This window comes from Silene latifolia, chromosome 4 (assembly GCF_048544455.1).
Source record: "Silene latifolia isolate original U9 population chromosome 4, ASM4854445v1, whole genome shotgun sequence".
Lineage (NCBI taxonomy): Eukaryota > Viridiplantae > Streptophyta > Magnoliopsida > Caryophyllales > Caryophyllaceae > Silene > Silene latifolia.
Window position 1 is genome coordinate 14355318 of NC_133529.1, and position 65874 is coordinate 14421191.

The following is a 65874-nucleotide window of genomic DNA, read 5'->3' on the forward strand; positions in this document are numbered from 1 at the left end:
AAACCTACGTGTCACTCTTGTGGCACTAAATAAACGGCCCCTGGCCCATTTGAGTGTCACTATGCTCTTGCATCTTGGCAAACTTGTCATCCTCATATCGTCAAACAAACTAAAATTCGCACCTCCTGAGTAAGCAAAAGCTCATGCTTATTTTCTATGTTCATTACAAGCTCTTGCTTCGAACAATTATTCTTTTACATTTACTCGAACTACGCGCAAGGGTTTGATTTCGCTTTTTTAAGTGAATACGTAGGCAATCCTTCACGGGATTCAACCCGCCATTATATTTAAAATGTAAATAGAAGGACATTTGCATCGCATTTGAAATTCGACAAGAGTAATAAGTAGAAAATACCAACGGTTTCATAACCATTTAACCTTTTTATTTCATTCAATTTCTAATAATAGTACGACAAATAATAAAAATAGATTAGGCTAGGATTCTAAAAATCCCTCCTTTCTTATTACAACAATAATAATAATAATCAAATAATAAATAAGACTTGGGCTATTCCTCCATCTTTCCCTTGCCCTTGTCGTTCTTGTCATATTTCTTGTCACGACCTCGAGCCGGGCGCTCTTGCACCACTTCAGACCTAATCAACAGCGGTCTTTCTCGAGGCCTGACTCTTCCATTTTTGCCAACCACCATCTCTGCGACAGGAGTAGTCTTCGATTTCTTCGAAGGATGAATGACTTGAAACCCGGCTTCTTCTTCTCCTTCTGTCAGATGCTTCTCCTTCTCTTTATCTCCCTCGCGCACCTTGTAATCGACGGGCTCGCGCTTCCTCAGTCTTTCGCGCTCTTCCGAAGTTGCAGCCTTCCTCCACCTCAGATAAGAGTCCGACACCCACAAGGCATTGGAGGAGAAGTTCAAGAACCACATGTTTCTTTGGGCCCATTTCATAGCCCACTCTCTTGGCTTTTCGTAGTAAGCGCCATAGCGATCATGAACGATGTCAAGCCTAGGGATCATCCGCTTCAACCCAACTTGCCTCATCAATCTCTCGGGGAAGATGCATATCATAAACTCCAATCCGGGAATGCGCACGGACCTAGTAGGATCCAAAGAAGACACTCCGGTGATGACTTGAGGTGCCACCACGGAACGACCCACCGATCGGCGGGCCATCATCATTCTTGACTTGTTCTTCCAATAATCGCAGACCGGGTGAAGTCCACCATGTACAGCCGTGTCCTCATCGAAATCATACGGGCATGATAGGAAAGTGCATGAACTGGGGGCTCGAGCAATCGGAGCCGTTCCATAAGCCAAACCTACCAAAAAACAGGTATTAGACACCCGCGAAAAAAAAAACGAAAAAAAATAACGAAAAAAAAAAAAAAAAAAAAAAAAAAAAAAAAAAAAAAAAAAAAAAAAAAAAAAAAAAAACAAAAAAAAGAGAATGAAGGGTGTCTTTTACCTGTAGGATAACGGGACTCCCCAAAAACGGCAGATCACGGTTGGATTTCCTATTATCCAAACCCAAAATGATCTCCCCTAGGCATAGACAAGCTGGGCTCCTGCGCAGCTCCATTTGCTCAATAAGACCCAAGAGACGGGGATCACCTCGCAATTCTTCATCAACATGTCCCTGGAAGACATATACATGAAGCAAACAGAAGCCAAACGCCCTCCTCCTGGCAACATAGGAGACAGTAGGGTCGGCCCTGTTGATGAATCGGTCTACAAAGTCCAACATTCTCACGCCTTTCGGGGTAACTAAGCGATCCACCTCAAGTCTAGTAAGTCCAAGCAAATCTCTAAACTTGCTCTTATACCCTTGAGCAATAGAAGGGATGGCAGGTAGATGTTCAGGGTCCCACCCGCCAATAGCAGCAATTTCCTCCGGAAAAGGACAAATATCACCTCCTGGGAACGCAAAAACATGATAATTTGGGTCCCAATAATCAAGGCAAGCATCCAAGAACGGTTTTACAACCTTAATGAGTTTCAAACTCAATAAAGACCCAAGGTTATAAGCACCCATATCATGTTTCTCAATGTTCGAAAACTCATTAGTCCATTCCTTCAAGCAAATCTCCAAAGTATTCATGATGATAATTTTCTCATGAAAATTTATTGGGAGTTTTTATGTGTGAATCGATGAAGAAGAGACGGAAGAATTATATGATTTAAAGCTTCGTCGACGCTTTTATTTATACTAATTGCTGTTTCCAAAAATCCGTCAGAACCGACCTGCTTGGGAACAGGCGCGGCACCTGCTGCGCCTCTTCAAAGGGTCGCAGCTCATGCTGCGCCTCTTCCCCAGCCTCACTTCTGTGATTTCCGCGTTTGGATCTTTCCTAATTCTATAAACGAATAATTTCCTATTCCTACGGGATTTTATTTTGGTAAATCCGAGAAATTTACCATGCTTCAGGTTTCCTTAATCCGCGGACGCGCATTTCGAGGCGACATCGACATTTTCCGCCATTTTTCTCACACTTTTATATTTAGTTTTCATTTTAATTCTTTTTTATTTCAACATTTACTTAGTCATTTCATTTTCTTAATTTCTATTTTTTCCATTTTCTAACTTATAGATTTCTCTTTTTCTTTTTTTTCGGGGGTAACCCTCCCTACCGTCCGGTCATTTCCGACAAAATTTTTGCATTTTCACGTCCTTTCGAGTCTCATTTTGCACTAATTAAAGGCCCTATGAGTATATAAAAATGTACGTGTTACGTGATTTTCTATGTAAATTCCGGCAGCATGACGGCATAAACCGTTGTCTACCAAACCTGTTCAAAAGCTAACCCGCAGGTACAAACAACACAACCCAGCAGCAAAAGGCACTCAGGCCGTCGTATATACAACAAAAAAAAGCAAATGTACAAGCAAACTGGGGGCTTCGCCCCAAACAGGTCCAAATGTGCAAGTAACCGGGGCTTCGCCCAAATAATTCCAAAAGTCCGAAAATCGGGCTTGCGCCCCAAACAAGTCCAAAAATGTTCAAAATCAAGTCTACAAAACCACGCAGACTACTGCTGTGCACCCTCCAGCTCGGCAACCCTCGCCATAAGAGCGGCAATCTCGGTGTCTCGAAACTCGAGCTCCCTCGACAAACGAGCCGTCTCCTCCCGAGACTGGGTCAACTCTCGCTCCAGCTCACGATCGGCCTGTGGACAACAAGAAATTGGCTCATGTCAATCAATTCAAACAAAACTGAAAAAACCAAAGATCAAAGAAAAACAAATGAGGTTCATACCTGACGACCTCGACCGCCGACGAGTGCCTTGATGGCCGTAGCTCGTAGCCGGTTGGCCACCCTCCATAGTGCCACAAACCGAGATGGCGCGACCTGCATTTCAAAAGAATTCTCAGTAAATTGAACAAATTCAATCAAATGTGTTCTTACACGAAAACTATGCAAAATGGGAACTCACCCTCCGAATCGATCTTCGCCGATCATCTAGGCCAAGATCCGTCACGCCCACGTCAAAGTCACGCAGCTTGGAGATCGTCGTCCTCCCGCAGCGTCGGTGTACTCAAGGGTCTCGGGGTACTGGGGCTCGATGCCCGCCGCCTCAACCTCCCGCAAAATGGCTCGTTAATCGATGATCTTTCGTCGCGATTCTCGAAAATCAAGATCCAACAAGAAACAAAAGATACTCACCACTACCGGCCAATACGCCAACCTCCCGTAAAGGAACGCCGAGTAATCCTCGTCGGGGAGAAGAAGGTCGTCGCCACTAGCGCCGGCCCAAGTCCGCCTCCTCTCGGCCTCGAAGGCTCCCTAAACATCGTCCTAGGAGGATCGACGGAAACCGTCAACGCGCCCGAAGCACCGACGAGCAACCGCCGCCCGGATACCACACAGACCCATCGACGTCCACAACAACAACAGCCGACTCGAGCTCCTAGGTCGAAGGACCTCGGCCGACAAAAGGAGGCGCTCCAACAGACTCCGCCCAAGGTATGGGCACCCACTGCGATAAAATAAAGGCAAAGGTCATTCCTATGATCAATTTAAAACAAAGTATAAGAAGGTGTGAATGAATACAAATGGGATACTCACGCTCGTCGGTCACCAAGAGCGTTCACATCCCGCCGGTAGACATTGTGAGAAGAACGCTTGCTCTTCGTCCGACACATGACCCAATCCCTCACCACGGGATAGGCCCTCTCCAACGGCTCCGTCCTCTTGGGCGCGAGGTCTGGAAAGTAAGAGTACACCCACGCCTGTAAAGCATAATAATCAATGACGATCTTTCGATCTTTGATAAAAGAAAGGAATTTACTTTGGTCTAAAGGAAGGTTCATACCTCCAACAAGAGCCTGTGTCCGACAGCGCCAGGAGAAGTCCCCTTCTCCATCAACTCCGGACGAACCATGGCCCTCATAAAGCGGATGAGGACCGCAAAACCAAGCAAAGTGACCCGGCCCCAACGCCCTAGTGAGCTCAGTCGAAAGAAAGGGGAGAAGCTTGCCGACCTCTCACCCTTGTCTCCGAGGTAAATCGAAGACAAGAACCACCAACGCCACGACGAGCCCTCCGTCACCGTGACTAGGAGGAGGAGGAGTCTCCTCCCATCGATCACCACCGATGCCGGGTCTTCCCGCAAAGTAGTCTCGAACGTAGGAACGGGTACCAAACCCCAAGACCGCAACACCTTCGGCGACATGTGTTCCAGCCGATCAACCTCCTCGCCTCGGCCGAATCCGCCTCATGCCGTCTCCGGCCACACCATCTCCTCAGTCCCACACGGCAGACTGTAAATCATGCCGTAGTCCTCCAAGGTGACTCCCACCTCACCAAAAGGCAGGTGAAACGTGGAAGTCGTATCCCAAAATCGATCCAAGAAAGCGCGGACCAGGCTAAGGTTGGCCCGCAACTTCCTCTTCACGATATCCCTCCGACTGAACCAGAGGACCAAACGCTCCACGCTCGATCATGGCCTCTCCTCCGCCGACACCGCTCGTAATGCTCCATCGCTGTCGTATACCCCGAGAACGACCGGATGTTCCCAGCCTCCTATTATGATTCGAAATAAAGCTATCTTTAGTTTTGAGTAAATTTGAAAGAAATTTGAACAATGATAGAAAAGGGTAGGTAATGAGTTAGGGAATTCCTATTTACCAAGCTCTTCACCGTCCTGTAGGACAAGTGACCCTCTGCAGCCCACACAAGGTGCCTACTCTCCCAGGTCTCAGCCCACGCAGGAGCACCTCTCAGCTGGCGACCTCCTCGTCCGAGGTGGGCCCGTCTCGGAATCTCCTCCTCCTCAGCAGCCTCCTCCTCGGGAACCTCGTCCGCAGCAGCCATCACCGCAGCGGTGAAGGCCTGCTCTAGCGCTTCCTCAACAACAGCGGCGTCTATGTCCATGGGATCTCTCCCAGAAGTAGAAGCATCGTCACCTGCAAACATTAAAGCAAATTCAGGCCGCGTCCCATGACGACAAGCCTTTGTTAAGAAGTTTTCGAGCCTTCAAGGCCCCGGAATTCCCCATTTATGGCCATCCTTGGCCATATTCCCACCAATTCAATCACTCATGTGATTAGTTGAGTCAAGTCAAGACAAAGTCAAGGCCTAGTCTCGGGTTCGAGTCGAAAATTCGGCAGCATTTCGCTATAATGGCGGTTATGCCCTAGAAGAGTGTCCTGAAAAAGTTGTCACAAACCAAACTTCCAAGATGGTAGGAAGTTTACCCATCATCCAAGGGTCCCAAATATCAAATTTCATCGCCAATGGACAATCCTAAGGCCATTTTCGAAGCAATTTACGATCTAGCTGTGAAACCGTCTCAAAATTCGCTCAAGGGCTCAAAACTTGATGAAAATTCGAAGTAAATACATGGTTATGTTCCTAGCATCACCTATTATCCATCTCTAGTATCAATTTGGCACGACAAATCCATTTGGGGGAAAAGCCCCAAATTTTCGATCAAAAGGGTCGAAAACCCTAATGTTCGCGGCTCAAAATTCAACAAATGTGGAAGATTAATGCAAGATTAAAGCACATACCTCGATTAGTCATATTTTATGCAAGCTTTTGAATCCAACCTTGACGGAAATGGTGAAGATTTGAGAGAGAAATTGAAGGAATTGAGTTTCGAAATAATGAAACATAAAACCTTCTGATTTTGCGTTTTTACGCAGAATTGCCAATTTGGGGAAAAGACGCAGCAGGCGCTGCGCCTCTTCCAAGAGACGCAGCTCTTGCTGCGCCTCTTCCTTTTGTTCCCTCCATACGAATTTTCAAAAATCCGTTATGAGTTCGTTATTAGTGGGCCCATCTTTGGGTGCGCCTCTTCTTCAATGCTATTATGTTCTTTTGGTCCGTTTCGACGATTTTCTTTCGTTCCGGTCCGCATTTTATCCAATAGACAAAGTATTTTGCAGTATTGTCCCAGATCATCTTATCCCGCGCAGCAGTATTTTGCAGTATTGCTCAACTCATTTTATCCGGCGCAGTAGTATTTTGCAGTACTGCTCACTCAAGATTTCTTTCACGACGATCAAGATGTTCCTAGTCGTCTGTCCCCAAGCAGAGTATTTTGCAAGATGCTCACTCAAGATTTCTCTCACGACGATCAAGATGTTCCTAGTCGTCAATATATTCCCAAGAAGAGTTTGTTTGAGACCGACGCAAGCGATTCAACCTCAAGTTTCGCGAGTTCGTTTGAGACCGACACAGCGGATTCCTCAGCGAGTTTCTACCGACGTCCCGCCGCTTTCAATATCTCTTGTTCCCCGTGAAGTTCGATCGAGTCTCGTATGATCTCTCCTTATGGTGGCGAGCTTCCTTACGTAGTCTAATGGACTTTAAACGACCCTCCCCGATAGTCGACGGACTCTAAAATGTTCCCGACGACAGTCCATGGTTCAGACCCTTGAGCCGCCTCGCGTCGCCATAGTCGTCAGGTTGTAATCTTCGATTGACCTGATGGCTATACTTTGACTTTCGCCTTGTCCAAGCCTCAGTCAAAGTGGGGGCTCTGTAGACACCTCGTTTCTGCACCCCTCGCAAACCACCCGGTGATGATTGGGCCGCATGTTTGATTCGCGGAACGATTTGTGACAGTTCGTAAGATTATCGTCAAGTGATTGCTCAAATATTAATGTCAACCTCTTAAAAGTCATCTACGTCCCGATACGGTCGTTTTGACAAGAATTAGAGTACATTCGAGTCCGGTCAAAAACCGTCTCCATTTTTCGATAGTTGTTAAATCCCGAGTCGAATGTTCGGAATGTTCGGATATTTCTATTCCATATTTCTCAATTTTATCTTTTTGGCAAATAATATCCCGTAATATTTACATAAGATATTAAAGATAATCGAATTAATTCCGTCCTACCATAACTTAAACACGGAGATCTTTCTTAGCGGGAGGAAACCTCCGGGAATAGACGCAAGCAGTCTTTGCGCCTCTTCCAAGAGACGCAGGTCGCCGCGCCTCTTCCCGTGCCCTTCTTTGCATGATTTACGTATCTTTTTTCATATCTTTCCGAGATTCACTTCCAAAGAGTCTCCGAAACCCTATTCCTTCACGTGATTAGTATAAATAGGAGCTTTCGTTCCTCATATTTCTCACGCGAGTGTCCGCCCTTCTCTTCTCCCTTTGCATTCTAGACTTCGTTCTTACTAATTGGCGCCTACGTGCTTGGACTTCCGACCACGTAAGCTCGGATCTTTCCGGGTACCAGCCTCTCCGTTGCATGACCGACCAATTTGACCACTACACTCAATCAATCTAATTAATCAATCTTGTTAAATCGTTTTCCTCTTTCGAGGGCACTCTTTCCTTGCATTCGCGTCGAGCATCACTAATCGATCTTCTTAGTTCTTCTCGTTCCGTCAACATGTAAGTCTGAGGGTGTATTAATCTCTCTTTTACTTATTGTATTTTAATTATTGTATAACAATTGTAAGGTTTATGTCGAAAGTACCTCATTAAAACCGATTTCTAAAACCGTCTTTAAAACCTTTTTTTGCGGATTTCCAGTAGACAGATGATGGTATCAAGCTATACCTCGCAAGTGCACGATTTTATCGTTGTACACTATTAAGGGTCGATCCCACAAGGAGTTGAAAAGATTACTAATTGTTCTAATCCGATCGTTTAGCTAAGTCGAAAATAAAAGATGATGGTCGATATACTAATGCTACCTAAAATGAAACGAGATGCAATCTAAACAAAAGCAAGGTAAAAGAGCAACAACGAAAGATAAGTTGTAATTCAAATGATTAAAAAGGCCTAGGACTCGGTTCTTCCCAAACTATTCGCATTTCCACATGGTTAAATTTCTAGGCTAATCACTAAGGTAGTTAGGTGAGGAGGTGACGGCTCTAATTCGCCTAAGACCCCCCTCTCGGGTTCGAAATAGGACACTAGCACTACCCACCAACCCCCCTCTCGGGTTCGAAGGTCGGAATCCCTAACTCAATACCCCACTACCCCAAAAACATGCATTTTCCCGAGGTAGTCCGATATTCGCTAAGGTCATTAAGCCCCATCAATACCCGGGTCATCCCACTCCCTCTCTCGAGGGTCGATTTCAAACGCTAGATTAGAGGTATTCTACCCCGGTTCTCCCTTTCGGTCTCAACCAAGGTCAACAATAGGGTCAAATCATGGGTATCCAAATCACAACCTAACCAACTCTCGTTGGTGGTCAAGGGTCGTAAGTCAACACTACCCAAAAGTCAACCCATAAACCAAGTCAATCCTCTAACCTACCCTCACCAATTTCCCCAAATGATTAGCCTTTAAGAAATTCAATTAATGAAATTACTCATGTTGGGTCAAACCGAGCCCTAGTGGAGGACTACTCACTAATCATGGTCCTAATTGCAAAATAAACAATAAAGATGGAAACTTTGGTCACAAACATGGTGGGAAGATGAAATTCACTACTAAACATGCAACAATCTAACAATGGGTGAAAGGAGAGAGGATTTAATCTAATAACAAGAGGGATTAAACCTAAAGACACAATCTTTAACCAATTCAACTCAAAGATTAAGTCTTTGAGGACAACTACCCAAGGATGAACAAATGAAAGACAAACAAAGGAAAGATGAACAATGAAAAGATGAACAATGATGAATTTAACAACAACAAACAAACAACAACAACAATCCTAACATAAACAATCAAACTAACATAAAAGAAGAACAAAAATGTGAACAAATGAAAATAGGGAGAGAATTAATACCAACAAAATAGTGAAAGAGGAATTTGGATAGAAATAATAAAGAAGGAAATCCTTCAATCTTCTTACAAACCCAAATTCAATCACTAATTGATTGAAGAACTACTTTAATTAAGGAAAGATTAACAAAGAGATTAAGAAAGTTTAAAGCTTGAAAGGGTAAAAATTCTGGATCTAGGGTTGTGTGTACAAGAGGGTTTAAGAGGGGGTATTTATAGGCTTTTACAAGATTAGGAAGAAAAAGGGAGAAAAGCCCAAAATCGCGACTGCTGTGTAATGCCGGTCAACCGGCAGCCGGTGGCCTTACCGGCAAAACCGTGCAAGATTTAAAAATAGCTGGCATTTGTGTTTTGCCGGTGGGCCGGTTGCCGGCCTGCCGGCAAAACACACTCTTCAGGACTTCTTCTTCTTCTTGATGTGTGAAATGCCGGTTGACCGGCTGCCGGTGCTCCTACCGGCAGCGAGGCCAAGCTTGTTTTTCACCAAAATCTTCAATTAATTCCACTTGCTGTGCTTTACCGGTGGGCCGGTTGCCGGCCTGCCGGCAAAGCGCATTCCTCAGTTTTTCTTCAAAATCTTAAGTGGCTCTCTGGGGTGTGTTTTGCCGGTGGCCAGACCGGCTGCCGGTCTGCCGGCAAAACACACTCTTCACCATTTCTTCCCCTCTTCTTCATGTAAAGGCAATGGGGTGCCTTTCTTGCCCCAATTTCTCCATACTTGGGTCGTTCCCTACAAAAGGAGGCATAAGGTAGCAAGTACGGGCATTGGGCACAAAAAGCAAGGAAAAACACCCGAAACCGACTCGTTATGAGTCGGTATGCATAAAAGAAAGAGGGAATTAGAAGTAATTTAATCGTATATCAAACCTCCCCACACTTAACCCTTACTCGTCCCCGAGTAAGTCCCTAAACCAAATGTACAAAGCATTATTATGATAGATATGGAGAGTGAATGCACAATATAAGCATCACTCAACTAAACTACTACTTAAGCCGATCGAGTATTAGCGCACTCAACGCCCCTTCAACTCACAATTTGACACCCATGAGGGGAGAGTGCCCTATTGCAAGGCAAGTTGGGTCTTGCTACAAAACTTTTGACACATTCATCATGAAAGCACGTAATCAACAAGTAGAATGCATCCAACAAAATGATCCACTTTCCTCATCTAAGTGGTCGGTTTTTTCAAACAACAAAACATGGTCTCGGTCGGGAGTACCGTCTCAGAAGCGCCAATTGAGGTGCCAACCCCCTAATTGTGACAAAAGCAACCCTTGTGTGACCAATGCTCAAGAAACTAATTCTAGAGCAGGGAAAGGGAAGAAAGGGCAAGTCCGCCGAGAATTACAAAACCGACACAAGATTCAACCGAATGACCCATGACTAAGGGGACCAAGGCAACGACATCCTCACGGTTTTCACTCGTCACTCAATGAAAGAACAGGGTGATTTTTGTGACACAAAGCAACCAAAATCACTCAACTAACTCGACTAGCGAAAACGTGCCCGCAATCGAATGTGTAAAATCATCCTATGTCCAATGAAATGCAAACAAAGGAAAAATGCACAAAACATGAAGCAAGGGTTACAACGGGGCTAAGGAGAAGGTCGAAACGGGATTGGTGCAAGCACCGTTTGGATATGTGAGGCTCAAATCAAGAATCGTCGACACATCACCTCCCATCTCTTATTGCAACAAATGAGACACGTCTATGCCCTAACATAGCAAAACTATGCAAAAATTGCATAAACCCAACTCAAGTAGGAAAAATTTGATAGAACTCCTTTTATTTCAACTAATGGCAACGTCTACACCCTAACAAAAACCCGGTTTTCCGAGTTATGCAAAAATTGTGTAAACCCGACTCATTTTGGAAAAACATCAATTTGCCCCTTTTTATTTAGCAACGGCTTTTTCTACCCCTTTAAATGATGAGTAGGGGTGTTGCTTGCCTTTTCCTTTTTTTTTTTTTTTTTTTTTTTTTTTTTTTTTTTTTTTTTGACATCAAACAAATATATACAACACACAACTCATTTTTTTTGATTTTTCATGACTTTTTACTTTTTCTATTTTGTTTTTCATTTCTTCTCTTTTTTTTTATTTTATATACAACACCAAATGTAGACAAAATTTCGACCCAATGGACACGTACTTCGTCCATCACCAAATTCCGACTCCACCACCTAGACACTTCTACAAATCATGACCCATTCTTGATTAAGGAGGGGTGTTTTTGGGATGTAGCTCTTTTAGTGGGTATGCCAAAAGGAATAGGCTAAGGCTCAGAGGGGTGAATCAAAAAGGAAATCAATGCAAGGGACGAAACTAAGCTAATTTGGCTATTGTGAGGTTCATAAAAACCGATTTTTGCTTCATGTCATGTGCACAAAAATGTAATGCAACTTCATGGTCTAAGGACGATGCGACACACTTATGCGTAATGATGCGACACGCCTCGCGAGGAGACCTACTCTCGAACCTAGATGAGGGCGGGGTATGAATGTACCCGCCCTAGGAGGCTCTACCCTTACCTTTGAGTAGTTAAGTCGAGCCAAAGGTCTAGTCTACGGCCCTAGGTCTCACAAGATCGGTCTAGACTCATCGGTCAAGCCCTCCTTCCTCGGCTAACTAAGAGGCCACGGGTGCGAGTCACGAGGAGGGGGAAGGCACAATTGGGCACAATAGTTCATCATGGGGGTACTTGGTTCCCTTCCTTTGACCACGTTCCTTCTTAAAAGCTTATTTACAAACTCAATGCAAAAGAAAGAAATGCAACAAGTATTTACATGTGAACAAATGCATGCGGAGATTCAAACAAACATGAAATGAAACGTGCAACAAATTGGCTAAACCTAGCAGCACATCAACACCAAAATTCCAAACGGTCTCCCAAGGAGACACCCAAAGCAACAAAATTCCCATTCTCCTTCAAAATATCAAAGATACCAAAAAAAAAGAATAGTAAAAGGAGCAAGAGATAGGAAGGATTATACCAAGCGGTCTTCTAGCTCCTTTTTGCCTCAAGTGGTCAATGCGCTAAGCCAAAAGGTTAGACAAAACATATATATACAATGCAATTTTTTTTGAATTTTTCAGAAATTTTTCGATTTTTAGGCATTTTATCTAATTTATAAACATTTACAATTATAAACAAATATTCACAAGAGTGATATTTCCCTCCCCACACTTGAGATGTACATTGTCCTCAATGGACCATAGCATAGGGAGTGAATAAGAAAAAGGAAATGAACATATTTTTTTGATTTTTGATTTTTCAAAGGGAAAATAACATATTTTTGTGATTTTTTGGTTTTGAAAAATTAAAAAGACATATTTTTGGGTTTTTTTTAATGAGAACTCCCTCCCCACACTTATTTATTTACATTACTTCCAAATGGAAATAAATGTGTGGAGGGAGTATAAATTAAAAGACATGTTTTTGTTGTTTTTTTTTTTTTTTTTTAAGGCCCTCCCCACACTTATTTATAGACATGGGAGGGCATATTAGTGAAAGGAAATAACATGTTTTTGGTGGTTTTGTCATTTTTCATTTTTTAGTTGGTTTTTATTTGAAAATGCAATGCATGCTCTACTCTATATGCTAAATTGAAATGACAATGCAAATCATGCTAAATGAATGCAATTACTAAATGTGACAATATATTACAAAATGGAAATCTAATGCAATCCTATATGATGCAACTAAATGATTTAACAACTAAATGCATGCGAAAAATGTAAACATGAATGAGAAATTTGGATGAAAGGGAGGAAATCATACTTGTCATTTTGAAAAAGAAGTAGAGCCCTCATTACTAGGCTCTACTCATAGTCATCATCACCATCACCGTCTCCATCTTCATCTCCATCACCATCACCTTGTACTCCCCCGAACTCGGAGTCACGGATGAAATCGTCCGTGTTCAAGTGGACATCCGAGCTAAAATCCTCCATGGCTTGGCTCATGCCAACAAACACCTCCGGGTGCCCTCCGGCACCACTAGACCCGCCCTCTTGGAAGATTGAAGGGGCATCCCCGAACCACCTCGCGTCATGTCCCTCCCCTTGGGTGGTAGGCGGGGTGGGAAAGACCGGGGCACTAAAATAGTCGGGCCGCAAGTTAATGTCGCCGTACTTGAAGGTCCCATCTTCCGGATGTCCACCATCCGGGAATAAATAGTAGGAGGGGTGAAGGCCGGTGGGGTGTTTGTAATGGTTCCTCATACAATCGTCATAGACCGGAAATTGACCAAGAGAGGTGTCATAGTAAATCCGGTCAAGTCTTTGTTGAAGGCCATGCCGCTCGTTTGCGGCGTTTGTCATGTTAATTTTCATCTCCGCCATGAAGGAAACGAGGTCGGCATGGAGAGGAGGCGATTGTTGTTGGTGTTGAGAGGAGGTCCCCTCTCCTTGTTGCAAGGGGCCGGGGACAAAAGGAGAAACCGGTGTGGCATACCGCAAGGTAGACCTTGCGGGGATGATGGGTCGGCCACGAGCATACCGAAGGTTGGGGTTAATTTGTTGGGGGATGGAGGGATCTTGGAGATCTTCAATCTCAAGCAAATAATATTCTTGGTTAGGTACTACCTTCATTTTATCGGGGTTGGGAAGAGGGATAGAATTCCGATCAACTCCATCAACCCGAATTTGCCAATAGTCTAGGCCATCATTCGGGTTGGTCTTCAACCAACCGAGGTTGTGGTGGATGTAATTTTTGAACAACATTGTATCACCAATCATAGAACGCAACCCACCCAAGTTGACCCTCCGATTGAGCCTCTTCATCAAATGGGTGATGAGTCCACCCACGACAACGGCCGTATTAGAGGCCGGAGAATTGCTAAGCCGCTGTAAAGTAAGGGCCAAATGGTGGGCAATGTCAATTTTGAAAGTGGTTGGGTTGGAGCGAAGGTAAGAGCCGAGAATTTCCAATTCCTCCGTTCTAAAATTATGATTTTCCTCTCGGCCAAAGATGGTCCAACCCATGTACCTATGCCAAACCCGGATAGCCGCATTGTGGACTGTATTGGCGGCTCTCTTAACCCCCTTAACATCATCTAAACCCGTAATAGCCTTCCATAAGGCCCCATGGTCAAATGTCTCGGGTGCCTTGTGAGGAGGGCTAGTGTCAAGCCCAAAATGGGATGCAAAGGTCGGAAGGGTCAAGGAGTAGTCCTTGTTCATCAATCTAAAGTGCAAAAAGGCTACCTTTTGGGTTTGGCGATGTTTATCAAGACGGAGGGAGCTCAAAAACTCCCAAGTAAGACGAACATAGGTCCGCTCGTGAATTCCATACATCATTTTCATGCCCACCCCATCAAATAAATCAAGAGTAACTTGATCTAATCCTAGTTCCCTCATGGATTGACGATCAATAAATCGGGTAGGGGTAATAGGGCGTTTTTTGAACAAGACAAACTTACCTTTCATTGTGATTGAGGTGAATTGGATGTCCGGGAAGTCGGGGTCGGAGCTCATGTCGGTTGCCGCCGCCGCTACCGCCTCCGCCTGTTGAAGGGCTAAATCTCCTCTCCTCACTCTCTTTTTTGGGGCCATGATTGTGATTTTGATGGTGGTTAAAGGTTGGGAAGGAGGTTGGGTGGTTGTTGGTGGTGGAAGTGGTGGTAGGTGGTGGCGGAAAGGGCTGTTGAAGGGAATGAGGGAGGTGGAGTTAGGGTTAGAGTGAGAGAGAGGGGAAGAAGGTGTCGAAAAAAATGAGGGAATTTGGGTGATTTTTGGTGTTAAAACACGATCAGTGTACTCCCAGCCGGTCAGGAGACCGGCCGCCGGTCACCCGGCTGGGAGTTCGTGCATTTTTGAAATTTAATTAAAAAGGTCAGAAAACTCCCAGCCGGTCAGGAGACCGGCCGCCGGTCACCCGGCTGGGAGATCACCCAATTCCTATTTTCTCCATACGTGCATTCCCAGCCGGTGGACCGGCTGCCGGCCTGCCGGCTGGGACCTCCTTCTTAAGCAAACTTGGTTGAGAATCCCTCCTAAGTGTACCCCCAGCCGGTGGACCGGCTGCCGGCCTGCCGGCTGGGACTCCCCTTCAATTCAATTTGTCACATTTTCAATTGTATACGCACTCCCAGCCGGTGGACCGGCTGCCGGCCTGCCGGCTGGGACTACTCTTCCTTGTTTTTCATCAAAATTCCATCAAACTTACAGGAACTTCCCAGCCGGTCAGGGGACCGGCCGCCGGTCACCCGGCTGGGACTCCTTCTCATCACGATTTCTTCAATAAATCCCTTTATTCCAATTCTCATCATTTATTGGCCTCGTTTTCCGTGTTTTCAACTTTCAAACCCGACTCGGGACGTCGGATAAAGGCCAATAAAAGGTCAAACGCTTGTTCATCAAACAAAAACCCCAAATCTTCAACACTCATGGCCGACAACAATCAAATTGACAAGTATTATCCATCCAAAATTCCTCGAATTCTTCCTAAATGCATGATATATACAAAGATGCATGGGTTGCCTCCCATGAAGCGCCCTTGTTTAATGTCGTAGGCTCGACGGAGTTATGAATGACAATCAATAACTTGGAATAAAAGTGGCAATTGAGCACACATTCTTGATAATAGGGGTTCCGGCAATGTAGTGCTTTAGCCGTTGTCCATTTACCTTGAATGTTTGGTCACCGTCGGAAACTTCAACCGACCCATATGGAAAAACTCGGACCACGGTGAAAGGCCCCGACCATTTTGACTTCAATTTTCCCGAAAAGAGCTTGAACCTTGAATTAAAAAGGAGAACCAAGTCACCCTCTTTGAATTCCCTCCTTATAATAGCTTTGTCATGGAACCGCTTGGTCTTTTCCTTGTACAACCTAGAGCTCTCATAAGCCTCTAGTCGGAATTCTTCAAGCTCATTGAGGTCAAGTAGCCGCTTCTCCCCGGCGCTTTTCAAATCAAAATTAAGAAGTCGGATGGCCCAATGAGCCTTGTGCTCCAACTCAACCGGCAAATGGCATGGCTTACCGTACACCAACCGGAACGGTGAAGTTCCTATTGGTGTTTTAAAAGCGGTGCGGTAAGCCCACAATGCATCGTTGAGCTTGGTAGACCAATCTTTCCTTGACCGGCTCACGGTCTTTTCGAGGATCATCTTGATTTCACGGTTAGAGATTTCGGCTTGGCCGTTAGCTTGTGGGTGATAGGCAAGGCTCCGCCTATGTTGCACCCCATGCTTCTTGAGTAAAGCATCAAGAGTCCTCTCTCGGAAATGAGTTCCACGGTCACTTATCACAATTCGTGGGACTCCAAACCGGGGGAATATGATTGTCTCCATGAGCTTGGTCACGGATTTTGCGTCACAAGTCTTTGTTGGAATTGCTTCAACCCATTTGCTCACGTAGTCCACCGCTACAAGAATATACTCATTCCCATTTGATGAGGGAAAAGGGCCTTGATAGTCTATGCCCCATACATCGAATACTTCCACTTCAAGTATGTAGTTCATTGGCATTTCATGCCTCTTTGAAATGTTACCACTTCTTTGACACTTGTCACACTTCTTCACGTAGGAGGCCACATCATGGAATAAAGAAGGCCAATAAAAGCCACATTGAAGTACCCTTGCGGCGGTTTTTCGCGAACTACCATGCCCTCCACTTGGCATGTCATGGCAATGAGAGATTATGGGTTGGACTTCTTCATTCGGAATACATCTTCTAATAATCCCGTCGGCACAAGCCTTGTAAAGGCATGGTTCCTCCCAAAAATATTGCTTAAGATCGTGAAAGAACTTCTTCTTCTTATGGGAGTCATAACCATGTGGGATGACCCCGGATACCAAGTAATTGGCATAATCCGCGTACCAAGGGACATCCATCAAAGCAAGTGCGAACAAATGATCATCCGGCAAGGAATCATCAATAGGCAATCCATCCTTACCCTTCACATGTAATAGCCGAGAAAGATGATCGGCTACCACATTTTCTACACCTTTCTTGTCTCGAATTTCAATATCAAACTCTTGTAGCAAAAGAATCCACCGAATCAAGCGTGGTTTGGACTCCTTCTTGATTAGCAAGTGCCTCAACGCCGTGTGATCGGTATGCACAATTACCTTAGAGCCCACCAAATAAGAACGAAACTTGTTCATGGCATATATGACCGCCAAAAGCTCCTTTTCGGTGGTAGTGTAATGAGATTGAGCTTCATCCAAAGTCTTGCTTGCATAATAAATGGCATGGAGTTTACCATTCTTCTTTTGTCCTAGCACCGCTCCCACCGCCACATCACTAGCATCGCACATCAACTCGAAAGGTTCTCCCCAAGTGGGAGGTTGCATGATTGGAGCGGTGATGAGAGCTTCCTTCAACCTATTGAATGCATCCAAACACTCATTAGTAAATTCAAACGGCACATCCTTTCCAAGCAACAAAGTTAAAGGTCGGGCAATCAAAGAAAAATCCTTAATGAATCTCCGGTAAAAACCGGCATGCCCAAGAAAACTTCTAATTCCTTTCACATTAGTGGGAGGGGGTAAAGTTTTGATCACTTCAATCTTGGCTTGATCAACTTCCAAGCCTTTACTTGACACTACATGACCCAAAACGACCCCGGATGTCACCATGAAGTGGCATTTCTCCCAATTCAAGACTAGACCACTCTCTTGACATCTTTTCAAGACCTTACCCAAGTTAGCTAGACAACCATCAAATGAGGTGCCTACGACGGAGAAATCGTCCATAAACACCTCCATGATGTTCTCAACATATTCGGAAAATATTGCAAGCATGCATCTTTGAAACGTAGCCGGCGCATTGCAAAGCCCAAAGGGCATGCGCCTATAGGCGAAGGTACCAAATGGGCACGTGAAGGTGGTCTTTTCTTGGTCATTAGGGTGAATCGGGATTTGGAAAAATCCCGAAAACCCGTCAAGGTAGCAAAAATGAGAGTGTTGGGCAAGTCTTTCCAACATTTGGTCAAGGAAAGGGAGGGGGAAATGGTCCTTCCTAGTTGCCTTGTTGAGGCGCCTATAGTCTATACACATTCTCCACCCGGTTGTGACTCTTGTTGGAATTAGTTCATCCTTATCATTGGTGACTACCGTGACCCCGCCCTTCTTTGGCACAACATGCACCGGACTCACCCATGCACTATCGGAGATAGGATAAATTATGCTTGCATCATAGAGCTTCAACACCTCCTTCCTAACCACTTCTTTCATAGCGGGGTTAAGGCGGCGTTGAGGCTCAATGGAAGATGCACTCTCATCCTCCAAGTGAATGCGATGGGTGCAAAAAGAAGGGCTAATCCCCTTGATATCATCAATTGAGTACCCAATGACATCTTTGTATTTTCTCACAACATCAAGTAATTTTTGAAGTTCGGTGTCATTGAGTGCACTATTGACAATAATAGGGTAAGTATCATTAGGGCCAAGGAAAGCATGTTTAAGAGTAGAAGGAAGAGGTTTCAACTCCACTTGAGGAGGCGTGGATCTCTCCTCTTTCTTATCATCTCTTCTCAAACTTTCAAATTCTTTTTCCGGGTCTTCTTCAATTGTTGCTTCCATAGCTAAAGCGTACTCCCGGTGCTCCTTGCAATCCTTTACCTTGCCCTCAAGGAACCCTTGCAAACCCTTGTCTTCATCAAATTTCTTCATATCAACCCATTCTTCTACCACATCAATCATGTAACAAGACTTTTCTTCCGAAGGCTCTTTCATAGCCTTGTTCAAGGAGAATTCAACCTTTTCTTCTCCCACTTGTAGAGAAAGCTTCCCATTCTTCACATCAATCATGGCACCCCCCGTAGCAAGGCAAGGGCACCCCAATATGATGGGAATATTTGAGTCTTCGGGGATGTCCATTACATAGAAATCACATGGAAATGCAAGTTTCCCCACCTTGAGTGGGACATCCTCCACAAGACCAATAGGGTATCTTACCGACCTATCCGCAAGTTGGAGAGAAACCCTTGTTGGTGAAAGCTCATAACCTTTCAACTTCTTAAAAATTTTGAGGGGCATAAGACTAATGCTAGCCCCCAAATCACACAAAGCCCTCTCAATGTGCACGGTCCCAATCTTACAAGGAATGGAGAAACTCCCCGGGTCTTCAAGCTTTTGAGGAGCCTCATTCATGAGAATTGCACTACACTCCTTGGATAAGTTCACCGTGGTTGTCGGGCTCAAGGAGTTTTTGTTTGAGATGAGCTCCTTCAAGAACTTTCCATAGCTTGGAATCTCCTTTACGGCATCAATGAAAGGCATGGTAATGTTGATACCCTTCATCATGTCCATGAACTTCCCATACTTTTGTTCAAGTTTGGCTCTTGCCAACCTTTGTGGAAAGGGAACCGGTGGTACATAAGTTCTTACCACTTGTTGTTGAGGCTCTTCAACCACCTTTGTTGGTTCATCAATCACTCTTGGAGTTTCCACCACAATTTCCACAAGCTCATCTTTTCCCTCCTTTTCTTCAATCACCTTAGGAGGTTCAACCACAACTTGAGGTTCAATGACATTACCCGGTCTACTACTCTTCCTTTTCTTGACAAATTCCCGGTCCTCCAAATCTCTACCGCTCCTCAAGTGGATAGCATTCATGGTTTTCGGATTTTCCTCGGTTTTACCCGGGAATTTCCCTTGGGAGGCTTGTAGTTGGCTCATTTGAGTGGCCAATTGGGAGATTTGGTTGTCCGTCATTCGTTGAGAAGCTTGCATTTGGGTCCTAAGTTGGTTGATGGATGTAGTTGCTTCTTCTTGTTTTTGGGTGGTATGGTTGATGAATTGTGTTTGATGATTCATCATTTGTTCCATCATGAGTTCCAAGTTTGACTTCGGTTGGGTGGTTTGTTGGAATGGTTGGAAATTTTGTTGGAAAGGTTGGGTGGTTTGTTGGAATGGTTGGGTGGTTGGTGGGTTAAGTGATTGAAATTGTTGTCTAGGTTGGAAGGTTCTTCCTTGGAAACCCGGTGGACCTTGATTAAATGTTGTGTTTTGTTTTTGAGTTTGGAAGTTTGGTTGTTGTGATTTTTGTTGGAAGGTTGGGTTTTGGACATTTTGAGAGCCATAGGAGAAGTTTGGGTGAGCTCTCAATCCCGGGTGATATTGGTTGTTGTTAAATGCTTGCTTGGCCGGACTAGACTCCCATATCCCGTTCACTTGCTCCATACAACTTCCATCTCCAACCACCAAGGGACACTCATTGGGTGGGTGTCCTTGGTCTCCACAAAGCTCACAACTATAGACTTGGTTCCTCATAGAAGAATTGCTAGATGTCTTGCTTGAGCTCATCAAGGCTACTTGTTGCTTAAGCTCTTCTATCATCTCTTTCACTTCCACATTGTTGGCCGACTCGACCGTTGACTTCCCTTTCCTCTTGTGCCTATCATTGTTCCAATGAAAGGTACGAGAAGCCATTTCTTCAATAAGTTCTTTCGCCGTCTTGTGATCTATCTTATCCAAAGCTCCCTTCCCCGAGCCGGAATCAAGGTTCATCTTCATCTCATTGTTTAACCCTTCATAGAAATTGTTGATGAGCTCATCATCTCCAATACCGTGGTGAGGACAAAGCCTTTGGAGGCCCTTGTACCTCTCCCATGCTTCATAAAGGGTCTCATCTTCTTGTTGGGTGAACCCTTGGAGCTCACTCTTGATTCTTGCGGTTCGTTGGGGTGGGAAATACTTGTTGAGAAAAGCCTTAGAGACATCATCCCAAGTCCGAAGAGAGTCGGGTTCACAACTTTTAAGCCACTCCTTGGCACTTCCCCTCAAAGAGTAAGGGAAAAGCCTAAGGCGTACGGCATCCTCCGTCACACCATTGGCCTTGAACATGTCACAACTATCCAAGAACTCGTTGAGATGCTCGTTGGGGTTTTCGGTGGCTCCCCCTCCGAATTGATTCCCTTGGACAAGTTGTAGCAAGGTGGCTTTCACATCAAAATTGTTGGCTTGAATGGGTGGCTTCACAATACTTGGATTCACCACTTTTTTCGGAGCCAAGTTATCTCTCATAGGGACCGCGGCCATTGTTACTTCCGTTTCCGGTGTTGCAAAAGGATTTTCGAAAGTTTCAAAGACCCGTGGTCCTTCTTGAAGGTTCTCAATTACTGGATTTTCTTGAGGAATCGGTGTTTCTATAAGCCCTCTTCTACGAAGTGAATTTAGTCTTCTTGCGGTTGCTTCGATCTCGTGGTCAATCGGACGTATTGGATGACCTCTTCGAGTTCTCCTTCTCATGCAAAAAGTCCTACACACTCAAGAGAGGGATTAGTAACAAAAGACTTAGTCTAAACAAGAATGAAAACAATTAATATCTAGCCGAACTCCCCAAGAACGGCGCCAAAAACTTGATGGTATCAAGCTATACTCGCAAGTGCACGATTTTATCGTTGTACACTATTAAGGGTCGATCCCACAAGGAGTTGAAAAGATTACTAATTGTTCTAATCCGATCGTTTAGCTAAGTCGAAAATAAAAGATGATGGTCGATATACTAATGCTACCTAAAATGAAACGAGATGCAATCTAAACAAAAGCAAGGTAAAAGAGCAACAACGAAAGATAAGTTGTAATTCAAATGATTAAAAAGGCCTAGGACTCGGTTCTTCCCAAACTATTCGCATTTCCACATGGTTAAATTTCTAGGCTAATCACTAAGGTAGTTAGGTGAGGAGGTGACGGCTCTAATTCGCCTAAGACCCCCCTCTCGGGTTCGAAATAGGACACTAGCACTACCCACCAACCCCCCTCTCGGGTTCGAAGGTCGGAATCCCTAACTCAATACCCCACTACCCCAAAAACATGCATTTTCCCGAGGTAGTCCGATATTCGCTAAGGTCATTAAGCCCCATCAATACCCGGGTCATCCCACTCCCTCTCTCGAGGGTCGATTTCAAACGCTAGATTAGAGGTATTCTACCCCGGTTCTCCCTTTCGGTCTCAACCAAGGTCAACAATAGGGTCAAATCATGGGTATCCAAATCACAACCTAACCAACTCTCGTTGGTGGTCAAGGGTCGTAAGTCAACACTACCCAAAAGTCAACCCATAAACCAAGTCAATCCTCTAACCTACCCTCACCAATTTCCCCAAATGATTAGCCTTTAAGAAATTCAATTAATGAAATTACTCATGTTGGGTCAAACCGAGCCCTAGTGGAGGACTACTCACTAATCATGGTCCTAATTGCAAAATAAACAATAAAGATGGAAACTTTGGTCACAAACATGGTGGGAAGATGAAATTCACTACTAAACATGCAACAATCTAACAATGGGTGAAAGGAGAGAGGATTTAATCTAATAACAAGAGGGATTAAACCTAAAGACACAATCTTTAACCAATTCAACTCAAAGATTAAGTCTTTGAGGACAACTACCCAAGGATGAACAAATGAAAGACAAACAAAGGAAAGATGAACAATGAAAAGATGAACAATGATGAATTTAACAACAACAAACAAACAACAACAACAATCCTAACATAAACAATCAAACTAACATAAAAGAAGAACAAAAATGTGAACAAATGAAAATAGGGAGAGAATTAATACCAACAAAATAGTGAAAGAGGAATTTGGATAGAAATAATAAAGAAGGAAATCCTTCAATCTTCTTACAAACCCAAATTCAATCACTAATTGATTGAAGAACTACTTTAATTAAGGAAAGATTAACAAAGAGATTAAGAAAGTTTAAAGCTTGAAAGGGTAAAAATTCTGGATCTAGGGTTGTGTGTACAAGAGGGTTTAAGAGGGGGTATTTATAGGCTTTTACAAGATTAGGAAGAAAAAGGGAGAAAAGCCCAAAATCGCGATCATTGTAATGCTTGGTCAACCGCAGCAGTGGTGGCCTTACCGGCAAAACCGCAAGATTTAAAAATAGCTGGCATTTGTGTTTTGCCGGTGGTGGGCGGTTCTTGTCCGCCGGCAAAACACACTCTTCGGACTTCTTCTTCTTCTTGATGTGTGAAATGCCGGTTGACCGCCGCCGGTGCTCCTACCGCAAGCCGAGGCCAAGCTTGTTTTTCACCAAAATCTTCAATTAATTCCACTTGCTGTGCTTTACCGGTGGGCCGGTTGCCGGCCTGCCGGCAAAGCGCATTCCTCAGTTTTTCTTCAAAATCTTAAGTGGCTCTCTGGGGTGTGTTTTGCCGGTGGCAGGCCTGGCACGGCCGGTCGCCCAAGAAAACACACTCTTCACCATTTCTTCCCCTCTTCTTCATGTAAAGGCAATGGGGTGCCTTTCTTGCCCCAATTTCTCCATACTTGGGTCGTTCCCTACAAAAGGAGGCATAAGGTAGCAAGTACGGGCATTGGGCACAAAAAGCAAGGAAAAACACCCGAAACCGACTCGTTATGAGTCGGTATGCATAAAAGAAAGAGGGAATTAGAAGTAATTTAATCGTATATCAACAGACGTCGAGAAAAGACGCAGCAACCGCTGCGCCTCTTCGAAGGAGCGCAGCACCTGCTGCGCCTCTTCGTGAGGCTGCCGCAGTTCCTGCTTCTTTTCTTCTTCCTCCGTCCTCTGTAATTCGTATCAAATTTATTTCTTTTGTTTTGTTCGTCTGTTAATTCGTTCACATGATAGTTTAATAATTCATATGTATATTGACCATCATCATTAACATGTTTAAATCGTCATAAATCCGACTTAAATCCCTAATAATCAATATTTGCGGGTTTTCGTCATTAAATTCAATTCGGGTTTTAGAGATTCAATTCGTTCATGTTGGGTTTCTGGGATTCATTGTTGATATATTCTCACCTGTTTGTTCATTAATCCGTCGTCATTCATCATGTTTAGTTAATAATTCGTTTAGTTAGTTAGTTTAATTAATCATTAACATCGACCCTTCACATAATTAATCCGTCTTATTTCCGTCTTAATCATGTTTTACTGTTTTATGACCTCAATCATATGTAAATAATCTGCTAATAACTTTCATCCGAGTCTAAAATCGTAATCAATCCATTAATTTACCAATTAACATTAACGGGTTTTTTGATTTTCACAGCCAGAGTTCACCCTTGGAACAGACGCAGCAACTGCTGCGCCTCTTCCAAAGGGCGCAGTTTCTGCTGCGCCTGTTCCAGGATGAGTTCTGTCTCTGAACTCCTTTTCTGCCTTGACCTAGTTTAATTAGTAAGCGTATTAATCAACTAATAATCGTATTATCACCTTCTGACTTGTTCGTATTTCTTCGTTTTATTCTTTTATTCTTTTTTATCAAATCATCCGTTTTAAAGGTATTTTCGACATAAATCGCCTGTTCCAATGTAATTATTGTAATTTATATTTATTTATTATTGTATTTTGTATCATTTGTATGTCTTCACATGTAAATCAATATTAAATCCTACTTCGACCCAATTGTTTGCTAATTACATGTCAACCGACTTAGTCTAATTCTCACATGCTAGGATTAATCTATGGATGTTGCATTGCATGCATATAGCCGACGATATATCAAGTACGAATAACTTCCCTAATCATTAGTAGAGGCCGCTATCGAGGCGGGCGGGATTAGGTGTTCGGTCAAAAGAGCTTCCTAATACGTACCCTCACCCCTTACTCCAGATCTCCGTGAGCACCCGTGTTCATTGGCATCCACGAGAGTCATTCTAGACATAGAATGCTAAGGGTAACGATTGCTTAGTGTTCATGTCACTACTTTGTGTCTTGACATGACACGAGGTATTCGAACGGTTCCAATTTCCCATAAAAATTGGTGGCGACTCCATACAAAATGCAAACGCTTGTTTTCGAGCCCCCTTCACCAAGCGCCCCCGTGGGCGGCCCGCTGTCCACACCTTTACAAAATTTTATCTTTAAAATAACGACATATTTGGATTCGACGTACAATTAAATGTCTAGATAATATATTTCTTGGTTAAGTTATAGAAGGAAATTGAGGCGAAATACATTTTACTAATTTTCATGCACCTACTAATCATTTTCATGTATGTAACACTTTTCATGAATCTAGTACTTGTTTTCATGCATCTATATATCACTACTACAGATACAGGCTATAACAACGGTTAAAAACCGTTGTTATATAAAAAAGCGGACGTTGTTAAAGCGTCCGTTGTAAAAGGTTTTAACAACGGTTGGTTTTCTTAAAGCAACCGTTGTTAAAAATATTAACAACGGTTTTAAGTATAAAAACCCGTTGTGGAAAGTGTGACTCAATTTTGGGGGGAAAGTTATAACAACGGGTTGTAATATACAAAACCGTTGTTATAACTAAAGACAACGGGTTGTTTGTAAATAACCGTTGTTGTTTGTTCTTAAAAAATAAAAAAAAAATTAAATTAAATATTACTAGATGCATGTATAATTACGGCCCGTTAGAATTCCGATGCATGCAGAATATCCCTTAAATTAATTACCAACGGTTTTGAAAAAACTTATAAATGTGACTAGCTATAAATATTAAAGCATCCTTTAGTATCTAACATTCATTAATTGAAACTGATGGGGCATATTCTGCACCGCTGACCAAGTCAACATGATTGAGCAAGGTCAAAGATATCCACAGCAAGTCAACGACTTGGACAATCCAGCCGATGCAGCCCATCGGCCCGTCAGCCTGGATCTCGGCATGGTAACCTGCCAGCCGGGACACATATCCGCGTACTCATATCCAAGACCCCTCGGCGGCGAGTCAACAGGATCCGCCGGCCAGCCATAGGCCCCTCGGCCGAGGGGTAGATCAGTCTTTCCACCTGCTAGCCACTTGGCCACTTGGCCACTACGTGACAAAAGGTGAAAGTCTATAAATACTCCTCAACCTTCATTGAGGAAAGGATCCCAACTAATCCACAACTAAACCTAAATACACTATTCATCTGGTAGTATCTTCCTTATCTCTCTACAATACACATTCAGCCAAGTAACAACTTATCTCTTAAGTTTACTAACTTGAGCGTCGGAGTGAGTACGCTTGGCACAAAGCCAAGCCCTCAGTTCGTTCATTGTTGCAGGAGAGGCCGTGAGGAACGATTAAGACTAAAGGAGAATTCAACTCAAGACATCATTCATCAAGCCAAGGGTGGTAACTATACTTGCTCTGGAATTACGCCCGGAACAATTGGCGCCGTCTGTGGGGAAAGATACTAGAAGCTAGTCACATTCATTCCCAAACAAAAAAAAAAAAAACAAAAAACCCACCCCAAAAAGCTAAGATGTCAAAACAACAAGACGCAGTCGTGACCGACGAAACCGCATTCTACCAGGATGACACCTTCAACAATTCTGGAGTCGTGCAGCCCTCCACCGGCGGGGTAATCCAACCGGAGTTCGGCATGCCAATAATGCCGGACACGCCGCTGCCAGCCAACCAGGTCACCATCATGGGACATGTGGTTGACATAGCAAAACTGAAAATGGTCCTGGACCTAATTAGTAATACGCCTGCTCACACTGTCACGCCGACAAGAGCGGCGGAAACCATCCAGGAGACCAGGGCCCAAAACGTGACTCCGAGAAATTTGAACGGAGCACTGGGAGAAGCTGACCCAGCCAAGTCGCCGGGGGAGCCCAAAGTGGGCGTGGTAGACCTAAGTCCTTCCCGCACTCATGGGAGGACAGCGTCCCCGCAACACGAACGAGGCTTACCCCGGAGGAACCAGAGGAGTCCGACTCAGCAGAGTTGGAGAAGAAGTCCGAGTCGAAGAAGGAGTCCTCCCCGCTACGAGGAGAGGAGCCGGAGTAGGAATGCGAGGAGCCGATCGCCGCGTGTCGTTCGACACATGGTCAGACAGCCCCTCAACGCCTACGTCCTAGAAGTCCAGGTGCCAACTAAGCTCAAGTTGCCACCCCTATCGTACAAAGGAGATAGTGATCCAGCCGACCACGCTGAGGCTTTCGAGTCTTACATGTCGGTATGGGAGCAGCCCGATGAGGTCTGGTGCCGAGTCTTCCCAACAACTTTGCATGGGATGGCTCAAAGTTGGTACAAGGGGCTTCCCGACGGCTCGGTATACTATTACGCCGACCTAAGAGACGCCTTTCTAGCCCAGTACTCTTGCAACAAGAGAAGGGCCGTGGAGACATCGGACCTCCTAACTATCAAACAGGAGGGGGGCGAGTCTCTACGAAGCTATGTGAAGAGGTTCGACGGAAAGGTCCAGCAGATTCGAGAAATTAATCCCGAATTGGCAGCCTTCGCGCTGATGAAGGGCCTCCCAAGAGGAGACTTGAAAAATGAGCTCATCAAGTGCGGAGGACTGAACTTGGATGCCGCCAGGAGGATGGCCGACCAGGCCATCAAGGTAGAAGACTATCACAAGACATGGGTAGGCCCCAGCGAAGCCGAGCCCTCCGAAAAGAAGAGCCACCGGGAGGACAACCCGGATGAGAGGCGCCGTGACAACAACGGGTCACGGTCCGATGAAAGACGCCGTGAGAACAATAGGTCACGGTCGGACAAACCTGCCAGGAGACAGGACTCGACGGGCGCCGGGTGGAGTTCGGGAACGTACCACCAGAGGCGGTATAGTGATAAAACCCCTCTCGTCGTATCAGCCGCCGAGGTCTTTGCCCTGAGCAAAAGCGAGGGCCAGAAGTGGGAGAGACCCCCCAAGCCAAAAAGTGACGGTGACACGAGCCAAGATCGTGAGTACCACGGCCACACCGGCCATTTAACTAACGATCCGCCGCATCTAAAGAATGCCATTGAAGAGCTGATCCGGAAGGGGAGCCTCGGCAAGTACGTTGCCAAAGGCCAAAAGACCGACGCCGACGGCTCGGGTAAGAAATCCGTCTTGAACGGATAGGAGTGATCCATGTTGTCATCGGGGGCAACGAGAACGGAGGGTCCGCTCATGGGCACAAACGGCACCTGAACGAGCTATATCAGGCCATCAACTTTGTGCCCAACACAGCGATCCCCGCTTCCAACATCCCCGATATAACCATCGGAAGGAAGGACTACGAAGGAGTCATCGCTCCTCACAGCGACCCACTTGTAGTCAATTTGGACATATCCAACCACCTGGTCAAGAGGTGCACGATTGACACAGCGCATACACGAACATCATGTTCGTGGAGTGCTTCCTCGGCCTCGGCTTGAAAGTCAAGGACTTGAGCCCCCGCACCAACCCACTATACGGCCTTCTCGGGGCCGGCCTGGTACCACGGGATCAATCGACTCCCGGTGACGTTCGGCGAAAAGAATGCGGCTAAAAATGTCCTAGCTGAGTTCGTGGTCATCGACGGCTCGTCCGCCTACAACGTTCTCATAGGCCGAGTCACCCTGAGCGAGGCTGACGCAGTGATGTCCATCCGGGCCCTAACACTGATGTATGTCTCGGACCGGGGGGAAGCGCATAAGCTCGTCTCCAAAGACGAGAATGACGAGGTGGTCAACGTCCAGATAGCCGCCAGAGGATGCAACATGCAATCCCTCAAAGTGGCAAAGAAATCAGAGAAAGGGAAAGGTCTATCCTTACAACAGGAGGGCGACCTCATGGATGTAACTAGCGGCTGACTAGGACGTTGTGCCTTCGATGTGCCATTAGGACGCCGGTAATCTCGGGAATAATCTATGTAGCGGCGGAGGTGTCCAAAAAACATTTGTGGGCACCCCGACGCATGTTTTTACCTAAATGAAAAATCATCCAAGTCTTCCATCAAAATGTTCACTCTTCCCATAGTCACTAGGAAGCAGCAGACGCCGACTCACACAATCGTCATACCGACAAGAGCGGCATCTTTATCGATAGTTGCATGTCGGCTCACACCGTCATACCGACAAGAGCGGCAGTCTCCTTGAAGAAGTAGGCGCCGTCGCAGATCACCCAAGTAGTAGACGCCACGGCTATCACCCCAAGAGGTTGGACGCCGTCGCAGTCACTCCAAGTGGTAGACGCCACGGCAGTCTCCTTGAAGAAGCAGGCGCCGTCGCAGTCACCCCAAGTAGTAGACGCCACGGCAGTCACCCCAAGAGGTTGGACGCCGTCGCAGTCACTCCAAGTGGTAGACGCCACGGCAGTCTCCTTGAAGAAATAGGCGCCGTCGCAGTCACCCCAAGTAGTAGACGCCACGGCAGTCACCCCAAGAGGTTGGACGCCGTCGCAGTCACTCCAAGTGGTAGACGCCACTAGCCTCATGAAGAAATAGGCGCGTTGATCACCCCAAGTAGTAGACGCCACGGCATCACCCCAAGAGGTTGGACGCCGTCGCAGATCTACCCAAGTGGTAGTCGCCACGGCAGACTCATGAAAAAAAGATGCTGGCTCACACCGTCACACCGACAAGAGCGGCAATCACGACCATCGCATTGATACTCGCAAAGCAATCAAAATGCCTTAGAGGCGTTAACACGATTGAGATACGCGCTCTAGACGCTCGGCCAAGCCGAGGCGGAAACAAAAGAGACACTCAATTAATAACGTAAGGAGACAACCCAGACGAAGACAGAGACGCTAAAAGTACAGTTGAGGCTCAAATACTAGCGCAAGAAAAAGAAGTAAGGTAAAAACCTCGGCCAGGCCGGAGGCAGAAGAAACGAGCTCTTATTAAAAAAAAAAAAAATGTTCAACGAATTACAAGAAATTACAAGGACAAACCAAAAGACAAAAGGCTACGGATATCATCTCCCTATGTCTGCCGTTGCTCGCCATCAGCAGCGGTAGCAGCACCTTCTTCAAGGGGCAACCCAGTAGCTCCCTTAGCAGCCCCAGCCTTAGCCTCGGCAGCCTCAATGCCCTTGCCCAATCGGCTTCCGCCTTGGCCGCCTTAGCCTTCTCGGCGATAGTCGCGCCTCCTCGGCCGCTTTTTGCTCTATCTTCACTCTCGCCGCCTCCTTGACCCTCTCCTCCACGGCTTTCTCCTTAGCTTCGAGCTTATCGTTAAACAAACTTGTCGTATTTGTCCCACGGAAAGGAACCTTCAAGAGGAAAAAGCTCCTCAATTACTTCCCTGGCAGATGCTTCGGCCGATCCCGGAATTCGGAACACAGGTCAGGGAGCATTTTGGTTTGGAGCATCTCAATGTCGTCCTCCTTTTGCCTGATGATGGCCTCCTTGCTCCGGATCACCTTCCCCTGGATCTGAAATTTGCTCCTAAATTCATTCCTCTGCTGGAGATAAAGGTCGGCATGCCTCTGAACAAGGTCACACTTCTCCAGCAACTTTGCAACTTCGGCCGCAGCAGCCTCGGCCTTGGCTCTCTCAAAGAAGGACCTCCTTTTCAGCGTCCTCCCTAAGCTTTCTCTCGCCCAAGAGCGCTTTCTCGACATCTCCCTAAGCCTTCGCTCATTGAGGAGATCCAGCCTCGCCTTCGTGGCCACCTTCTTAGTGACATCAAGCTCAAGAGCGGATCGAGCCACGGCCTTCTCTTGCTCTATAATGCGAGCACCGGCCGCCTCGTTCCACCTCGCCGGCTCCTCGACCAACCTCGCACCTCCCGCCACGAGCCGGGAGGGGGAAACCTTCTGGGATGAAGGGTCAACAGTGACATTTCGATCACTAGTCTGCGGTCGGGAAAGGGAAACCTTCTGGGATGAAGACCCAATGGCGACGCCATGATCATCACCTGCGGGTTTCTCTTCCACTTGCCGCTCAACAGAGCGGCGATCGACAAAGCGGGCCGATCTACAAAATTTAAAGAAAGCATCGTATCAACATACATCGACATGCCGAAGAGCTGTCATCGGCAAGCGCTACCGATGAACCGGCTAAACCGAGCCACCGGATAGATCGACCGTGCTTGGCCTTCTTGGCCGAAGGGCACATCTCCTCGTCGCCAGCAGAAGCAACGGCGGCGGTAAAGGTTGTCTCCGCTTTCTCTTACGGACAAGGGGAGACCCCTCCTCCTCGTCGAATCATCCCCATTAGAGATGTAAACGATCTCCACCATCTCCTTCGAACGGGGGGATGGGGGTGGAATCGATGTCGGCGCCACCACCGCCGAAGACTTTGTTCTTCGCGTACGGCGCGGCACTTGACTAACGACCCTCGCCTGGGCTTCCACCGCATTCAAGCATCTCACCGCTGGTCCATAAGCTCATTCGGCGACGTCCCGCGGTCATAGGTTAGAGCCTTGGGATGCAATTTAGCAACGGTCTTATCTTTGTGCAGCCCCATTCTCCGGAGGATATTCTCGCATGTGTCCGGCCCAAAGCGGTCCGCAAAGGAAACAAAGCAGGAGTTAGGTGGAAGAAATAAATCAAAGTTCAAAGAACAAGAACATTGAGAGCGATGATGGGCCTTGCACCGACCCCACTCACCCCGCTAGGGCTAGGGTGTATGAGACCGACATAGCAAAGCGGCTCATCCCGAAGAATGATCTCGCGTCGGGGGAATCCATCTTCTCAAGCACTCCCACTCTCATTCGTCTCAAAGAGCCTCATCGCGCCTTCTCATCCGCGTTAAGGTAGACACACGGTGGCATCCATCTTGAGCTTCTTGTATGAAACCCACCTGTCACGCTCCACCTTAGTCTCGCACCGCAAATTAACCGGTCTTTGGAAGGAGCGAGGCGGCGGATAGTCATCCAAGCACCTTAACGTACACCCACCGATCCCTCCGGTCCTTGCAGGAGGTAAGTTTGTCAACAGAGGCATAACCATGCTCCGTTTGCACATCGTACCATCCGACACGGTTAGGGGTCGATGGCCGGAGATAATGAAGCCGGCGGAACAAATTCACTGTCGGGGCCTCTCCCTTGAAGAGACACAGCCAAACAAAACCGACTATGGTCCTCATGGCCAATGGGTGTAGCTGGGCAACGGCAACGTTCATGGCTCTAATGATAGCCATAACGTACTCATTTAGCGGAAACCGGAGTCCGTACTCCAAATGCCGCATGTATACACCAGTATGACCCGGTGGAGGACAACAGACCGCCTGACCCTCCCTAGGAATAACGATCTCGTACCCCTCGCCAAAGGAGAAATGGTCCTCGAAAAATCTCTCGCCGGAACAACGGGCAAGCTTATGGGTCCAAGCACAGTCAAGGCGGACCTTACAAGCGTCGCCGTGATCCATAACACGCTGCCTCTCCTCATTAGGGCGAGCCTTTTCAGCATCATCACCAAAATCGTCATCAACCTCATCGGAGTCATCCCATTCCTCCAAAACTCGAGGATCAACTTCAGGAGAAGGAGACCTAGGACCCCCCGGTGCAGAAGTACTAGCCCCGGCGTCGACAGAAGACATGATAGCAATAGTTACTTAACAAAATAAGAAGGAAGTTTGTTTGTTTACCTTGAAGAAAACGCTCGACGGAGTAACAACTCTGAAGATTAGAAGACAAAGAAAACCTTTGAAAGTTTAGAGAGGAAAATTTTGGAGAATGAAATTGGTGACCAATTTCACGGAGCAACTGCCCTATTTATAGGGAAAAGCTCATGAAGAAGGACCAATCAAAGAATAGCCCATGAAGCGTCAACCAATCAGCGTGCAGACACGTGTCGGACATGCAACCACGGGATGTCAATCGTTGCAACAGTTAGACGTCAATCAATGCAACAGTGACCAAGCGTCTTCAACACGCCTATTCATATCTCCTTGCCTATTCACCTTCCTCAACAAATTCCCAAGCATCCGCTCTCCGCCGCCACATAATCAACCAAGCTAAAAAGCGCCGCCGGGGCAATCAAAAACAACCGGCACTCTCAACCCTGGTCTCGGCCAGCGTCACTTTCTTTTCCACATCGGATGCCCTTTACGCATCCATGTGGAGGGGGGATATGGTACGGCCTAAGAAAGACCAGGCCGAGGCAAAAGAAGCCGCCGCAGAAGAAGCCGATGCAGGAAATTTTTTACAAATTACTTGCGCAGAATATACGCTCAAACATACATCGGAGCCCATACCACGGCATAGACTACGCTGGGGGCAAATTGATGGGGCATATTCTGCACCGCTGACCAAGTCAACATGATTGAGCAAGGTCAAAGATATCCACAGCAAGTCAACGACTTGGACAATCCAGCCGATGCAGCCCATCGGCCCGTCAGCCTGGATCTCGGCATGGTAACCTGCCAGCCGGGACACATATCCGCGTACTCATATCCAAGACCCCTCGGCGGCGAGTCAACAGGATCCGCCGGCCAGCCATAGGCCCCTCGGCCGAGGGGTAGATCAGTCTTTCCACCTGCTAGCCACTTGGCCACTTGGCCACTACGTGACAAAAGGTGAAAGCCTATAAATACTCCTCAACCTTCATTGAGGAAAGGATCCCAACTAATCCACAACTAAACCTAAATACACTATTCATCTGGTAATATCTTCCTTATCTCTCTACAATACACATTCAGCCAAGTAACAACTTATCTCTTAAGTTTACTAACTTGAGCGTCGGAGTGAGTACGCTTGGCACAAAGCCAAGCCCTCAGTTCGTTCATTGTTGCAGGAGAGGCCGTGAGGAACGATTAAGACTAAAGGAGAATTCAACTCAAGACATCATTCATCAAGCCAAGGGTGGTAACTATACTTGCTCTGAAATTACGCCCGGAACAGAAACAACATGGCAATGAACCCTAATTTTATCAACAACGAAGAATGGCTTACACAAACGATTGAAGATGATGGGAAGGTTCTCGCCGGGCTTCCCGCCGATCAACACCCATTAATCAAAGCATCCCTTGAACATCAACGGAATTATTGGATTAAGAGGCGTGTAGCAGTCCGGCTTGTCAACAAAGCCTCATCATCATCATCATCTTCATACCTCGTTCACTGTTACTCGCAACTTGGCCGCAGCCAGAGATATGTTGAGTTGTACTCTTCCAACCTTATCTCCACATGCAAGTCGTGTCCTTGCATATATTCAATCTGTTATTGCAAAATATGAAGCCAATGACCCGGAAGTTAGCGGTATACCAGAGTGGCGTGATTGGTGGCAGGTTGAGAAGCGCTTTTTACGCTTAACCGGGGTTGTTCCGGCTTATTATACATCTTTTGATTTTCGATAATTCTTTGTAATGTATTTGGTTTAAAATTAAATGAAATGATCATTTTGAAAGTGTTGAGTTATGCTTGTTTGATTTGCTTCCATTTTTTCAACTCCATAGATCAGTCATCATCAAGATCCAGATTATTATCGCCATTCTTGTCCAATAAGATTTGAAGCAAAGATTGAGAGATATGATGATGCCGATTATGGCACAACTTCCTAACATATATATATTAATTAAAAAACAACTCAACCCACACATTGCTTAGTATAAATACATTGCATTATCTCAACTAACATGCATTTCCATTATCTCAATATATTCTCCAAACCCTAATTGCTAAAACAAACTCCAAATAAATTAACCCTCTCCTTAATCTTTCAAAACAAACTCCAAACTCCAACAAAATGAATGATATCATCCTTAAGACTCTTACTATGCTCGATCCGTCATCAAGGACGCCAAAGAAGATGGAAATGAAATAATTAGCAGATCTTTGAACGGAACCTAATGGTCGATAAAAACACATACATGGAAATGAAATAATTAGAAAAATAAAATAATGACGATGAAACAAACCTGATAATTACAGAACGTACGTAAAGAGACGATGAAATCAACAATGACGGCGAGAAGATAAAGCGACGATGAGAAAGAGAGAAAGAGACGATGAGAAAGTGTGTGTTTTGTGTTTGTGTTTTGGTCACTGGCTCTTTGGGTTTGTGTTTGTGTATGTATTAAGGTTTGTGTTTTGTGGCTGCAGCAGACTTGTGTTTGTGTGGTTTAGAGTATGGAAGGTATTGACAACGGTTATTAAACAACAATCGTTGTGAAATATGTTTTAACAACGGTTGTAAAAAACACCTGTTGTTAAATAAGTTTTAACAACGGGTTTCAAAAATAACCGTTGTGATTACTTTTCACTAACTTTGCGCCAATTTTGCGCCAAATTATTAACAACGGTTGTTCATGTGTGACCCGTTGTTAAAACGAATAACAACGGTTTTTATAACCATACCCGTTGTAATTGATTTTAGTAAAATTCGCGTCATACATTCTACAACGTCTATTGTGATTTTCGTGAATAATCGTTGTTAAAGGGGCGTTGTAGTTGCCTGGATTTGTAGTAGATAGAGCGTGTTTTAGTGTGTCATTGTATTTTTGTACACTAAGTATATATTTTTTAATATAATAAATAATAATAAATAAATTAATTTAATTACACCCAATATTATACTTGAATGAACTAAATAATGATAAATGAAATGGGTTATGAAAACAATAAAGAGATAAATAAAATAAAAATTCCCAATAGATGCAGTATTTCATAATACATTAGATTTGTACTTTAGTTAGTGAATAATAATGAGCGCTCTTACATAATATTTTAGTATAATATTTCATATTTATTTAAATATATAACTCTAATAAATTAATATAATAAACTAATATAAAATTTGATTTGATAAAATTAAGCAAGAGAAAGATTTAACAAATATTTGATATATTTATTTAAATTAGAACTGTTCATGGACGGGAGGGGCCTATTCCCGCTAACAAAGAGGGTTTAGACAACGTATTTACCAAATTTTCCAAAGTCCCGGTCCACGAACCCGCTCAAAACCTGCTAACATGTCTGTGGGCCAAAAAATCAAGCTAGGCCGGCTCACGTCCGACCTAAGTTCGTATTTGACCACCTCTAATTTAAATATATAAGCCTGATAAAATTGTGTAAGTAGCAAAGGTAACTCTATATTAAATATTAATAGTGAAAATAATTATAGCAACATTTGATGTAATAAATATGATAGTAATCACCTATTTGAGTGGTAAAAGTGACAATAATAGCAGCTAAAGTAGTGAAAGTCATAGTAGCAAGAATGAGAATAGTGAAATTAAAAGTATTAAATGCGGGGGTAGTGAAAAAAATAATATGGCGGGAGTAGTGAAAAACAAAATGGCGGGAGTAGTGAAAGTAACAGCAGTGACAACAAATGTTATAAAAGTAACAGTATGAACAATGGAGAAAGGTAGCTAACAATTAGGTTTAAGGAAAATATTTTATTTATTTAAATATATAAATTTGATAAAATTAATGAGAATAGTGAATTTAACTATAAAAATAGCGGGAATAGTCAAAGAAATAACAGTAACCGAAGGAGTAGTAAACGTAATAGTATTAACAGGGGTACGTTATGCACGTAATAATATCAACGGCGGGAGAATAAGTGAATGTGTTTCATATAATTTATTGATAAATTTTAATCTCATCATAATTTCAAGATATATCATAGAAAAATATATTATAAATCGTAAATGTATGTGTTAAAAAATACTAACGCAATTATATTTCATAAAAAAGTAAAATTTAAATGGTAAATAGAGGTAGCCCGATGGGTCTGGACACTAAACCTAGTTAAATGTAAATTAAAGGTACAGATGATAATTACCATAAGTAAATAAAATATTATGTTCAATTTTTTTTCAAGTATACTTAACTAACTCAGTAAATACATTACATTAAATACAAGTTAGATGTATATATTTAATAATTATTATAAGTAAATATTATTTTAACTCGGCTTTTAACATACAAATAACAATAGAGATACATATTTAACAAAGAGATGGATGTGTCACAATGGTAATAGAAAGTGTAATCTCACCAAGAGGTCATAAGTTCGAACCTCATCAACAATATTTTTTATCTAACTATAGTTAATTAGATTAACTTAACAGGTTAACTACACATCTCTTACACAATGTAATCGATCATATATTTTATATATATAACTAGAATAATCTCATATTATAATCTCATATTTTATATATATAACTAGAATAATCTCATATTATAATATATTTTACATTTATAACTATGACCTCAAAGTATAACGTAATATCATAATAATAATTTCCCTCAAAAAAAAAATATCATAATCTTAATTGCGTATATATATGTTAGAAATATTGTGTAAATATTTCTTAGTAATTGTTTGCATTATTGTCTTTCCTTATTTCATGTGTATTATTGTGTCAGTATTCTAGGCTTGCATATTTCCATATTTTCGATCTTAGTTTAAGTAATTATGTAATTATTGTTTTTCCTTATTTTATGTGTATTATTATGTCAATATTCTAGGCTTGCATATTTCCATATTTTCGATCTTAGTTTAAGTAATTATGTAATTATTGTCTTTCCTTATTTCATGTGTATTATTATGTCAATATTCTAGGCTTGCATATTTCCATATTTCAGATCTTAGTTTAGGTAATTATGTAATTAGGTTTCTTCTTCTCCAATGCATTGCATTATAAAGACCTCTATGTAATCATTGTAATTCATTAAATACAATTCAATCTTTCGTAACTTTTATACCCCTAATTAATCAAAATGGCTTCCAACAACCAAAACACCATAATCATATTAACATTGCTCTCAATTCTATCAATCTCCCTTGTAGAAATACAAGCTAATAACAACGATATCGTAAACCGACTATGTGGTGCAACTTACGTACCGGCCGTATGCAACTCATGCATTCATTCTCAGTCGAGTCAGGTCACTTCGGATCTTGATGTAATCGAGTTATTGTTCAAATGTGCTAATTTGGACAGTCAAACACTCAACATCGACACAAATAACCTCGTCGAAGATCCAAACACAGACGGGTCCGTAAAAGGTGTACTAGACAAATGCCAACCATTATTCCAAAACATTATAACATCACAAGGCATGGCATTGAGTTTAGCCGCAGAGCAAAAGAATTATCCGGCTGCCAAGGATTTTATTGCGTCGCGTATAATTAACGATTTACATGATTGTAATTTTTTCTTTGGTAACTCTAAGGTTACTGTGCCACCTAAAGTTTTTTCAGGGATGTTTAACGTTGAGTCTGACTTCAAAATGATTATTCAAGTCCTTAATGTTGCTAAGCACTAAAAAGTCCGTAGCATAGGTCTTAGTAAGGTACTATTAACTCGGTTCGTTCAAATATAATTTGAGTCGGATTGAGTCGGGTTATTTTCGTTTATTTAGTTTTATACGGAGTACGGAGTATGATTTAAAAGTAGCTGCTAGTTCTTGATAGCATATCTATAGGTACTTATGTCTTATAGGTACTTATATATTTCAAATAATGAATTTTGGTATTTGATATTTTATATATGCATTTTATTAAATCCTTGTGTTATTTCTTATTTCGTATTATAAGTCATTTTAACGTTTCCATACAATCACACTTCTGTTTAACTAATACTATATCGCTTTGTTTATTGTATGTCATGAGGGTACATGATAAGAATCTAATTAAGAGAAATATCGAATTTACAACACTCATTAATTAGGGTAAACATTAGATTGCACATCAATTTTTAATGTTTTATTCTTAAAAAAATTTATCTAATTATCTTCTTATTGTGTGCCCTGAAGACACATATAAAAAAACTTGTGAAACTTTTTTTAAGAGTATTTTGTTGAACACTTCCCTAAATTTAGGTTACTTTGCCGGGAACTACCTAAAGTTTTATTTTTTTTTTGTCAATCACTACCTAAAGTTTAGATTTTGTTTGTCAAGCACACCAAAATCACTATTTAGGCATGAAAATGTGAAAATAAGCGATTCTAACTTGCCGATATCATAGCCTTGGAATTTATTTTGCAAAACCGTACTAATGTTTAACCTAAGTTACTAAGTTTCATCCTATTTTCCTCGAAACGTTTTTAATATCGTCGACCTCACGTCCTAGAGAAACTAGTCTATATTTTTAGAGAAGTGGTTAATCATTAGTATAATTTAGCAAAATGAAGTTCACGACTATGATATCAACAGGTTAAAATCGTTAATTTAAAACTTTTCATGCATGAATAATAATTTTGGTAGATTTTGACAAAAAAAAATCTAAACCCTAGATAGTGTTTGACAAAAAATAAAACTTTAGGTAGTTCTTCACAAAGTGACCTAAATTATAGGTAGTATTTGACAAAAAAAAACCTTTAATTAATCAATTATAGTACGAAGTAGCGCTAGTAAATATAAGTAAATTATTTGATTCTATATCTAGCCTCAAAATTATGGTAAATCAAGTCTTCCTAAATCTTTAATGTTGAAGCTTTTTCAAAATTATTTATCAAATTATTAGTATTAGTATTCTTTAGGTTCTAGTAGATATAGTTAGTTTGGGTATAATAATACTAGTATGGCATGCTATAGCACGTTATTAGCACCTGTCTCAAAATATTGTTATATGAATATATGTAGAAGATGAGACGTCGTTGATGAAGTCGTATTGAAAATGGATATCGACATGAATTATGAAAGACTCATATTGTTAGGCCTTGTTCTTTTGGTCTTAATTTCAGGTCAGTTCAAATAAGTTTAGTACTATTCAATTTTTTATTTCTTATAAGTTTAGTTCAGATCAGTTCAATTCAGAGGAGCTCCATTCAATTCGGTGCAGTCAATTTCAGTCCAAAAAACAGGGCCTTAGTACGAAATATTACAAATCATTTTCATATTACTTTGAGTATCTCTCAAAAATCAAAACACATAAATTATCTTATCAAGATTTAGGAATGAAATAATCTTATTCTCAATTTCCAATTAAAAAAATCCACGAATATTTTTTTAATTAGTTTTACAATCTTTTAATGCCCGGTTTTATAACGTGTGTTCTAGGGTACAAATTAATAACCTATCTAAAGAAATAATCAAATGAATATTGCACAAAATATTGTATAAATAAGTTGATACTTATATTTCTTAGGATATCTTCCTTTAATTCTTTTTTTATTTAGACTTGACATGTGTTAGAAAAACCGTAATATAAATGCATTTATTCCTATTCTAACTCGTTTACAGAAATTCCCTAACTAGACTCTGATCTTATACACAATAATGTAATCGTATATTTTACATAGTTTTAGGATAATGATATATAATGATATATTTTACATTTATAACTATGACCTCATAGTATATATTATTATCATTATCATAATCTTATTTCTGTATATATATACCCCACAAATTAAGTGTAATTAAACATTAGACGAAAAAAATTAAAACCACAAAGAAAACTTAATTAACCCTAATCAAAATGGCTTTCAACCAAAATACCATTTTCATATTAACATTTCTCTCAATTTTATCAATCTCCCTAGTAGAAATACAAGCTAATAACAACGATATCGTAAACCGATTATGTGGTGCAACCTACGTACCGGCCGTATGCACCTCATGCATTAATTCTCAGTCGGGTCAGGTCACTTCGGATCTTGATGTCATCGAGTTATTGTTCAAATGCGCCAATTTGGACAGTCAAACACTCAATATCGACACAAATAACCTCGTCGAAGATCCGAACACAGACGGGTCGATAAAAGGTGTACTAGAAAAATGCCAACCATTATTCCAAAACATTATAACATCACAAGGCATGGCATTGAGTTTAGCCGCAGAGCAAAAGAATTATCCGGCTGCCAAGGATTTTATTAATTCGCGTATATTTAATGATTTACATGATTGTAATTTTTTCTTTGGTAACTCTAAGGTTACTGTGCCTCCTAAAGTTTTTTCAGGGATGTTTAACGTTGAGTCTGACTTTAAAATGATTGTTCAAGTCCTTAATGTTGCTAAACCCTAAAAAGTACGTAGAATAGGTCATAGATTCATAGTACGTTACTATTCATTCGGTTCGTTCAAATATAATTTGTGTCGGATTGAGTCGGGTTATTTACGTTTATTTAGTTTTATACGGATTATGATCTATAAGTAAGTTTTTTTTTTTTTGGCAGCTGATCTATAAGTAAGTATGATTCTTGATTGCATATCTATATTTCAAATAATGAATTTTGGTATTTTATATTTTATATATGCATTTTATTAAATCCTTGTGTTATTTCTTAATTTCGTATTATAAGTCATTTCAACATTTCGATACAATCACACTTCTCTTTAACTACAGGTGGTGCTCATTCATGTACGGATTTACTCAATTATGGACGTACATGACCATAATACCCTTATATTTTAATGAATTCATTTTAATACCCTTGTTACACACACTCTCTCCTTCATTTATTCTTTTCTTACTCTAATTACCACCAATCAACCACCACCCGTCCGTCAACCACCGCCACCGCCTAGTGGCCTACTAATTGAAAATGCTTTACCTGACCTTCCAATTGTAATAACTCAAATTGATCGGTGATGTTTAAGTCTTAATGTGACTTTATATTAATTGATAGCAATACGACTATCACATGTGAAACTATATTAGCAATTTCTAATGATAGTAATTGACGGGATCTCCTTTCAAATTTTGCCAACTTATTCTATTACAAACCTATGAACTTACATCACCCTCGATGTATAGCCATCACGAGTATCGGTATCATCTAAGCCCCAACCTTAACGCCGGCGACGGTGGCTATCCCTCACCTCTACTCTGACAACGGTTTAAACAAACTCTAATTTAATTAGGGTAAATCAATTTCTTAATTTGATGATATAACTAATAAAATTAAGAATTAGAATTATAACCCGATCGATACAACAATTAGCATCCCTAATTGTGTGATTTGACGGGATTTGATTAATTTTGTAGAATTTAATTAATTTTGTGAGGGAGAGAATTAGAGAGACTTATAAGAGACTTAGAGAGAACTAGGCAAAGGGCATATAATGAAAAAATAATGAAAAAAAATTCAATGAATGAGTAAAACCCGTACATGAATGAGCAACTACTTTAACTAATATTATATCGTTTTGTTTATTGTGCACTCATTAATTATGGTAAACATTAACTTTCACATTAATTTTTAGGGAAATGATATATTCTTAAACAGGTTTTTCTATCATGTGCCCATTAGTCCAATGGGCTGTATAATCAAAAAGCGATATGGTAGAGGATATGTAGAATCTGAGCAAATTAAATTTAGAGATCTTTGTTTGAATGTGAAATTTATTTTATTTGATTTTTATCGATTTGTATCTAAGTTGACATATATATGTGTAGATGTTCATATGACTTTTTATTAATCAAATGATTTTTTCGCTAAAAAAAAGAACATATTAGCAGGGTTTCACAAAGTCGAGGTATGAGAATATGAGATGACATGTTACACCGTATGCATTGCCTAAATTTTTTAAATACCTGGTAGCCGCTCTGAGATTATTATTCCACCTAATTTTTTTTCTTGGATGTTTAATGTTGAAGCTTACTTCAACAAATATTTATCGGATTCTTAGTATTCTACCTAATGTGCCATAGTATGCCATATTATTATTGCTATACCCATAGTCCAAACAACTACTCCGTATATGCCTAGTAGTTTGGGTATAGCAATATTAATATAGCATACTAATATACTATGGCACATTAATTAGCACCCGTCTCGAAATATTGTTACATGATATAGAAGATGAGACCCCATTGTAATTTTTTAAGTGTAAATTATAATCTCTTAATTAAAATATATATTATATAAAATTATAAAATGCTAAATCTTTATTGATAATATTATTTGAAAATGACTTAACCATACAATGTAACTAATATAATGACAAGAAATATAAATAATTAATCAGATACTACTAATATGTAAGTAATTTATTTAAAATATAAAAAATTATATATACCGTGCATTATTACACGGGATCTAAACTAGTGCATTTTTACATATTTAACTAGAATCTTATAATATAACATATATTGTCATATAATAATCATATATTTTACATTTATAACATAATATCATAATCTTAATTGTGTATATATATACCCCCGCAAATTAGTGTAATTAAACATTAAACGAAAAAATTAAAACACAAAGAAAACTTAACCCTAATACAAATGGCTTCTAACCAAAACACCATAATCATATTAACATTTCTCTCAATTTTATCAATCTCCCTAGTAGAAATACAAGCTAATAACAACGATATCGTAAACCGATTATGTGGTGCAACCTACGTACCGGCCGTATGCACCTCATGCATCAAATCCCAGTCGAGTCAGGTCACTTCGGATCTTGATGTCATCGAGTTATTGTTCAAATGCGCTTATTTGGACAGTCAAACACTCAACATTGACACGAATAACCTCGTCGACGATCCGAAGACGGACGGGTCGATAAAAGGTATATTAGACAAATGCCAACCATTATTCCAAAATATTATAACATCTCAAGGCATGGCATCGAGTATAGCCGCAGAGCAAAAGAATTATCCAGCTGCCAGAGATTTTATTAATTCACGTATATTTAATGATTTACACGATTGTAGTTTTTTCTTTGGTAATTCTAAACTTAATATGCCACCTAAAGTTTTTTCAGGGATTTTTACCGTTGAGGCTGATTACAAAATGATTGTTCAAGTCCTTAGTGTTGCTAAACCCTAAAAAAAAGTTACTCGTACTATTTATTCTGTTCGTTCAAATATAATTTGAGTCGACTTGAATCAGTTTATTATATATTTAGTTTTATTGGTACTTATATATGTACTTTCATATTTCGAATAATGAATTTTAGTATTTGATATTATATGCATTTTAAAATTCTCGCGTTATTTCTTACTTTGTATGATAAGTCATTTTAACATTTTTATACAGTAATCACTCTTCTCTTAAACTAGTACGAGTACTATATACGGAGTATATCACTAAATAAACATACTTTAATTTGTACACAAGAATCTGTCTATGTCATCACTCACCATATACACCAATTAAAGGGGAGTGGGGACTCGAACCTAAGACCTATTATCCACAATACCTATGTCTTAATCACTAAACTAAGTTATTTTCGATAGTGCTAGAGAAGATAGCACAGTAGAAATCTCCTCCTCTTAATTATTTCCATTTATAACATGGGAAACAAAATCAACTATAATCTCACTTGTTCATAGAAATAATTACATCCATATATGTAAGGATATACATTATAATATTATAGAAATACAATTATAGTCTCGTAGTATATTCTGTAACCCATTATATAACTGCCATAATCTATTTTCAAATGCCAAGAATTTTATTGTTCGACACATACATTTCCGGAAATGTATGTCGATCATTAAAATTCAGAGATGTTTAATGTTGAATTTTATTTATCGACGTACAATTTTACGTGTTTGTAGATAGTTGATTGATACGTCTGGACTTACTATGCCATGTAAAATTGTATCAGAAATGTTTAACGTTGAGGTTGGCTTGAAAATACTCTATCAAGTCCTGGTGTTGCTAAGCCCTGGAAGTTAGCATATAATATGAAATATATATAATTGTTAAATTTAAACCATTATCTTAAAATTTTTGGTTGAGATGGTTCATCTATTATGGTATCAGAGTTAAGGTAGCGGGTTCAAATCCTAACAGCCTTCAAAAACTCACGAAATGGACTTTCAGCACATGGTTATTGTATGAGGGAGCATGTGCACTAATAACCACTCTTCGAGCCCAATGAGCATTCGAGTGAGGGAGCGTAATAGAAAATACATATAATTGTTTACCTTAAGGTCATGATTGAGATAGTTCATCAATTAGCATACATCTTACATTATGACTTATGTTATTACTCCTTCATCACAAATTATTCATCTTTGATTAGAATAATTCTAAATAAATAAAAAACTTTAAAACTTTTAACTAAGAACCGCGAATTTTCAAAGTCCAGCGGGGGCGAGTTCTCATGCAAGCTGCAACCCTCCCTAAATCAACCACTGCCTATTAACCATATAAGGTTAAAGGTTCGATCTAGATTCTAAACCCATGACTATTAAAAATGAAGGAAACTTCTTAACTAATTGTGACCTCTTCGTAAGAACAGCCGACGGCATTAGACATTTTTATCCGATGGTGGGCACATCAGTTTACAAATTAAAAACATAATGGTTGCAATGTTCCCAGTCTTTTGTCGTCGCAAATCCCTAGGTAGCAGAGGAACAATCGTCTTTTTTTTTCATATGCTTTTGATAGACTATGCTCATCTCTTTTATCTTTAGCCCCATTTGATAAAGCTAACGCGTTACTCTTATCATTCACATAGCATGTACGTACCTCAAAAGCATATAAGTTCCACACTCTTCCTTTTAAAGAAGTTTGTACAAGTCTTAGATCATTTTCAGTTGCATCTTTAGTCACTCTAATATCGTGAAAGTTTGATTTGGTTTGTTAAAAACTTGCATGTATAAAGAAATAAACAATGCTAGTGCGTTGTTCAATGTTAAAGGATGGTACCGAGACTTACATATATAGAGAAAATTCTAACACCTTATATGATGGTACTGAGTTTCGATATCAGGCCACCTGATAGCGTCATCTCACTTTCGTAAGGAAAAAGATGAATTGTTAAAGAAAAAATAAAGTTTTCATATGAAGAAAATGAACAATAAGTTTCGGTTCTGTTTGAAAATGCTAGCATTGTATCAGATGATAATAAGTTTCGGTTCTGTTTAATAGGGTCATCTCACTTTTGTCAAGAAAAAAAGATAAATTATAAAAGAGAAAATAAAGTTTTCATATGAGAACCACATAGTAACAAACTAGCAACCCTTTTGAGGGAGACAAGTGTAGATCTACAAGTTTGGAGTATTTTCTTATTGGAGTTTTATCTCTCATGTAATTATGTAAATACAAACTAATAATGGTTTAAAAAAAAAGTTTAGTTGCGGTTTGTTTCAATTTATAAAATTCATTCCACAATCATGAATTTAGTTACAATGTGAAATTCATAGAACAAATCTAGCTCACACGCACATTAATATAAAAAAAAGATAAAATTAACTAAATAAGTTAAAGCTATCAACTTTTAATGAAATTACATTACTTTGTACTCGTATGTACTAATGTAAAGGCCAGAAATTAAGCATTCTCAATCTTCAAGCGAGCACATATTAAGTTATCTAACATAACAAACATGATTTTCAAATATTTATTGTTCAAATATACAAAACGGACTAGTTTTTTATACCCTCGATTTAATAATCTTTATATTATCATATATGTTTATATTAGCACTTATAAAGGACAGTCCATATTAAGAAATTGATCATTCCTTATTATATATTGTTCAAATCTACAAAATGGAGTACTTTGTAATACTGTCTTAACCAAATCCGTCACAGTAAGATCAACTCTAAATAATATCATCAGATCGCGCTCCATCATAACTTTACAAATTATGAAAAGGAGCAATATATAAAGTATAAACCCACTTGGTTTTGCAATTATAAGATAATCCTAAGAAGAAGAGAAAGTGATTAGGTAATCTAAAACCACTTTAAGACTTTGATTACAATCATAATCATCATCAACTCAATAATTGATTATTTTTCTTTCTTTTGACGCTCATAATCACTTTGTTTAATGATAAACATAGTGTACACTTGAGAGTTGCGACTTGGGAATATATCACGCACGTTGCACGTTAGGGCGTAAACGAATTAGAAGGCGAAACGTCATAGAGAATAGGATTATTAATGTGAATATATTTTAAAAAAAAAACATATTTCAAGGTGGTCAAAAGGTCAACGTATTTTCTTCACAATGGGTCCCACGTGTGTGACAGATATTGACTTATTTTTCACCATGGTCCATGTCTCCATGCCATTACCGTCCAAGATACGGAGTATTATACATTAACCAAGTCGTCCAAGTAAACCCGTTAGCTATTTTATTGGGTTTTGGTTTGTTTCGATCAATTGTTATTTTTTAATTTTGGCACAAAAATCAATGAAAGAGAAAGAGGATAAAGGAGTACTATTTAGATGATTGTCCTTATTTTGGTCGTATTAGAGATATAACATTGAGTTAGTTAATGTTAGTTAAGCATAGAAGTTTGTTAGATGCTTATGTCATTGCTTAGGTCAGCATAACTAAATCTGTTAGAGGTTGTTACATTGTAACTATAAATACCTCTATTGTACAATCAGAAATTCACAACTTCATATAATATAATTCTCTATATTCTCTCAATAATCTCTCTCCTTATGTTTCTCTATATTGTCTGATATTCTACATGGTATCAGTGGTTTACGTATTCTGGTATTGATCTTCATCGTCTTCATTGAAGCTTCATCTTCCATTCATACTGGTTTTTCATTCATTTTCTGGGTTATTTCTTATCTTTCTATCTTCAATCAAGATTCAGAGGTATCAAGTTCATCTTTTACCTTACTTAAATCATTCGCTTCCGCTACCAAATTCTTGATTCATCGTTAAATTCTTCCATCTTTAATCATGCCTGATAACACTACTCCTTCTAGTTCTTCATATGAATATTTTGATGATCCATTGTTTTTATCTCAATCTGATCAACCTACTGCAAGCCTTGTTACTAGTCTGTTTGGGGGACATGATTTCTTGGGATGGAGGAGGGAAGCCTTCATGGCTTTAACCTCTAAAAACAAGGACTGTTTTGTTGATGGCACATCTGTAAAACCTCCTAAGACTGACAAGAGACATAGCCAGTGGGTTAGATGTGACTTTATGGTTAGGCAATGGATTCTGAACTCTTTAGTACCTTCTATTAAGGACAGCATGAAATATGTTAATTCTGCAAAGGAACTTTGGTCTGAATTGCTTGAGAGGTATGGTCAGGCTAGTGCCTTGGAGGTTTACCAGTTAAAGAAGGAATTGGAGGGTGTTTCACAAGAAAATTCTGCACTAGTTGATTATTATGGTAAAATGAAGAATTTGTGGGAAACATTGGATGGGTTAGATCCTTTACCTCTTTGTTCATGTGGCAAGATTGACCAATGCACATGTTCTTTGCTCAAGAAAATTATTGATAGAGAGAACACAGCAAAGCTTATTCAGTTTCTAATGGGACTAAATGGGGGGTATGATACAGTACGATCACAAATTTTGTCTATGGATCCTCTCCCTAGCATCAATAAAGCTCTTGGTCTCTTACAAAAAATTGAAAGGCAAAAGCAGATTACTGAATCTGTGCATACCATCACTGAAGCAAGTGCTTATGCCAGCTTCAAAGTACCAGACCCAAAGAAACCTCCTGTGCCCAATGACAAGTATTGTGATCATTGTGAAAGGAAGGGGCATACAAGGGCTACTTGTTTTGGCTTAAACAAGTGCCCTCACTGTAATAAGTTTGGTCATAATCCTCTAAATTGCTTTGTGATAAAAGGGTTTCCAAATGATAAAGGAAAGGGCAGGTCCAAGACAACTGGTTTTCAGTCTGGCAACAATGTTTCTACCAAGAAAGCTGCTAATGCTGCTGAGTCTCATGTTTTTGATTCTCCCTTAGAAGATGAAGTACTAGCATCTGCCTCTGCTGGTTGTTCAACTACTGCTACTCATATTGATCCTCCTTCTGGTTTTTCTTCTGAAGTTCTTAATGGCATTATTACTACGGTTATTGATCAAGTTCTTCAAAAGATTTCAGATCAACAACCTGGTTTATCTTCCTCTCAATTTGCAGGTTCTATTCCTTCTTCTTTTGTTTCAGCTGTACATAAATCTTATTTGTTGGCTGACTGGATCATAGACACAGGGGCATCAGACCATATGACATACAATTTGCATATATTGACTGATGTTGTTGATCTTTTAAAACCTATTCAAGTAGGTCTACCTGATGGAACTGTCAAGTTTGTTTATAAGACAGGCACAGTTAGACTTACAGATAGGATAAAATTACTTAATGTTTTTTATTTACCAGATTTCAAACAAAACCTCATGTCAGTCAGTAAACTTATTGATCACAATGCCTGTTCTGTTATGTTCAATTCCACTGACTGTATATTTCAGGACCATTCAAGTAAAGATGTGATTGCTAAAGGACACAGGGTTGCTGATTTGTATAGATACCATAGTTCCCAGAGTTCTGTTAATATTGTTAGTAGTATCTCTAGTCTTGTTGCCAAGCTGCTAGAGTCTGTTGTTCAGTCTGTTAAAAATAAGTCCACATGTTCTACTGCTGTAACTAATTCCTTCTCTCTAATGCATACTAGATTGGGTCATTTGTCTGCTAATAAGTTGAAGTTTGTACCTGGTATGAAAACATCAATAAAACAAGATCTTAATTGTGAAGTTTGTATTTTAGCAAAACATCATAGGTTGCCTTTTCCAATTTGTAATAAAAGAGCTGTAGCTTGTTTTGATTTGTTGCACATTGATGTTTGGGGACCATATAAGGTTCCATCTATTTCTGGAGCAAAGTATTTCTTAACCATTTTAGATGATTACTCCAGAAATACTTGGACCATTCTCTTTCAAAATAAGGACCAAGTTCCTGGATTGTTCAGGGATTTTTTAAATTATGTATCCACACAGTTTAATAAGACAATAAGGACAGTCAGATCTGATAATGGCACTGAGTTCCTGCAGCAGTATTGTTCTGAGCTTTTTAAAGATAGAGGCATTGTTCATCAAACTAGCATTGTAGGGACACCTCAACAGAATGGGAGGGTTGAACGAAAGCATAGACACCTCCTTGAGACTGCTAGGGCTCTTAAAATTCAAGCTAAATTGCCTATCAAGTTTTGGGGGGATTGTGTGCTAACTGCTACATATTTGATTAATCTGATGCCCTCCCCTATTATTGAGAATTTGACTCCTTTTCAGCTTATTTTTGGCCATGAGCCTACTTATGATCATCTGAAAGTTTATGGTTGTGTGTGTTATGCTACTATGCCACCAACCTTTTCTGATAAGTTTGGAAACAAAGCTAGAAAGTGTGTTTTTATAGGATATCCACACAATCAAAAAGGATATAGATTGTATGATGTTCTTCTTCATAAAGTTTTTGTTAGTCGTGATGTTGTTTTTAAAGAACAACAATTTTATTACAACTCTACACAAGTAGAGGATATGTCTTTTACCACAACCAACATGGTGAACCCAGCATCATCAACCTTGGTGCAAAATTCTGCTGTTGCCACTCCAAATGAACTATTTACACAACAGTCTACTGGAGACACTCCTATAAATAACACACAGCCTGATGAGCAAGTTAGTATTTTTACAAGACCTGAGCCTGAAGAGCCAGTGAGGGGATCTGAGAGAACTCAGACTAATGAGCCTATCAGGACTTCTGCTCGGCCAAGACAAGTGAGTTCATGGTTGAAAGATTATCACTATAGTCCAAAGAAACATGCCAGGAATAAAAAGTCTGCAAATTCAGTGGCTCTGCAGGCAGCAATACTGGATCAGTTGCATGAGTATGATCCTGAGTATGTAGCATCTTTAGCTGCTGTGTTAAAAGAACAAGAACCATACAGATACACAGAAGCCAAGAATGACAAGAGGTGGGTTGAAGCTATGCAAGCAGAGATCCAAGCATTGGAGAAGAATAATACTTGGGACTTAGTGGAGTTGCCTCAAGGGAAAAAGGCTATTGGGTCAAAGTGGGTTTATAAAATCAAGTACAAACCTGATGGCTCTATTGAGAGATTTAAAGCACGGTTAGTTGCTAAAGGTTTCAATCAAGTTAAAGATAAGGATTTCAAACATACTTTTTCTCCTGTGGCAAAGTTAACCACAGTAAGAACATTGCTTGCTGTAGCATCATCTCAGAATTGGCCATTGTTTCAATTGGATGTAAACAATGCTTTTTTGCATGGTTTTTTAGAAGAGGAGGTTTATATGAAAGTTCCAGAGGGATATAACAATAGCAAGGGCTTAGTTTGTAAGCTAAATAGATCATTATATGGCCTGAAACAGGCATCAAGACAATGGAATAAAGAATTAACAAGGTTCTTGCAGCAACTAGGATATCAACAATCAAAGCAAGACTACTCCTTGTTCACTAAGTTTAATTCTGCAACATCTGCATTCACTGTTCTTTTGGTGTATGTTGATGATATTCTAATCACTGGAACTTCACCAGAAGAGATTACACATGTAAAGCAGCAATTGCATAATGCATACTCAATCAAGGATATAGGTGTTTTGAGATATTTTCTTGGCCTGGAGATTTCAAGGAATGAATCTGGCATCATGATTAATCAGAGGAAGTATATCATTGATATACTCAAGGACTTGCAAATGGAAAACTGTACACCTGTAGCATTCCCTTTACAGAAGGGTCTGAAATTATCTACAGATGGTGGTGAGCTATTATCTGAACCTGAGCAGTACAGAAGACTTATAGGCAGATTACTATATCTAAATTTATCAAGACCAGATCTTTCCTATACTGTTCAGCATTTAAGCCAATTTGTTAATCAACCAAGACAGCCCCATTTACAGGCAGCCTTACATGCTGTCAGATATTTAAAAGGAACCATCAATGCAGGACTTTTTTATAAGTCTCAGACTGCTCATACTGTCACTGCATACAGTGACGCAGACTGGGGTCAGTGTCAGTACAGTTGCAGATCACTGAGTGGTTACTGCATATTCTTGGGTGAGTCTCTAGTTTCTTGGAAGACCAAGAAGCAACCTACAGTCAGCAAAAGCTCAGCTGAGTCTGAATATAGGAGCTTATCCTATACTACATCTGAAATTGTTTGGCTAGAAAGACTGTTAACAGATTTGAGAATAACAGTTCCAAAGCCAATCCCTTTGCATTGTGACAGTAAGTCAGCAATTCATATCTCTGAAAACCCGGTTTTCCATGAGAGAACCAAACATTTGAGCATCGATTGCCATTATGTAAGGGAGATGCAAGATGCAGGATTTCTTTATACTACTCATCTCAGGACTGGTTTACAAGTTGCCGATATAATGACAAAGGCTTTGGGTACTGATCAACATCAACATTTTTCTCACAAGCTAGGATTGCGTCTAAACAACATCTAGCTTGAGGGGGGTATATTAGAGATATAACATTGAGTTAGTTAATGTTAGTTAAGCATAGAAGTTTGTTAGATGCTTATGTCATTGCTTAGGTCAGCATAACTAAATCTGTTAGAGGTTGTTACATTGTAACTATAAATACCTCTATTGTACAATCAGAAATTCACAACTTCATATAATATAATTCTCTATATTCTCTCAATAATCTCTCTCCTTATGTTTCTCTATATTGTCTGATATTCTACAGGTCGGTTAGGCTCGGTCTTTTTTGGCTGAATTAATTTGAAGTGAATTGAGCTGAAATGAATTGAAGTTTGTTAAATATGATTGAAGTGCGCTAAAATTAAGTCGATAGGAATAAGTATACCATTTAAGTAGATATTGACTTCTAAAATAAGAACTTGTGTAGTAATTGAGTATTTTGTATGATACATCAACCAACAATGGTGGAGTATGATTAGCAAGGATGTTCGCCCCGCTGAAAGAAGTTGAACTGAACTGAATGGTGCTTAGCTGAACTGAATAGAGTTGAACTAAGTGTAAATTTGTTTAGATCAGAGTTAAACTGAACCGAACTGAACTGGACTGAATAGAGCTGAACTGAACTTAATAAGCTGAAATTAAGCGCCTGAAAAAACACGGTCTTAGTTAAATCTTTGAGTTTATCTCATGCTATTATTGTTCGCCCCTCACAAGCATGTAAAAACTACAATCGTTATACTTCATCTCTTCAAAAGAGATCATATGATGACGATGTATTTCAGAATTCAAACTAACTTATGTAAGATCGACTTATATAGAAATATTTTGAAAAATTAGCACTATTTTTATTCAATTATTACAAAGTTTATCTCATCTATTTTTTTTTCTTTTTTATCTCTACTGATTTTGTATACTCATTTTATTTGTGCAACAATTTCACACTATAAAATCATAGCCTCCCTCCCTCACCACTCTCTCTTTTACCCATTTCTCCCTACACTTGTTCCAAATATCAAAATTATCATTCATAACATAAATAAATTCCTTCTAATTTTTTTCTAAAATAAAAACAAATAAATTAATGCATAACAACAAACAATAAAACAAAAATGAAGACTTTTTGTATGTAATAAATTCAACACAATCACATTCACACTTCCTAATTCCTAATCATACCATGTATGAAGAATCTACTACTAATCTAAAGTTTTAGTTTAAGTAAAATCTCTGACCTTTTCTTTTGATTCTTTCATTTTCCGCGTATTTATTTCTGACTTTGATTTTTCTTATGAACTTGTTTTTTAATTTTTAGCTTGAAATTTCCTTGCTTTTTCCTTGATCTTAATTTGGGTCACTCTCTTATATAATTATAAGCTTCCCCATTTCATTTTACTTGAAATATTGTTGTATTTTAGTTTAATTATGAAAAATTGAATTTTTGTTATTATAATTGAGTAATTGTGATGCTATATTGTTGTTGTGTTGATTTAAGGGTGTAATTAATTGAGCACCCGCTTCGAGGGGATTATTCACTGTTGTCGATTGTGGACACCCCGCCCTGCTTGTAGTTAGGGTTTGAAGAAATGGAGGGGATTGAAGAAGCTAATAAATTAGCTATAGAGAATTGTTATAAGGTTCTTAGTATAATAGCTCAACCTTATGAAAATCATACTAAGTATAGATGTTTAGCTGCTGAAACTGAGCAAACTGTTAGTAAATTCAAGAGGGTTTTGTCAAATCTTGGCAATGGAGTAGGACATGCTAGAGCTAGGATAGTGAAGCCAATTAGGAGTACTCCTTTAGTCGAAACCAGTTTCGTAGAAACCCTAAATAATCCAAAGATTGAGCAAAATCAATCTGTTAATAAGGGTTTTCAGCTGTTTAAAATCGACCCGAATGAGGGTTTTGTTCAAGAGAATGGTTCAACAACTGGGAGAAGTTGTTTGTCTTTGGGGAATGGGAATAGTTTGTCATTAGAGTTGAACTCTAGTGGGAAATCACGGGTTCAGGTCGCTCATGTTCCGAATGTTAATGCACATTATTTTCAGAAACAGCAGCAAATGAAGCATCAGGCTGAAATGATGTGTAGGAGTAATAGTGGGATTAATTTGAATTTTGATAATTCTAGTTGTACACCAACGTTGTCGTCTACTCGATCATTTATTTCATCGTTGAGTGTTGATGGGAGTGTCGCGAATTTGGGTGGAAGCGGGTTTAGTTTGAATAGTTTGAGTCAGTATAAGAAGAGGTGTTCTGGTACTGGTGAAAATGGAAGTGTGAAATGTAGGAGCATTGGAAAATGTCATTGTTCGAAGAAAAGGTTAGATCTTGCTAGAATCCGTAGCTTGTTTTTCCATCAGAATGTCTCACTTGTGACCGTCACAAGCTTGTAACGTCTCACAACTCTTCTCCCACTTGCATCTTGTGAGAGGTCACAAGCTTGTGACAAAAAGTGTCAGTCACAAATGAGAATTTGTGTTTTTCCGTTGTTTGTGATTGTTTGCTTGACTGAACATTGTTTTGATGATTCTGCTTTGTGTCAAAATATAGGAAGCATAGAGTGAAAAGATCTATAAAGGTTCCGGCTATCAGTAACAAGCTAGCTGATATTCCATCGGATGAGTATTCGTGGAGGAAATATGGGCAGAAGCCGATTAAAGGCTCGCCTCATCCTAGGTACTCCCTTTGTCACATTCATTAGTTTACATTTAGTTCGGCCATTTTAATGCAGTGGTATTTATAATGTTATTAGAGTATGTGAACTAATAATGGTTTGTGTATTATTCGCATTGGTTCATGTCAGTTAATATTAAGAGTGAATTAAGGAGTGAAACACTCGTTTTAGCGCAAAAGCTTGCCTGAATTACAGGGGCGGAGCCAGGATTGAAAATTTGGGGTAGCGAAAGTAGCGTGAAACCGTGAGCACGGTAACAACATAGAATTTTTTTATAAACAATTCGTTTTTTTTTTTGTTGCTCAATAAGAACTACACTTTCAATTTGTAAATATGAAAAAAAAAAATCGCGATAATTGACGTGGTTGTTGATGGGAATGACGGTGCCTCAAATCCTAGGTAGTTAAGACCTTTCATTAAGCATTTTTTTGGCTCAAGCTCGTGAAAAACAAATAAAATTATAAAATATTAAAAATTATTATATTATAACATACTTATATAAATGTCCAAATAAAATATAATTTGAAATAATAATATTACAATATAAAGATTATACAAAAAAATTATAAACGAGCCTAAGCGAACTTTCGAGGGGGTTAAAAGATAATGTGGGTACCACCATATACAAGCAATACACAACTCAACAAGTGAAAAAAATTGCTTATTGTAGGAGTCGAACCCAACTCTCGTGAGAGATGTACTTATACTTTACCATTAGACCATGTACATTCTAATGCTATCTTAGAAACGTATTATTTATTTATCCTGACACATATCAGCGATATATGGAGTAGCAAAATTTCATCTTCTTAGTCAAATTTTCGGGATTTGGGGTAGCGGCTGCTACCCCATGCTACTAGGTAGCTACGCCACTGCCTGAATTAGAAACGTGAACAAATGGCTGAGATTTATGCGAAAAAGGAATACGTAAATAAATGAGTGAGACAGAACAATAGGTCAGGTCCTGTTTGAAGTATTTGCTACTTCCGACCTATGCTGCTATATGTGTCGCTTGAGTTCGTATTTAGCTTAGTTGTTACGAATACATTCTTGAAGTTTTGATGGAAATGTGAATCGGAAATTGCCAAAATTTAAACTGAAGGTCTTATCTGATGGATTTCCTCTGTAACTCTTTTGAATCCATCGTTTAATGGGTGCGTTAATCTTGGATTCTTGGTATAATGCTGTGATGCTCAAGTCTTAAAGCATGAAAACAACATGGCCTTGATCCTAGATTCTTGGTATAATGCTGTGTTCATATGGTGGTTCATCTTTTCTGATACTATAACTTTTTTTGGAACCAAGGCTTTACTGTTGTTGCCGTACTCCTACACTCATCTATGATTGCGATGATTCTAACTTCTAAGGGCTTGAATTAGTGACATCCTCCTTTCATGCTCAAATGTATTACGCAAATAATATGTCGTATGTGGATAGTTTCATGATGTTATGTTTGCAACATTATCTAGCATTGCAAAGATGAGCTCTGACTCTAAAATGTTATGTACAGAGGTTACTACAAGTGTAGCAGTGTGAGAGGCTGCACGGCAAGGAAGCATGTTGAGAGGTGCTTAGAAGATCCTTCAATGCTAATTGTTACATATGAAGGCGAGCACAATCATCCATTTCTGCCATCACAATCAGCAAACTCTTAGATCTCGAATTGCTGTTGTGCATAATTTTTTACTTCGGTTCATCCAGGCAAGTGCAGGTTTATGGCTATGATTCTTACTTTGGGGCGCTTTTGGCTGCGTTATTCCAACTGTTCAAGACTGTGGCTCAAAAGAGGGTCTTGTGTCGGAGATGCTACATGAAAGCCAAAATGACGTCCCAAAATAACATAGGTCTCTGGAAGTGTTTCAGCATTGTCGTTGGCAATCGAAAATGTAACAACATTAGAACTTGCAGTTTTTAGACATTCTGTATTTGTTAGACTTGTAAGGTGTTAATATGGTTGAGAACTTTTAGCAAGCGACACATTTGTGTTCAATCTTGTGCATTCCTCACATTTTTATCATGCTTCATTTGGAAACTTTTATTCACTTACATAACCCTCGTAGATTCCGACTTGGCTATTTCCGAATAATTTCATAATACTGAATATGTTTTATTTACCCCAGTATGCCTACGTCACAAATATCCGAGTTTTGGATGCAAGAGTCGGAGTAAAATAGTTCTCACTTACAGATAACCAGTTTAGTTAAATTCAGATCATATGGTCGTAAAATCTTTGTTTTATGAGTTCAATTGCTAAATTTTGGAGTGTATATCCAAGAATCGAGATTTGATATAGAAATATATAAATTCTTGTTTAATACGAGATATTTGCTTTAGACTTAAAACAGGTCATGTATAAGATGGGAGAAGAGCAAAATGTCTAGGGGGTAGAAAAAAAAAAAAAAAAAAAAACTCTCGGCTATTCATTTAAATAGATAGGATATGTCCGTTTTAAGAGCGACCAATCGATAGACCGACTGATAGAAAAATGACAAAAGATTGAAACAATTTGTATTGTTTGGGACACATGGTTGATGGTTGATGTTAACAATTGTGGATAGTTATCTGTCTTTTGACTTTTGCGCACGAGCTGTCTGTTATGACTCATCAGTACTTTGCACTTGCTTGTATACTTAAAGCTGGGCCATCTTCAAGCAATCATAGGGCATCCGATACTTCTGTAGGCCCAAGGGAGCCACATGTATAAATCTAATCTCGACGGATTTGAACCTAGATCATGAATAAGATGTTTCGATGACTACACTGGTTAAGCTATGCAATTTTTATGTATGTAGTTCATCTTTGAGGAATGATGGTAGTGAACTTCGATTTTGGTTGTGATAACAGCGTAGTTACCATTGCCTAACGCCCTAACCTACGCATTTCCGACTTATAACACGTAGGCGTCAGTGTGTATAGTCAGAGAAACAGGATGGATTGATCTTCAGCTTTCATGAATCTTACCATCACACGCCAAAGATGAAATGTCAGTTCAACCTTCCCTCATCCATCTAACGTTTATTACATCTTTTTTCCCTTTATTTTTTCCGCAAAAAGAAATCGAAAATATAGAGAGAAATTATTGCTTTGGAAGAAATTGAGGGCTGCTATGTTACATGGGTAATGGACTACTGAGGCTAAAAATACAAGAAAACTAGGACAGTGGTGGTGCATATTGGCAAGAATCGAACCTAGGAGGGAATGGTGGTACATACCACCATACCGGTACGAGATGAACCCTTGTGTACACTTAATATCCATAACAAATGTCATCATAGTTCAAATCAAAATACACAGCCACCCTATCCTGTCCTCCTTTGTCCAGAGAAATTTTGGTCCCAGATACTCTAGTAGGAATGTAGGATGGGAAAGGGGAGCATTGACGCATCGGTTAAGGTGTTGCTTTGTGACTGTGAGGTCACGGGTTCAAGTCCTTGGAGCGGCCTCTTACCAAAATGGCGCTTGCCCCAATTACACCCTTGTGGTGGGACCCTTCCCGGACCCTCGCCTAGTGAGGACGCCATCGTGCACCGGGCTGCCCTTTTATACTATAGTAGGATGGGATGGGCGACTAGTCAGATCCAGTAGGGATCGTACAAGGACAGACCGGAGTCAACAGATATAATAGGGCTCTCCAATTTTGGATACTGAGGAAGAGGATCAACCCTTTGCGTGAAATGCGGCCAAGGAAAGTTCAAGGGACCAACCCAATCATCTCCACAGCGTAGGAACTAGGAACAGCCGGATCACCCCATGGACGCCTTAAAAGGTGAAATGCAATAAAAACATACAGTACAATCTTACCCAATTGTACCCTAGACAGATTTTACCCATTGAAATGCTATACAAATAACCAAACGAACTTTGTTAGGTCTAGAAAGGCGAGAATCAATTTGAGCAAACAAATTTTGGTCTGTTGAAAGCTATTCTCTAATGAATAGCATGTATATAAAATAACGAATAATTTATAGCTGAGCAAAACTGTATTTCATTGTCAAAAGAAAATGTATCAACTATTCAAAGAAACTTAATAGGTGTTCAAAACATCTTCAAAAACCCATGATACTATCCAATATCAAAAATCTAGAATACCAACCATAAGAATAGTTCATAGAACGACTAAGCTCCAAATGCCAACAAGAGACGAAGGAAATTTCTCACTTGAGAGGAATAAATCTTGAAGAGTGGGTGGCGCCAATACCAGGTCTACCATGCTTAACTGGCTTGTAGCTGATGGAAAACTCTGCCAAATAGTGACCAATCATCTCGGGTTTGATTTCAACTTGGTTGAAGGTTTTACCGTTGTAGACACCAATAATGCTACCAATCATCTCGGGAACAATGACCATGTTGCGGAGGTGAGTCCTAACCGGCTCAGGCTTCTCACCTTGCGGGGCATCGCGTTTCTGTCTCAATAAAATACAGAAAGTTGAAGGTCGCTTAATCAGCCATAAAAACAGGTCTTCAGAATGAAAAAATCTATGGAATCATAATTATATGGGGTATATAGATCATCATGGGAAGTACGAGTAATTGCCAAACAGACTAGGAAGACAATGGGAAAGAATATTACACAAATGCACAGCATCAAAATATCAGTATTTCAAACCACGAAGAAGAAAAATGACGTCAGCGATTAAAGAAAGAACCATGAAAACAGCATCTATGAGTCAAGATTCTCTATTAACTATCCAGAGGAATAAAATTAAATTATACAAGGCTAATTAAATCTTAAAGTCAAGGAGACCGAACACTAAACTGTGCATGCGAAAAAGAAATGAAAAACAAGACACAAAATAGATCGATGGATGGAGGAGAACCAAATGTTTCATCAATCTGGAAAGCAGATAGACACAATGTTGTAACAGACTCGATCAACCAAGCAGTTTGAAATTAGACGGTGAAAAATATAAGCCCTTTCAGTAGTAAATAATGTACAGCAATGCACATAAACAAACATAACAGAACCATCATTCAACTAGAAATCAATGAATTGATTAATGTGAATAATCCAGAACAGATTTCGACCAGTGATCTAATATCTTAAGTAATAAACAAAAACTCCACACAGGACAAAAAGCTCGTTCATAGGCCTAACAAACTACTCTGTCAGTTGAAACAAATTGACTAGCTATGAAGCGAGCGATTATATTGTTTGAATCGCTGTGTGGATACACATCATTGTGATTCAACATCGATATAGTTCAATCTACTTCTAAAAACTAACAACAAAACGCGCATAATGCAATCAACCAAACAAAAAAGAGAGAGAAAAGAGAGTTATACCGCTTTGCGAAGCTTCTTGATGAGAGCCATTGGCTTGCGCTTCAAACCCCTACCAAACCTATAACAGAACCAAACAACTATAAAAACACCGCTCGCAAATATTGAAACCATATGCAACTAAATATAACAGATGAAAGTACATATACAAAATTACCTTCTGCGAATACGAGCACTGAAAAGCTTAACAAGTCCATCAGTGTTCATATCAAGAAGCGCATCCAAGTCAATTCCACGGAAGGCGAACTTCCTGAACGTCCTCTTCTTTGGCGCCGCTGCTACAGCTGACGCGTCCGCTATTTCCACATCCGCCTAATTCAATTTTCAATTTCCAATTTCCGTTAACAAATCACACAAATATGATATCCATAATTTGAACTACACTAATTCTCATATGAGACGGTTTTACAGTAACTCAGGAAATGATACCGACAATTCCGCCAACACTTCATTCTCGTATGAGACGGTCTTACGGTAATGTGAGCCTTCTCGCGACTGGAGATATATGATATATCTAATTCCGACAACACTAATTCTCATATGACACGGTCGAACGATAAATCGATAATATTACTAAAATGACATTTAAAAATAATATCGATGATTACATCATACTAATTATTGTATGAGACGGTCTCACGAAAATGTTAATGCTAGACTTCTCGCAACGAAGAATATACAGTAGAAATGCAATTGGAGGATGAAGCAGAGTTTACTTACCATGGTTGATTGCTGAGAAAGTGAGGAAAGTGCGGAGAGAGAAGGTAAATGTTGGCAGCGGAACGAGGACGAGGAAGAGGAAGAGAAAGAGAGTGATAATTTGCGGAAATTAGGGTTTTTGAAGGAGATAAATGAGGGTTTATTATGGACGGATCTTATATTTGCTAATTGATATGGATCTTTTTTTTTCTTTTCGGCCCAAATGTTGGGGTCAATGTCCCGTTGTTAGTTTGATAAGGCTGGCTTATTCAACGCAACCCGGATGTTTATTATCGGAAACCGATTGATTTCAAATAACTTGAAAACCTTAAAACGAGTCGAACTCGAAAAGAGAAGACATGATCCGAAATCTTTCAAACTTGAACCCAATTTAACACGACCTGATTGACCCGTTGTCAAGTCTATTGTAGAGTCCTGTTAAATATCGGCGACAAATTACATTAAATCATCGATAATTTTTAATGAACAACCCACATTACCCCTCTCACCCCAAGCATATCAATTAAACTACTCCCTTTGTCCCGGTCATTTGTTTACCTTTGATTTTGACAAAAAACGAGGGGGAAATGAAGAGATCATTTTGTGATGGTTGTTAGTAGATGATATGTGGACTAAAATAAATGTGCATGATCAAATTACCCATAACAAAAAAAACTTTCCTAATATAGAAAGGTAAAAAAATGAATGAGGCACTCTAAAATTGAATAGATAAATAAATATCGAAACGGAGGGAGTATTAACAAACAATTTAATCGAGAGCTCGAAGCTAACAACTATCATCGAATATCAACTTAACTGACGAGCAGCCAAGCAGGTAACTCCAAGGCTAAGCAGCTTAAAGCTCGAACAGGTAACCCCACGACCATTGAAAAACCACAAGTGAAGCCACATCTGTAACACCCCCACTTACCCGACAAAGGTAAGTAGGAGAGCTACCATCTCGGTTTCCCGAGGTAGTGCATCAAAACTCCAAAAGTAAATGTCCACGTTTAGTGAATTACATAAATGAATTATACAATGTACAATGTCTCAACTATAACAACAATTCTAATAAAGTTTACAACGGGACTATCACATGACTACTCGACAAGACTCTGAATGTCCAAAGCTCGGCCCACAATCCACTGCTCCCCATATAACCATAAATGTCATACGGATCATCACGAGCCACCACAATGAAAGGAGGTAAAAATTTACACGGAACCAACACATGCCAGTCTCAATAATACAAATACTCACGACATGATATAAATGCAATGCAAGAATGAAACACATATATCACAAGTATCCTCTAAACCTGACTCCAACTCACTCGGTGACGGCATCCCAACACCGCCACCAACCCGTTGGACCCCAACCCGAAAAAGGTATCCGCATCGCAAGACGGTGTATATACCGAGCCCGGTTCGCGGCCCGGACCCCTGTTAGATTCACATCGTAACACGAATCCCTCCTCCTCAAACCATTAACGTGCATGTCCTTATTGAAGTGAGAAAGTTCAAGGAGTGATTCGGGCGTAAGACGATCTCCCAAACCGCCTTACTCTCCTCACCACCTCAACGCAATCACAACACCACCGCAACTCCTCCAACATCCACATGTAGCACAATATGCAATACAATATGCCACAAAATATACAACACAATATACCAAGTATACTGCTCTATCATTTACCACGAATCCCAAGTATGCCAAGACTCCATGTAACAACAATTACCACAATTCTTTAAGACACAATTACCAATTCCCATAACATGATGGGATTACAACAATTATTACGAGACTAACCACAACAATAACATATGCAAGCATTCATACTATTGATAACCGAGTAGGGAAACCCTATCTCGAAGCAACTCCGTAAGCAACACATGAAATGTTATGTCTCGTCCTCTATAACATCATACCCTACATTAATATAACAAATACTATCACAATACATCCTATAATCTTTTAATAAACGAAACCCTCTATTATTACCCTCTAATAACCCAAATCCCTAATTGAAATCACTCAATTTGCAAAACCCACAAAACCCCCCAAATATTAGGGTTTAAATTAAGATAAAATAGAAAAGGTGAAATCCTTAACTTACAAATGCGGGATCATCGAAAGGTGGTGAGAAAGGGGTGCATCATCTTCATTCCTATGGTCAAACCATATGGAAGAAAGCTAGGGAAGGTGTGGAGAGATATGAGAGAGATTTTAGGGTTATAGAGAGAGAAGAAGAAATGAAGTGTGTTTGCTGAATTCTAATCCCGACTCTTGTTTATAGCGCCCGCTCATGCAGCTCACTCGATCGAGTACTCTGTACAATCGACCGAGTGCTACCTACTCGATCGAATATTGCATATACTCGGGCGAATACCCACTACTCGGTCCACTAAAGTTCATATCCATCCACTAAAGCTCACACTCGGTCCACTAAAGCTCACACTCGATCTAGTACTTACCTCCTCACTCACGATTAAGCCTTTCACGAAGGTGAAGGGTTCGCTCACTATTCCCAAAGGATCCTTTAGAACTCTTAATAAAACAAGGTATTACAACATCATCCCACTACTACAGATACAGGCTATAACAACGGTCAAAAACCGTTGTTATATAAAAAAGCGGACGTTGTTAAAGCGTCCGTTGTAGAAGGTTTTAACAACGGTTGGTTTACTTAAGGAAACCGTTGTTAAAACTATTAACCACGGTTTTATGTATAAAAACCCGTTGTGGAAAGTGTGACTCAATTTTGGGGGGAAAGTTATAACAACGGGTTTTAATATACAAAACCGTTGTTATAACTAAAGACAACGGGTTGTTTTAAAATAACCGTTGTTGTTTGTTCTTAAAAAATAAAAAAAAATTAAATTAAATATTACTAGATGCATGCATAATTACTACTGTTAGAATTCCGATGCATGCATTATTACCGACATCACTGTACATATGAACGGATAATATGGAATGAGAAGGGTTAGTAATAGGATTTGAAGCAGCATTATTGAGAGATATGATGATGATTATGGCACAACTTCCTAACATATATATTAATTAAAAAGCAATTAACTCAACCCACACATTGATTAGTATAAATACATTGCATATCTCAACTAACATTTCCATTATCTCATATATTCATCTCCAAACTCTAACTGCTAAAACAAACTCTACTTAATCTTTCAAATCAAACTCAAAAAACTCCAACAAAATGAATGATTTCATCCTTAAGACTCTTACCATGATCGAGAACAACAACAACTTCATCTTAGGTTCCTCCATATTGAGGAAAGTTTCGGGAGCTACCTTGCGGAAGCTCGATCCCATGAAGCACGCCAAAGAAGATGGCTTGACGGAGCGGCGAGCGATTGCGGCTATATGACGATATAGCAAGCTGAACGGAACCTCCAAATAGCCAAGGAGGAGAGGACGGATACGATAGAGCGAATAAGATCCTCCATGAAAATATAAGAATTGCATTTTTACATATGTAATTTTTTTTTTTAATTTATGTATTTATAAATATTTATATATATATTAATTATGTTTATCTTACTTCTTCATCTTGCTTCTTCATTGTTTTACTAACTAATTATGCGAACAATACTTAAACAAATAACATAATGGTCGATAAAAACACATACATGCAAAAGAAATAAATAGAAAAAGAAAATAATGACGATGAAACTAACAAAGACGGCGAGATTTACCCCGATAAATACGAACGTAATAGACGATGAAATCACAGTGACGGCGAGAAGATAAAGCGACGATGAGAAAGAGAGAAATAGAGAAATAGAGAAAGAGAGAAAGAGAGTGTGTATGTGTTTTGTGTTTGTTTGTCTGCTGTGTTTGTGTTTGTGTTTGTGTATTAAGGGTTGTGTTTTGTGGCATGCACAGACTTGTTTGTGTGGTTTATAGTATGGAAGGTATTGACAACGGTTATTAAACAACAACCGTTGTGAAATAAGTTTTAACAACGGTTGTAAAAAACACCCGTTGTTAAATAAGGTTTAACAACGGGTTTCAAAAATAACCGTTGTGATTACTTTTCACTAACTTTGCGCCAAATTATTAACAACGGTTGTGCATGTGTGACCCGTTGTTAAAACTAATAACAACGGTTTTTATAACCATACCCGTTGTAATTGATTTTAGTAAAATTCGCGCCATACATTCTACAACGTCTATTGTGATTTTCGTGAATAATCGTTGTTAAAGGGGCGTTGTAGTTGCCTGGATTTGTAGTAGTGTCCCGTACACTTATACGTACACTCCCGAGTAGAAGGAGTTGAAGGTAAGTTCTTATAAATACATCACCGAGTTGGGGCAGAGCTCAAGGTAAGTTCTAACCAACCACATCCACCCAAAACAAAACGTAAAACGTACAATCCGATCCACCCTGAAATTTCAGAGCAAACACAAAGTTTAATTCCAAGGAATACCGCGGCCTTAAACCGAACCGAAATATAAGAAAGATAGCGGAGGTGCGGTGGGACCACTGCCGCTGCTAACCGCCAAAAAATGGAAGAGAAATAGTAGAGATCGATGGTGGAGTCTGAGAAATTAAGGGAAAAGTGGAAAAATTTCTTTGGAACAAAGGGTGTATGTTCATACTTTATTATTATTATTATTATTATTATTATTATTATTATTATTATTATTTTCATTAACTTGTATAACGAACGAGATTTAAATCAAGTATGTGTATATGTCGAGAGACTATTGGACAACCCAATCCACTACATACCCTAAAACAATCGCCCTATAAAACTTCACAAAATCTCATTTAAGATGGTCATTATTCGTTTAAGCTTAAGATGGTCAAATACATACCAAATCGCTATGCCAAGTTACCTGTGAAATGCCAAATTTTGTCTTTATTTTTCCATGCGGTAGTATTTAACTCGTTTTAAAATTTAAGACGAATATTCCGTGTTAAACAAGACTTATCGATAAAACTTATGTATGAAATTGTAATCTCACCCTCCTCATATTCTTTAATACCAAAACAAATCTTCGTCTTTGTCAATGGGCTGATCAAAAGTATATGAAACGATTTTCTAATATGGATACAATTCCATATTCGGGTTTTATCATATACTCCATCCATTCAGCTCCATTTTGCAAGTTTGTTTTTTGCACGGGTATTAAGGAGCAGATTAAAAAAAACTATTAAAAGTACATTGAGAAAGAAAATAGAGAGGAAAAAAATATTAAAAAAATATAAAAGTGGGGTTTTATGGTGGATTAGTGTAGGTCGTAGGGCATGTATGACATTTTTTTGTAAATATAGATTTTCAATAAGAATAGAATGATCATTTTCTTAACCAAATAAGGAAACATACGAAGTGGAGTTGAATGGAGTGAGTACAGTTTTAGGAAAGCCGTCTTGAGATTTGAGAAGGCACGAGTCGGGCAAAATCAAACCATATA

The 65874-nt window shown here is 40.2% G+C and overlaps 3 protein-coding genes and 1 non-coding gene across 4 annotated transcripts; 3 read left to right on the forward strand and 1 right to left on the reverse strand.

Moving 5' to 3' along the window:
* Positions 1-20675: 20675 nt before the first annotated feature.
* On the forward strand, positions 20676-20782 carry LOC141654407 (small nucleolar RNA R71). Its single transcript, XR_012547968.1, has one exon. It is a non-coding gene; the product is annotated as a small nucleolar RNA R71 (small nucleolar RNA).
* A 26192-nt stretch (positions 20783-46974) lies between these two features.
* Positions 46975-49085, forward strand: LOC141652101 (uncharacterized). Its single transcript, XM_074459742.1, has 2 exons — positions 46975-48474; positions 48804-49085. Exons 1-2 carry the CDS (start codon positions 47274-47276, stop codon positions 48815-48817), a joined length of 1215 nt encoding a protein of 404 aa, XP_074315843.1. The 5' UTR covers positions 46975-47273; the 3' UTR covers positions 48818-49085.
* A 3577-nt stretch (positions 49086-52662) lies between these two features.
* On the forward strand, positions 52663-56440 carry LOC141653059 (putative WRKY transcription factor 21). Its single transcript, XM_074460699.1, has 3 exons — positions 52663-54096; positions 54327-54452; positions 55961-56440. Exons 1-3 carry the CDS (start codon positions 53360-53362, stop codon positions 56103-56105), a joined length of 1008 nt encoding a protein of 335 aa, XP_074316800.1. The 5' UTR covers positions 52663-53359; the 3' UTR covers positions 56106-56440.
* A 1956-nt stretch (positions 56441-58396) lies between these two features.
* On the reverse strand, positions 58397-60620 carry LOC141653060 (small ribosomal subunit protein uS19u). The gene is made up of 4 exons (XM_074460700.1): positions 60451-60620; positions 59888-60042; positions 59734-59791; positions 58397-58853 (listed from the first exon to the last, which is right to left on the reverse strand). The coding sequence occupies exons 1-4, from the start codon at positions 60451-60453 to the stop codon at positions 58605-58607; spliced, it is 465 nt and encodes a 154-aa protein (XP_074316801.1). The 5' UTR covers positions 60454-60620; the 3' UTR covers positions 58397-58604.
* Positions 60621-65874: the final 5254 nt, after the last annotated feature.

Excerpts from the sequence above, each read along its gene's own strand:
- LOC141652101 (XM_074459742.1), top strand. The coding sequence starts at position 47,274 with ATGCCTGATAACACTACTCCTTCTAGTTCTTCATATGAATATTTTGAT.
- LOC141653059 (XM_074460699.1), top strand. The coding sequence starts at position 53,360 with ATGGAGGGGATTGAAGAAGCTAATAAATTAGCTATAGAGAATTGTTAT. Across the intron at positions 54,097-54,326 it reads TGTCATTGTTCGAAGAAAAG|GAAGCATAGAGTGAAAAGAT; the intron begins GTTAGATCTTGC and ends GTCAAAATATAG. Across the intron at positions 54,453-55,960 it reads AAAGGCTCGCCTCATCCTAG|AGGTTACTACAAGTGTAGCA; the intron begins GTACTCCCTTTG and ends TGTTATGTACAG.
- LOC141653060 (XM_074460700.1), bottom strand. Across the intron at positions 59,792-59,887 it reads AGTGCTCGTATTCGCAGAAG|GTTTGGTAGGGGTTTGAAGC; the intron begins GTAATTTTGTAT and ends GTTCTGTTATAG. Across the intron at positions 58,854-59,733 it reads TCAAGAAGCTTCGCAAAGCG|AAACGCGATGCCCCGCAAGG; the intron begins GTATAACTCTCT and ends TTATTGAGACAG.